Source organism: Tasmannia lanceolata, unplaced genomic scaffold (assembly GCF_043159265.1).
Source record: "Tasmannia lanceolata isolate RefF3 unplaced genomic scaffold, GAP_Taslan_0.1 ptg000013l, whole genome shotgun sequence".
In the NCBI taxonomy this organism is placed as follows: domain Eukaryota; kingdom Viridiplantae; phylum Streptophyta; class Magnoliopsida; order Canellales; family Winteraceae; genus Tasmannia; species Tasmannia lanceolata.
Genome location: NW_027518690.1, coordinates 46,991,902 through 47,060,142, shown reverse-complemented (window position 1 = coordinate 47,060,142; position 68,241 = coordinate 46,991,902). Strand labels below are relative to the sequence as shown.

At 38.2% G+C, this 68,241-nt stretch overlaps 1 protein-coding gene across 1 annotated transcript; it reads left to right on the top strand.

Moving 5' to 3' along the window:
* The first annotated feature begins 20,561 nt into the window (after nucleotides 1–20,561).
* On the top strand, nucleotides 20,562–67,430 carry LOC143891340 (uncharacterized). The gene is made up of 67 exons (XM_077395933.1): nucleotides 20,562–20,735; nucleotides 21,603–21,774; nucleotides 26,122–26,193; nucleotides 26,294–26,362; nucleotides 26,448–26,519; nucleotides 26,635–26,706; nucleotides 27,326–27,397; nucleotides 27,521–27,592; nucleotides 27,703–27,774; nucleotides 27,866–27,937; nucleotides 28,032–28,103; nucleotides 29,782–29,853; nucleotides 29,953–30,018; nucleotides 30,642–30,701; nucleotides 30,803–30,844; nucleotides 31,176–31,213; nucleotides 32,100–32,479; nucleotides 32,556–32,751; nucleotides 33,696–33,839; nucleotides 34,450–34,568; nucleotides 34,681–34,891; nucleotides 34,970–35,207; nucleotides 35,637–35,787; nucleotides 35,905–36,282; nucleotides 39,336–39,492; nucleotides 42,514–42,697; nucleotides 43,324–43,395; nucleotides 43,475–43,543; nucleotides 43,649–43,720; nucleotides 43,822–43,893; nucleotides 44,010–44,081; nucleotides 44,245–44,316; nucleotides 44,416–44,487; nucleotides 44,624–44,695; nucleotides 44,782–44,853; nucleotides 44,961–45,032; nucleotides 45,131–45,196; nucleotides 48,093–48,158; nucleotides 48,269–48,304; nucleotides 48,435–48,478; nucleotides 49,336–49,718; nucleotides 49,800–49,995; nucleotides 50,554–50,635; nucleotides 53,289–53,464; nucleotides 55,335–55,524; nucleotides 56,159–56,230; nucleotides 56,309–56,377; nucleotides 56,482–56,553; nucleotides 56,656–56,727; nucleotides 56,844–56,915; nucleotides 57,079–57,150; nucleotides 57,251–57,322; nucleotides 57,458–57,529; nucleotides 57,616–57,687; nucleotides 57,795–57,866; nucleotides 57,965–58,030; nucleotides 60,926–60,991; nucleotides 61,098–61,133; nucleotides 61,264–61,307; nucleotides 62,157–62,539; nucleotides 62,621–62,816; nucleotides 63,377–63,517; nucleotides 64,991–65,109; nucleotides 65,212–65,422; nucleotides 65,533–65,770; nucleotides 66,614–66,764; nucleotides 66,868–67,430. Exons 1-67 carry the CDS (start codon nucleotides 20,633–20,635, stop codon nucleotides 67,240–67,242), a joined length of 8,055 nt encoding a protein of 2,684 aa, XP_077252048.1. The 5' UTR covers nucleotides 20,562–20,632; the 3' UTR covers nucleotides 67,243–67,430.
* The last annotated feature ends 811 nt before the right edge of the window (nucleotides 67,431–68,241 follow it).

Below are 68,241 nucleotides of genomic sequence, written 5' to 3'. Positions count from 1 at the left end.
GACTGAAGCTGCTGGACTTGGAACTGAAGGTTACCAACCTCCCTATTTTTGGGTTATCAACCTTCGAATGTGGGTTATCAACCCAGAAAGAGGGTGACCAACCTTTTTTCCAGCAGACTGAAGCTGCTGGACTTGGAACTGAAGGTTACCAACCTCCCTTTTTTGGGTTATCAACCTTCGAATGTGGGTTATCAACCCAGAAAATGGGTCACCAAGCTTTTTTCCAGCAGACTGAAGCTGCTGGACTTGGTTCTTAAGGTTACCAACCTCCCTTTTTTTGGGTTATCAACCTTCGAATGTGGGTTATCAACCTTGGAATGTGGGTTATTAACCTTTTTCCAGCCGAGTGAAGCTGCTGGACTTGGAACTTAAGGTTACCAACCTCCCTTTTTTTGGGTTATCAACCTTCGAATGTGGGTTATCAACCCAGAAACTGGGTCACCAACCTTTTTCCAGCCGAGTGAAGCTGCTGGACTTGGAACTTAAGGTTACCAACCCAGAAAAATTTGGGTTATTAACCTTGGAATGTGGGTTACCAACCCAGAAAATGGGTCAGCAACCATTTTTCCAGCCGAGTAAAGCTGCTGGAATTGAAAATGTCTAAAACCTGTATAAACACAAACACACTTAATATTCTGTTCACAAACACAAACACACATCATACATCATATTATGTTTTAATTTATAACTTCCCTACTCATTCAGAAACAGAAACACACATGTCTAAAACCTGTTTAAATTTACAAGTTCCAACATTGAAATTGAAACACAAACACAAATACACTTCCATAAAACCTGCTTACATTTACAACTTATCCACATTCATAAACAAGTTCACAATTCCCTGTTTCACCAACCAAGTTCTCCACCTATTCACAAACACAAACACACTTCCATTAAACCTATTTCAATTTACAACCTCTCCACCCATTCACAAAGAAAAACACAGACCCCCTGCCAACTTCCCTTGCCATTTAACAAATCCCCTGCCAATCTCCATTAAAAAATAAAGTTTGATCATCAGAAAAAATAAACATCCATCAACATTAGAAGGTGTTCCTATATAAGTGTGCAGTCCCCAAACTCTCCTCGTAAAAATCTCTCACAGAGTTGTAGCCGAAATTCAGGAATGTCTGTCGGCCCAAAGTTCAGTGGTTGACCATGGTAGAGATGCTCAATCGCTTTTAGGACAAAAGCGCCGCAATCAACCCTGTATAAAAGCATGAATTGAATAGAGTTACTTTTAAGCTAACTACGAATGAGATAGGAATACTAACAAAAATTCAAAAGTTTTAAGTTTGAACCCACCCATTGTTCTGCTTTCGGAAGCCATCCATCTGTGAATATGGAAAGTCATCGATGTTACAACCCCGGCCCTTCAAATATTCCTTCATTAATGCTTCCTGAATTTAAGACAACGAAGGAATATTGAGTGTCATACATATGGAAGTAACTTTAAATGTTACGGAAGATGTTAATTTACTTACAGTGGGAGATGCTCGCTCCTGAAATGAGTCCCCTTCCATTGAGTTGAACTCGACCATCTTTTTATTCACCATATCAACAAGCACAAGAGCCCAATGAAAGTCTTGACAGCATGGGATTAAAATCATCCCAATATCTTCTGACGGGATATGGTCAACTGTACGATGCAATAGCTCGTTCGCCAACCGATCGGACTCCAACTTATGTTTGTCATCCATTAAATCACGCCCTGAAGTCTTATATCCCTGTACAATGAAATGAATTTTGTGGGAACACTAAATCATGGATAAGTTGTAAAGTAACATGTATAGCTACAAAAAAGCCTCTTACATGTACTGACGAAGGAATATATACAATCCGTCCAGTCAAGGCATTGCTGGAGGCGCACAAATACTTTCCATATACATCCAACACCTACAACTCAAAAAAATTTCTTAATTACCTCAACAATGGGTACTGAAGACAACACTTAATTTAAAAAATGACACTTACTTGGCCACTGAGGACTCCTTTAAGGTTCCACAACGTTTCGAGATCCTCGGCCAAGACTTTTACCCCGTCAACGGTCATGAGAATACGACTGCAAAAATATACAAAGGTTAGAGGAAGCAAGTATCTAACTTTGAATAATGGTTAATTGAAAACAAGTGTACTTGCCTTTGGTCTTGTTTTTTCAACTTCTCAATGAGATCAGTTCGCCTCCGTGTTACTTTCTTCGTTGCCCTCTCACTTTTTTTCTTTGTCACTGGGGGTACTGTATAGGGGCTACTCTTGGCGTAGCTTGCTTTCCTATCCCTTCTCTGATTTTTCACTCTCCTCTCAATGCTCCCTAATTTTTCCGTCCTCTTCCTCTTCGCTTTACCCTCAGGGCTATCGAGAATGTTAACAACATCTGACGCTCCTGTTACAACTGCTTCATTTACGAAGCCAACATCTTCAGCCTGACTCATCACATTTATGACCTCCATATCTTCCTCCTCTCTTCTTTTTTCCCCATCTTTTCTCAATTCTTCCTTCTCCATTTCAGCTTTGTCTCCCTCCTGTCTTCTCATCGCTTCCCACTCCTTCTGTATAATTTCCCTCTCAGCTGCAATCTGTATTCGTAAATTCTCTTTCTCCGCCTCCATCTCCACCCTGACTCTTCTTAACCTCTCCTTCTCCTCTTCATTCTGTCCCCTCTTTTTTTTTATATTGTCCCATGCCTCTCCTATCTTCTCCCACTCTCTTTTTATCCTCCTATCCTCACTGGCCTCCTCAGCACCCTCCTGACCACCCTCGTCAACTACAGTATCCCTTCCTTCAAACGCAGGTGTGCCGATCAATGCTGGGACAGTAGGTGACTGCCCTAATGGTTCTCCCTGCCCAATGATTCCTTCTTCCTCGGCTTCCTAATATACAAATAAGGGATACAACACACAAAATTTGTAAACATTACCAGGTTAAATAAAACATAATATAAAAAGAGGTCCATTGCGATACCTGCTCAGGAATGTACTGCAGTTCGTCCTCTCGTGGCGTCAATGTCACCACTACCTAACGATTTGAGAAAGTTGTTAGATCAGAAAATATTACAGACTATCTAAAATGGTATCTAGTAGATAGGGTCTCACCTCAGATTTCTCTATCTTCCCCTGCTCAATCATATAGTACTTATTCGCTTCATTTCCTTTCGACTTCCACTTCAGAATACGTGGACAGGCATCTGGATTTTTAGGTATCCACAACTTCGTGTGCTCGAAAAGCCACACCTGCACACACAAGACAGACTTTGTTAATATTTTATTAATAGGAAGATAAATAAAAAGGCAAACTATTGCAGAGGCCATGATACCTGCAATGTGAGGGAGCAACCTCCAAGATATTTTCCCCCTGCGACGGATGCGTTTAAATACTCGAGTAACCAATTGTATACTGCTTCCCCCAGTTATAGTCGCACATCTTCTCTAAATCATCGATATAGGGCCAAAACAGCTGGTCGGCTCGATGTGCAGCCTGAGTGAATAACACAGTAGCGAATAGGTGTAGCATGACATATTTCACACAAGTCTCTATGGAGGGTTGGTCCTCTAGACCAACTAAGGCCTTGATTTGCACAGAAAGGTCAGATGCCAGAACAGATCCTCTACGAAATGGCCACCCAGGCAGTAAAGGAGTGGGTTTACTCTTGTCCGTCCACGGAACCCTCGCCAAATTAATTTTTTTCCCTCTAAGGGGAAGGCCTAAAGCCAATGCAACATCTCTAGCCCTAAATGGAACTGCGATACCTCCTAGCATGAATGTCTTCGTCGCCGGATCCCACTTACTGTGTAGTGCTCTAATTAGAGGCTTATGCATGACAGCCTCTTCTAGTGGATTCTGTTCTAGGCGGATGAAGTCCTTGAAAGGGGTCTTGCCTATAGCATCATAGTGGGACTGTCGGAACTGTGTACTCCGCATCTCCTTAATAAAGCACGATGGAGAACATCGTGCAGGGACATATGGATCCTGTAAAACAACATACATAATCAGAGCTTCAACTTTTATCAAGTAACTTAGATTAAAACTGTAAAAATCAAATACACTTACATGTTTCGCCTTCACTTCACTCTTCTGATCTTTCACGTTGCTTTTCATCTTTTGACCTTTCACTTCAACTTTCTTCTTCTCGCCTCTATTTTTCATTTTTGCCTTCCCACCCTTCAATTTTATTTTCCCCTTACCACCTTTCATTTTAATCTCCTCATTCTTTAAACCCATTCCGGGCTTTCTATTACACTTTCGACTCCCGCTCTCATTTGCCTATTAACACAATTAGAGAATAAAAGAGCATTCTATTGAGTAACAATCTAAAACGAGAACAAAAAGGACTACACTTACACGCGTCTTCATTGTAGACTTTGCCTTCTCCCAATCCAACTATATAACTGTCACAAAAAAGAACATAATTAATTGTAATGTAAGTTCATGTTTCTTAAAATGGAGTTCGCAACTCAAATATGTGATTCTCAAGTGTACAAACCATACCAAAAATTACTATATGAACAATGATTTAAAAGAGGATTGGCAACAATCTGAAAATGGGTATTATAAACTCCCTGAGGGGGTTTTCAACGCTAGAGAAGGGGGATTATCAACCTCAATAGAGAGTTTTAACACTGGAGTAGGGGATTATCAACCTCAACAGGGGGTTCTCAACACAGGAAATGGGGATTATCAACCTCCCTTGAGGGGGTTTTCAACACTGGAGAAGGGGGATTATCAACCTCAGGAGGGGGTTCTCAACACTGGACAATGAGGATTATCAACCTCAACAGGGGGTTCTCAACAGAAGAGAAGGGGGATTATCAACCACAGGGGGTTCTCAACACACGAGAATGGGGATTATCAACCTCAACAGGGGGTTCCCAACACTGGCAATAGGGATTATCAACCTCCCTTCAGGGGTTTTCAACACTGGAGATGAGGGATTATCAACCTCAATAGGGGGTTTTTAATAGTGGAGAAGGGGGATTATCAATGTACCTAGAAAGGATTCTCAACACTGAAAGTGGGGGATTATCAGCCTGCAAAGGGGTTCCCAACACGCAAATAGGACATTATGAACTACCTAGAGGGGGTTCTCAACACTGGCAATGGGGGATTATCAACATCCTAGAGAGGGTTACTAACACTGGAAATGAGGGGATTATCAATCTACCTGGAGGGGGTCCTCAACACTTAAATTGAGGGATTATGAACCTCAAAAGGGGGTCCCAACACTGGATATAAAGCATCTCAACACTGGAAAAGGGGGGTACCAACACTGGAAATGGGTTCTCAACACTGAAAAAGAGATATTATGAATCTCAAAAGGGGATTCTCAACACCGAGAATGAGAGATTATCAAAAGGGGGTTCTCCACAGTCAAAATCAAACAAAATAGGGAACAAAAATTTTTTTTTAACCCTAAACATGTAAAGACTTCCAAATACTGATAATGTTACACCACAAAGCACAAAGGTAACTTAATAGAACGAAAAAAAAATGTAAAAAAATATGAAATACGACACCCTAACATACCTGCACGATGGGGATGGGGGAAAAATGAAGCCCACGCCGGAAAAAATGGATCTCTCGTCAGAAAAATGAAGCCCTCGCCGGAAAAATGAAGCCCTCGCCGGAGAAAAATCAACCCATCGCCGGAAAAATGAAGCCCTCGCCGGAGAAAAATGAACCCCTCGCCGGAATAAACTTGATAACGGAGGAGAGAGGTTCGGAATAATGCAGGAAACCGCACAACTCCAGAGAAAAATGAGAGATCTTCACGCCGGTCACACTTCACGCCGGAGAAGATGGGTTTCAGGTGGAGTAAAAGTAAAAAAAAAAAACCCTCTCTACAGTTAAAAACGAAGAGACAAAAAGCCCCTCTACAGTTAAAAAAAAAACCCTCTGTACAATGGGTTTTTCGTTCTTAAGGGTATTTACGTAAAAGGGCATGTCAGAAAACGTATTTCGACCTCCGTTCACCAACTTTCAAAAGGGTGTCACCCATTCACTATTTTCCTATTTTTCTGTCACCAGTTGACAATTTTTCCTTAAGTTAAACACGGTGTGAAAAAGGGATTCCGTTTGGAAAATAAAAAGGGACTAAAATGACCTTTGATGTGACTCTTTTAAATGTGTATTTATTACTTTTTTGTGTATTTGACTCCTACGTTTGTCTTTTAGTGGACGTGGCTCAAATGGTTGTCGCCCCTTTTGTTTTTCCTAGCAGTGCTGAGAGAGACAGAGATTAAATAACGCCATCTCTAGCGGCTTAACGAGGGGCCACATGTGCCCCCTTAGGCCAACCTTCAAGCTTTTGGAGTAATCCGTAGTTTCACATTATTTGTTTGAAAATCAAGTTTCCATTGTCTGAGTAGAATTTTCCAAGTGAGAAAAACATGTAGCATCTTCTACTTGCGAGCAATTAGAGCCATTTGTCACCATGGTAGGTCCTATATAGTATGAAATCCAACAGTAGGAGAAGACTCTGTGCAAGCCAAATTCCATATTTAGAAGACCAAAGACTTCGTTACTTTACTGTCTTGATTTCTCTAGAACATATAGCGTTGAGGGACCAAAATTTGTGTCTACCATTCCGCACGATACGTTGAACTTTCTGCCTACGTCTCTTGGAAGAAAAATTGCCAGCATGACATTAACAGTCGGGAGAAAAGTGACGTGAATAAATAAGTGCTGGCACTTGTGGACATGATTTTGCAAAGTGAACTCTAATTTCACAGCTCACTTTTGCAGAAGAGAACAACCACCTCACCTCAGATGAATTAAATGAATAAAACAAAATCTGCTAAAATGTGAGCTAGGTTCTTGTTCTCTCTTGCAAAAGCGACCCGCAAAACAGCTTTCTGTGAAATTCCCTGGCAAATTCTTTACAACAATGTTTGGCTACTGATATTGGCGCTACATATTTTGATAATTTCACTAACCCACTTTGTCTTTTTTTTTATTTTTTTGAGTTGGCATTGTAGAGCCTTTTGGGAATTGTAATAACAGACTTTTGACATCTCATTAAATAATAAAAGACAAGATGAGTTAGTGCTATTGTTAAAATATCTTGTACAGGTTCACCTTCTTTATATCTATTAAATATCTTGTACATGTAAATTTCTTCATATCTATTAAATTCAGTGACTATACAGAAAAATGTGGGTTGCATGTGGGAGCCCTGACGTTTTGGAACCTAGACCTTTCAATGTCTTTCAATAGTTAGGTCTTCTCGTATTTATTCTCCTTCTTTTAATGCCTCTTTTTTTTTTTTTTTTTTTGATGGGTAAGCTGGGGTTAGGCAAGACCCCTACCAGGTTCATAGATGAATAAGCAAGTACATCAGAAGGGCCTTTAGAGCCAAAGCACAGGGATGAAAATCCCAAAAACTAGAACAAAATGAAAAAGGCAGCCAGGGCCTACAATCTCAAAAACTGAGTTCCATTTTGGTCGTCGTCAACGGCCGAGAGAAGAAGGGGAGGAGCAAACAGCACTTGGATGGGGCAACCTTTCCATGGAAATGATCTTTTGGAGAGGATGTCAGCAACAGAGTTACCTTCTCGCCATATATGGGTGATGCGCCATTTTTTGAAATGCAAAAGGAGGTCCCGGATATGAATAATCACATTTATCTTCTTCCAGGGGGGAGGTATGGATCCTTGAACAACATCCACAGCGAATTTTGAATCAGATTCTATCCAGATGTTGGAGTGGTCCAGGCACATAGCAAGGTGAATTCCTCTTTCGATAGCCAGAATTTCAAGTTCAAATATTTCTTCTTTGTCAACATTTTCTGAGAACATGGAGTGAATCATTCCTTTTGAGTCCCTAATGAGGCCTCCCAACCCTCCTCCCTCTGCTTCCAAAGAAGCATCAGTATTGAGTTTGAGCTCCGACTCTTCCGGAGGAATCCATGAGCAAAATTTGTTGGTGCAGGTTTCTGGATTGAACTTATATTTAAAGTTAATCGCCGACGCAATGTTCCATGGAGAAGCTTTGTCTTTGATCATCAGGGCATTTAACCTGATACTGATATCTGATAGAATGGCTTTTAGCAGAATACGCTTGTGTCTAGATTTGTTCTCAAATGTTCTCTGGTTTCTTTCTAGCCACGGGTTGTGAATTAAGGAACTAAAACAGAGCTTTAAGGCTGTGGAAGCTTGACCTTTACCTTTTGAGTGGAGACGGATCCATTCTTCTTCATCTACAAGAGATCGCAGGAGGTTTCTGTGATACCCGCTTCTCCAAAGAATCATCTTCCATATCCAAGCAGAGTAGCTACATTTAAAGAACAAATGATCGATAGATTCACGCTCAGATTTGCAGAGGGTGCAGATGGGGTCGATGACTATTCCCATAGCTTGGATTTTGTTTTTGGTGCTCAGTTTGTATTTCAGGGCTTTCCAAGCAGAGATAGCGTGACGGGGAATATGACCTGCTAACCAAACAGTAGAAATCCAAGGAGGTTTTGGAGCCTTTTCTCTGTACGTATTCCAGCCACTCTTTGTAGTGTAAAATTCATCTGTGGTTGGCATCCAAATTGAATAGTTATTCTTATCAGTACTCAAAATGACCGCTTTTATCACCAATTTTTCTTCCCTCAGCGATGGATTATCGATTTTGGGGTTCCAAGTCCTATCTTTGAAGACTTCAGATAGCAGATTCATCGAACTCAGGGAGAAGTCAGTAGAAAGCCTGGAGAAGCTCGAACTGAGAGGGCCTGTAGGAAGCCAAGGCTGGTCCCAAAGATTAATGTCTTCTTCCTTTCCGATCTGGTAGCAGATGAAAGGCTTTGCTTGATCTCGAACTTTCAGGATGTGTCTGAGGCCCCGCGATGGTCTTGAAGGCATTGGAATTGTCCAGATGTTCTGCTTTCTAACATATTTTTGGTTGATCCACCTCGACCATAATGATTTTTTGTTGTTCAGCAGGTTCCAAAGCAGTTTTACCTGAAGAGCTTTGCTTATATCTTTCAGCTTTCTGATACCTACACCTCCTTCTTCTTTTGGTTTACACATTTCAGTCCAGCTGACCGAATGAAATTTCTTCACGCAATCAGGGCCACCCCAAATAAAGTCTCAGAAATTTTTTTCAAGGAGAGCTAAGATGCCTTTTGGAATTGCAAAAGCAGATGCCCAGAAGGTTTGGAATGTGCTTAGCACTGATTTTACTAACTCGATCCGTCCTGCTTGAGAGAGGTGTTTGTAGCTCCATTGATGCATTTTCTTCCTGACCTTGGAGATGAGATCAGTGCAATCGTTAGCCGAAAGATGAGAAGATATCAGAGGGAGGCCCAGATAACGGATTGGGAGCTTTCCTTCCCTGATTTGCAACATGTCTGTGATATCACATTTCAATCTAGAACCAATGCTAGCGAAGAAAATTTCACTTTTTTCTTTGTTTATTTCCAGACCTGTAATATGAGAAAATTTTTCCAAGCATTCAAGGATCCCAGATGCGCAAGAAATGCTACCATTAACAAACACCATTAAATCATCTGCAAAGAGTAGATGAGTTATGGTGATATCTCCTCTAGAATAAGGGGAAGAGATCTTTTTAAGGGTTAGGGCTTCTTCAAATAGAATAGATAACATTTCCATGGAAACACAAAACAAGAGAGGGGATAGAGGGTCACCTTGCCTCAACCCATTTGAGGAGGAGAAGAACCCATGAGGCACTCCATTTACGATGATAGAGAAAGTAGATTTGTTTATACATTCATATACCCAACCTAACCATCTATCGTCAAACCCCTGCAACTTCATAAACTCTAGAAGGACTCTCCTATTTACATTATCAAAAGCTTTTGCTAGGTGTAGACACCCCATTTTGACCGTGCCCTGCACCTCCATGTTCTGTGCTTAACCCCTTCAAATCAGTGTATTAAAACCCCAAATTGCACCCTGGGCTAGCTCAGTGTCCCACCAAGGTCCCTCTAAAATTTTGTCGCGATCCGAGCCCGTTTGCCTAGCGAACGAGTTAAGACGGTGTCGTGGTGCAAGTTCAGAAGGGTGGCGATTTAGCCAGAAAAGGGGGTTGTGCTGGAATCTGAAAAACCAGTTCAAATTGTCCGTAATGGGTTGTCCGTGGAGATATAAGGGGTTTACTGATTAGTGTGCAACAAAATTGGTTAGGGGGGAATCTTTGGAAGCTTCCTAGATATTTTTAGGGTTTTAATCCTAGCCATCCAATGCAACAGGTGAAATGAAGGCCTAGGATTTGTGGAGAAAAAGAAAAAAAATATCTGCCCCCTGTTTTCTCTTTGACCCCCCCTGCTAGCATGAAAAATTATTGAAACTCACTTGAGGGGGGCTGTCTTGGAAGAAAAGGGGGCAAAAATATTATTGTCCATATAAAAGAAAAACCATCGACTAGGGTTGGGGAGATCTCATTTTTGCAGCCGCATAAGAGAGGAAGAGAGGGATTGGCAGCCACCTCCGACCACCACCTCCGACCACTGCCTCCGACCACCATCCCTCTAACCACCATCTTCTTCTTCTTCTTCTTCTTCTTCTTCTTCTTCTTCTTCCACCCACCACTACCAACACCGAGCAGAGCTTAGAGAGAGAAAGAGAGAGAGAGAGGAGATTCCGATCTCCTCTACTCATCTTCTCCGGTGGGCTTGCCGGAATCCGGCAAAGCCATCGGAGCCACCATCGCCTCTGTATTTCTCCCCCTATTCCCCTTCTCTAATTTGCTAACCCCATCTAACCATCACCCGTTCCAAAAACCCACCTCATCTCTCAAACCCTTCCCTTCTTCTCCCTTCACCCTCCATTTCAATCCCATCCCACCATCTCTGCAAATTTTCCACCACCACCTAAACCCATTTCGTTTCCTTTATTTTCATCACCCCAGCAGTAGCTTCAAGCCTTATTTTCCACCCCTTATTCAATCCTATTTCCCTAAAAATCAAAACCAAACCCCTCGCATCACCTAATCCTCTCTGCAACTTCATCTTTTCCATCTCTAGCTTCACGAATTTTGTCATTACCGACACCAATTCTTGCTAGCCGTCGGATACCCACGACTCAGATCCTTGAAAGGGAGGAGTAGCCGCTTCCAAGTTTCATTGGAGTGATTTCGGAGCATCGACTCTGCCAAGGAAGTATTCGCTCGTCTCAGGTAATTTTCCCCTCTCCTGTTCTTGCATTATTTTCATTTTTTGTTTTGCTCTCCTATTGCCCATCTGCAGTTATTTCTGGGTCAATTCTGAAGTCCTTTTCCTCTGCCATCAATGGAGGTAAAACAATTAAAAGCATCTCCTCCTATTTACCCAACCCGTCTCTTCAAAACCTCTATGCGCCCTGTTGTCATCCAAACCCAAAAAAAAAAAAAAAAAAACATTCCTTCAGATTCATACTCAGAGCTTCAGTCGAAAAAAAAAAAAAACTTCAATCCGTTGGAAGTCCTGCTCCCTCTCCTGTCAGCATTGGGATTCTCGGATCTCGATTAATCTTTCATCTTGTTGATTGTATCCATTTGGTTTGAAAAAGCATCATCTGGTTTATATTCTCATTGTTATTCTTATCATCAGTTTGGGTTCTTTTGGCCCAACCTTATCACTTCTATTGCTTAAAGGTTCTGTTGATATGATCATGCCTCTCAAACAAATGTCATATAATCCAAATTCCTAGAAGTCTCAGGTTTTGATGTATTATGGTTGAAAGCTTCCTTGCATTCTTTTACTTTCCATAGCTAATTTAACTTTGATTTGAATGTCTTCTTGATTGGATGGTGTGTGACCCAGGGATTTGGTTTTAACTTGGTTTTTGAATCTAACCTGGAGTTTAATTTCTGTTGAAAATGGATGGTGGAGTTATGGATGCTTATTTGATGTAGGGAATCAGATGGTTACTCTACTCCATGTCTTGGGTACGAGTACCATTTGATTTCACAGGAGACCCCATGTCGAGGGTTTGTTTGTGTGTATCACTTGATTTTTGTTTCTTTACCTTATGTTGTGGGTATTACTGGATGGATTTGTTTTCACTTATTTCTGGAGCATTTGTAGATTCCTGGAGTTTGACATTTTCATATATTTCCTGAACCTTGCTTTGGTTGAGTTAACGCTCGGTTTCTATATTTTGATTTGAAAATAGCATGTGTTAAGTAGATGATGTTTCTGGCATGACTGGCTTTGTTATCTGATCCCTTTTGGATTGGTTCTAATACCTGATCATTGCGAGGAGGTCATTTCCTTGAGACATTCACCTGTATTCGTAGCTGAATGTGTTTTGGGTCTTCATTTCGGAGGGCAATGATAAGGTTACTTGGAGCCCGTCTTTATGTTTTGTGGCTCACCGCTTCGCACTTGGATCTGCACAAGTTGATGTCCCCTGTATGCACTGAAATTTTTAATAAATTGGAATTATCATAATCTTTTGATATTTTTTTTATATATTCTTCTCTTGTACTAATCTTTGAGTTAGGTTTTGAAGATGATAATAAATGGACTGCTCAGGTGAGACTCTCTTGAGGTTCATAAACTTGTCTTTTATTTAAATAAATTGTTTTAGGAAAGAAGGAGATCAGATGACTACTCTATTCGATATTATCGACATGAGTACTGTCTGATCTCAAGGCGGGCTTAGAAATATTATTCTGTGTATTTGTGATATCAGATGATTACTTTAGCATCATCTGATTTCACCCCCATATTGGGGCAGTGGTACTTGTGGTTGGGCATAAAAGTGTTTAATGTTGTTTCTTGCTTTATTAGGCTATCCAGCGGCTGGTCTGGACTAATTAATGTTGTTTACCATTTTATGGTTGATATTCTTACAGATTGTGCACTCTTTAGTTGTAAATCATACTTTGCGGATATTTGTTTTGTTTTTATAATAATTGATTGAAAATTTGAGATTATCTGGTAGCATTTTCTTCTCTCTTTGATAGACTAACACAGTCTTATAGATTTCTGTTAATTTTCTTTAGATACTAGAATCCCCTCTCATTGCGAGGGCGATGAAGGCGCTAGCCCAAGCCCATCCTTAGGGGACTTGCTCAGTCCGAGTAGCATACCCCTCCTTTGTATATAGGAGACTTGCCCAGTCTCATTCTCTTGCTAAACCTCCTCTTTGTGCGTCGTTTGGTTTTGGGAGAACCCCCTACTCGGCTTGGCAGCATACCCCTACCCTTATGGGTATTGGGTTGCACATTTGTTGCACCCTAGGGCTAGGTAGCTGTCCGGCCCGGCTGGGTGTTTTACCTTTGCCAAATATGCACAGGGTCTCTTATTCTTTTTTACGTCATTTGTGTCTCGGAGACAAGCCTTGTCTCATGTAGAGAGTTTCCCCTTTATGAGGCTTACCTAGCCTCATGTTAGAGTGACCTCCTCTTTTAGAGTGAGTCTTTGACTCGGTAGTGTTATTAGAGAGTCTCTGACTCATTTGTTCTCCCGTCTTTAGTGTTTTTTTTTAGTTAGGAGTTTCTCCTTTAGAGTTGTCGTTATTTCATTTTGATTAGAGACTAACTCAGTCTTATTAGAGCTTTGCTTGCTTGGGATCTTTGATCGTTTTCTCTCTTCTTGGGGCGCTATCTTTCTTGTTGTGGTTCGTCTCTTTGAGGCGTTAGTTGCTTGTTCGGGGTTTCCCCTTTTTGATTTAGGGCTTTGCCCTAGTTTGTGGTACTACTTGCGTGTTCCCTTGAAGATTGAAAACATTTAAAGGTTTAGAGCATTGGAAAAGCTTTAAAATCCAAAAACATTAGAAATTTGAAACTCAAAAACATTTAAAAACTCTAAAAATATCAAAAACATTTGAAAAGCATAAAAAACTTTAAAAAAATCTAAAGTGTTGAGTGTTTATTTTAGAAGCGTAGTTTGAGAGTTCGTTTCGAACTACGTTGGCTTGATCCTCTTTCACGAGGTACGTAGTGCAGCTTGGGATTCATGTCCCAAGTCCAGCCAAACTTTGTAAATAAATGTTTTAACCCTTTTTTTTCAAAACCTTGTTTTCAACAAGATCTTCCTCTAGAGTTAGGAGTTTGTCCTAGATAGAGAGTTTTAGAGTTAGGAGTTTGTCTTTTATTTGTTGTGTGCTTGTTTGTTTTGTTTTAGAGTTAGGAGTTTGTCTTTTGTTGTGTGCTTGTTGTGTGTTTGTTTTAGAGTTAGGGGTTTGTCCTAGAGTTATAGGAGCGCCTCCGTCCGGTCAGTTGGCGATTCACATCGCCGACTGATGACTAGGTCTAGGATGCGTTAGTTGATCCCATTGTTTTCCTTAGGACGCACAGCTTAGTTACACATAGGTTGTAGGAACCACCTGCATTAGCTTAGGGCTAACCTGCATTTAGTTAGGGCATATAGGGTGTCCTAAAATCTACAATCCACTGGAATTTAAATAATCGTTCAAGAAGCTTTAATAATTAGTCCGGTCTTTTAGATCGAGTCTAAGATAGAGGTCTAGGTGTCTTAGGCATCCTAGCTTAGAATAGACGCGAAGAACTACGTTGCCTTGATTCTCGTGGAGGCGGGGATACGTAGGCTTCTTTGGATGAACATCAGACCATCCGAGGACTCGGGCCAAATCGTTTAAAGTCTTAGGATTTGTTGTGTTGTTATATTGCGTATTTTGTTGTGTTTTCTTACTTTCTTGTGCAGACCCTATACCTTTAGCTGTAGCATGCATGCGTTCGTCCACCAGAACTTAGACACCTGTTAGGCATGTCACTCATAACCTAGTTGTCATTAGGTGACATTTATTTCGGTTCTCTTGTGTGTGCTTATTTTCATCTCCGAGACATGCATGATTAGATAGACGTTTTCTCGGAGATGTGTGTTCCCATTTCATATGATTTTCGCCCAAAACTCTTCGAGGTTAATAATAAATGGCATAAGAGACCAAGTGTTCGCACTCGGGCGAATTGGGGGCGCTCTTCGGACCTTCTCCATTCGTCATCAGGCACGGACCTTCTGTATCTCTGGTTATCCATTGCAAACAGAGCATTTGTTTTGGTTTCATGGCGTGTCCATGGATGGCGACTCTGAGTTATTTTTCAGATATATCTTGGTTTCGAGCCCTGGCTCCGGATCAGGATGTATCTATTTCCTTTTATATCGCCACTCATGCTATGCTGTGAGGGTGGCATCCGTTTCGAGAGTTCCTTGGTAGAGCTCTCCTTCATGTTGTGGAGATCTTAGAGGATTGCAGGAGGGATCTCGCGTCCCTCGGCGCTCGTCCTCGGATCGGGGTCCACACTAGGTCAAGCTTTAGACACATAGCTTTGGGGGAATCTGGGGAGTGAAAATTGTGCAACAGGTCATGAGTAAGAAGGATATTATCTTGAATCTGCCTTCCTCTAATGAATGCAGATTGGGTTGGGTGAATGAGAGATTCCATAACAAATTTTAGCCTCTCTGCAAGGATTTTAGAGATGGTTTTGTATACGAAGTTGCAAAGGGAGATTGGACGGAATTTCTCTGGGGTGGAGGCGTCCAGACATTTGGGGATCAAAGCAATGAAGGTGGAGTTTATCTCAGATAGAAGAGTTCCTTTATTGAAAAAATTTTGAACTGCTTTGGTGAAGTCTTCCTCAATGAGATACCAAAAAGTTTGGAAGAATACCGCATTGAAACCGTCCGGCCCAGGGGCCTCTTCTCTATCTGCTCTGCTAACTACAGATTTGATTTCTTCCTTTGTAACAGGCCTTGATAAAAAAGAGGCTTCCTCATGATTAAGGACTTTGAGAGGAGAGGGAGCATTGCAGATTTGAGGCTTTCCATTGTTTAGGATTTTTTTGAAGTAACTGACAAAAGAGTTTGCAATTTCTTTTGGATCTGTAGATTGGGTGTTGTCATTTCTATTTACAGCCAATATACTATTTTGGTGTTGGCGGGATTTCAAAGCAGAGTGAAAAAATTTTGAGTTCGAGTCGCCCAGATTGAGCCATTGGACTCTCGATGTTTGCTTGTATAAGAATTCTTCAAGGTTAGAGGTTTTAATGAATTCAGATCTCAGCTTGTCTTCCTGGGCAATGAGGGTAGAATTAAGGGGGTTTAGTTGGAGACTCCTCTGAATTTCCTCAAGGCTACTTCGGATAAGAGGGGCTCGAATGTCAACTCTGCCAAAGTCTCAAATCTTTGGCTTAGGTCTCTTACAGTAATTAGGTCTTTCCATAGTAGAATGAACTTATTTAGGTTTGGGTCTATTTAACTATTAAATACCTTATAAACATACATCACATAATTAACAGCTATATATTTTCTTTATCCTGTGATTTGACTACCTCGGTCTTTGCTTCTTCAGTTTTAATAAAATCTTTTCTAGTTTTCTGCCGCTCAAAAAAAAAACAGCTATATATTAAAAATCTTATCCATGTATTTATATCTCTATTAAATACATTGACTATATCCAAGCCCCAACATTAATACGTTATAGAAAGTTAGAAACTAGACCTTTTCATTCCCTTTAATAGTTAGCTAGGTCGTAATCTCATATTTCTAACTACTTTTAATGACTCTTTAAACAATATATTATTTTTAATGGCGTACACGATTAATGCCAAAATTTCGGTTTCGGTGACGGCAGAACGCATTCAGAAACCGAAATTTAAAACCATGTGGTCCACTATTATTCACCAATTGTTTTGGTTTTTTGTTAACTTGTGGGAACCATCAGGTCATTTGATCTGATCTCCACCGTACAATTGTAGTAGATACTATTTCATCTTGCAGGCCCGTTCTTGGATTGTTGAATTCTTGTCCACCCAAGTAGGCATGCAAATTGGTCGTTGAAATATTTTTTTAAAAAGGCCAAGAATAAGTAGGCACGTGTCCTTTGATTATGAGGAGGGGGGAAGGTAGTTCTCAAGCTACCAAAGTTGCAGCACGGCCGTAGTGGTTGATATTTTTGTAGAGTTCCATACATTGTGTAGACTCTTTTGGATAATCAGATCCCAAGGAATCCAAGCAAAAATTCCACTTTTTTTTTTGTGATTTCGGGCTTGAATGTTATAGGGAGGGGACAAAGGCGACATATCATCAGACATGTAATGATTAACCAAGAGACATCCATCATCCCTGGGATTCTCCAGGTATTTCAATGCTATATTGGCAACCAAACTAGGAGTTTTGATGGCGTGGCACCCAAATGCCTAGTAAAACCCTAGCCATTCTACTTCTGTGCAACCAAACACACTCAAGGACCCTAAGGGAAGTCATACTGGATTGGTTTTTCAGTAGGTGGTGCGATCAGACTCCCCAATGCATCTATATAGGTCAGAGGAAGAGAAGAGAGTCATAGGTTTACGTGAAGACGGTATTTGTTTGAAAATTTAACCCTTATGTAAGGGTATTTTGGTCATACCAAAGGAAAGATTCCATTGTGGAAGTCTCTTCAATTCATTTCTTTCTGAAAACCTAGCAACAATGGAACTAGACTGCTAGGGACAATAAACTATACACGCGCGATGACACTCTTAACCATTCGAACATGAGGCCATCTTCAGAGAGGCAGTCACAATATAATGAGAGAAATTATTTATAAACACATAAAGGTGGTACCTCTTTAATATTTACGTATAGGTCTCGTATAGCAGTTACTAGTATTCCGGGTGGATGCTATGGATGGGTGTAAAATGTTGGGCCCCACCCTAACGCATAGGTTTGGTAGAGATGGTGTACCCCACCCTCAATAACATTACGAGTAAAATGGTGGGCCCCACTCGAACAAAATCTAAGGTGTAAAATGGTAGGCCCCAGCAACATCAAAATGCTGGCCCCCACCCATGCTTAGGCATGGACGCATGGTTATAAATTGTTGGGCCCCACCCCATCATACCATAAAGTGTAAAATAGCACTGGGCTCCACCATGTCCAGAGAGAGAGAGAGAGAGAGAGAGAGAGAGAGAGAGAGAGGTTTTACAAGGAAAAAAGCTTCTTGGTAGAAACTGAATAAGAGAAACTATATGATGAGGGTGACAAACATGCATTGGTGGTACGATGGAAGTACCACAGTTGGGTAGAAAATTTTGAGAAGCTGCTGTTGGATCAAATATCAAGGGCGGTACCACCCCCAGTATGTGTTTATCTGCCCAGTAAGCATATGAAATCTCATAGGGCAATGATATTTTCACTCCCCCTGCATTACGCGCACGCTCCCTTATAACATGATTCGATGTGAAATGTGTGCAACTTTAACGCTTTTTTACGTCAAATCATATTATAAGGGGAGCGTGCACGTAATGCTAGGGGAGTGAAAATATCATCTCTCATCTCGTATTATAGATGTCTTCTCTTCTCTAATAGTCAGTTTTTTGTTCAACTCGGGGGGACTACCGTAGTGTAGATAACCTAATCTAATTATCTCTAGTACCATCCTATTGTAGTTCATTATAATTCATCTAGTGGGACCCTGCATGTTCTTGAATTCCTGCCCGACGGCAACCCAAGATGGCACAAAATGGGTCCGCTGAAATAAAAATTGGCCAAAACTTATAAGACACAAGTCCTTTGATTATGAATACGGGCAAAGGTAGTCCTCAAGCTACGAAAATTACAGCTTGGCCCAAGTGGTTGATTTTTGTGTAGAGTGGCCTCTTTTGGAAAAGACCATATGTATGTGGCCTGCGAAAATAATGAAACTTATAAGACCATATGTATGTGGCCTCTTTTGGACAACTAGCCCAGCACCATGACCCATGCCAAGTGTACAAGATGATGTTAGGTACCTAATCAATATGCTACAAGCCCAAGGACCGATATTAGTGATACCAAATTTTAGTTACTAACTAGTACACCAATAATCCTAGATGTCACGTGTCATCACCCTGATTGTTTGGTTGCAGTTATTTGGCTCCTAGATTAGCGGTGTAAATACTTAACAGGGACAACTGTCCGTTTGGTTGTCTGTTTGGTTGCAGTTATTTGCCTCCTAGATTAGTGGTGTAAGTAGTTAACAGGGAGGAGCATTGGATTTGCCTGGAACTTACCTTGTAGAACAACGGTTAGTATTTACTTGTCAACCTCGTAGAGTAGTGGTAGGGGGTGTCATTACCAATAGAGAGAACATAATGCTTAAGAAATCCAAGCAAAATTACATCTTTTTTGTAATTTCTGGCTTGGATATTATAGAGGAGACAAGAATGACACATCAAGTGATTAACCAGAAGACATCCTTAGTAACCAAATAAGGAGTTTCTGTGGTGTGGCGCCCAAATGCATGCCGAGCGAAACCCCTAAGCCATCCTTGCAATTGTTCTACCAGATATGCAGAATGGAAGTCATTTTGGATGGGTTCTTCAACAGGTGGCGTGGTCAGACTCCCCACTACCACTATATAGTTCAGATGAAGAGATGAGATTCATGGTCTCACGTGAATATGGCATTTTTATTTTTTTTGAAAACTTAACCCTTAGGCTCTGTTTGGATGCCAATTGCAAGGATGCCTTAAGCAATCCCAAGCAAACTAATGCACTTTTTGGTGTTTGTTTGCCAATTTAGCACATAATCCAAGGGGACCAGACAAGAATCTCAACAAAGTATTGCTGCAATGTGGCACCCATGAGCTCTCCTTATACCCTCGGTGCCTCATTTCTCCAAAATGGTAAAATTCTTCAAGCAGAATTTTGCTTTTTCTCTTTTTATCTCTCTCTTCCCTCTCTCACTCCCCTCTCTATATATTGGTAATGACACCCCCTCTCATTACTTACGAGATTAGCAAACCAAATGCTACATATCACTATTCTACCAAGTAAATCCTCGGTGGATCAAACATTACAAAAGTTTGTTTCCTCCCTATCGACTACTTATACCACTAATCTACATAATAACCTTTTGCATCCGAACAGAGCCTTAAGCATAGTTTGGGTATCTGAAGAAAAGTCTCAATGTACTGTGGAAGTCTCTTCCTTTCTTTTGTGGGTCAGTTAAGCCGGCTTAAGCAGAAGATCTCGCAATAATGGAACTAGACTTCTAATGACTATGAACTCTCCACTAAATGACATGCTTTTCACCATTCGAACATGAGGCCATATTGAGAAAGGTAGTCACACATCAATGAATACTAATTAATAAACTCCAACATCATTTTTATAAAATAAAATGAAAAAAGACTATCATAATATTCCAATGGGGCGGCTAAGATCTTTCTTTCCCCATGGGACCCACGAGCAACTCTCTGTCTCACTCTGTAAAGTGCACAGACGGTGATAACTTTTTAGGATGGCATTTAACCATGTAAGGTGGGTATTAGGGTCATTACACACCATTGTCTTTATTTCCTGGATGGAGTCCCGTTTTGAAATTATCTGCAATTTGGCAATTGATAGGGACACTTGTGTGTACCATATTAATATGACACTGCTAGGCAATTTCTCACTTTTCAGCAGTTTTGTCTTATTATTAAATCCATCTCCGGCGGCTGTTCTCTCATGCAAAAGTCAAGCCGCGAAATGGCTTTCGATGGAATTGCATAACAAATATCTCTAATACTGCCACATCATCTTGGCCCCACGTTTGGGAGTATGGACAGACTCTAATTCCATGAGTAACAATTACCTTTAACTGTAGGATCTGAGGTTCGTGGAATTTTCAAAGATGCCCATTCAGGCAGTCCTAACTCTTAAATATTTCTCCGATTGAATGAGCCCTTATATATATATATATACATACATACTTTCAGAAAGATATTTGTGATTATTGAATATGTTGTTCTTGGGACGTTTTATACTTGTTTCAGTTCTAGGACTGATTTGGTTGGCTAAGTTGGGATATGGAGCAGGCAGTCTACTTCCTCCTGATGAAGAAGGTATGAGATTCGGATTTTTTTTTTCTTTTTTTCTGTAGTTTATTTGCCCTAGATTCACATGCCCCCTCAGATTTCATTTCTTTCTTAGAATTATGTGAAAAAGAGGTACCTGGCTCCAATTCCTATGTTTAAGGATGCATTTTGGATTGCCGGAATCAAGAACCGGAATTGACCTCATATTCCGATTCCTACTCATAAAAAAATTTTAATCGAAGAAAATTCTACTAAAAATTTCATTCCGACCTGGGAGGGATCTGAATACCACCTCTTGAGGCGGGAAACAGATTCCACCATTTCCCATTCTAATTTACACTAGTCCCGCCCCGTGTCATTTCCACCCACTTCATTCTGTTCGGTTTTTGGACGGGTAGAATTGATATCAGGTCCTGATCCAGCGAGGAATGCTTCAATAGAGTGTGCCTCTTTGCACGATTGACTTGATTTTTGGGCAATAGTGGATCCAAATCAAGGCCTAGTAAATGGACGGTTCAGATCAGTCCAGGATGAAGTCCACTGTGCTGTAGTCAAGGTTTTAAATTTCGGCCGAAATTTCGGACTTCGGTCAGGACTGAAACCAAAATTTCCTAAATTTCGGCAATTTTCGGCGAAATTTTAAATAAAATATTAATTTTTTATTTATTTACAAAGTTTCGGGAATTTTGGCCCAAAATTCTAACATTTCGAGCTCATCTATCAAATTTTGGCCAAAATTTCGGTTTCAGTGAGGACCGAAATTATGCCCGAAACCGAAATTTAAAACTGTGGCTGTAGTTAGCATCACTCACTGTATTGGAAAATTATTGTATATTCAAATCCGGGTAAAGACATAATAACTTAATGACATTCTCTGTTAAATGTGATAATCAGTGGCCGCTCTTGAAGCAATAGGGAGGAAGTTGAACAGAACGAATTGGAATTCCAGATCACAAGTTGACCCTTGCAGTGGAGAATCAGGTTGCGTTATACCTAACAAAACAGAAGATGACGCCTTTGCCGTCCGATGCAATTGCAGCAACACTGTCAACCATGTCACAAGCATGTATGTATACTAACGTTATTATTAATTTTGCAAAAATTAGATAGAATTAAAAATGAAGACATTCATAAAAAGGTTGGGGTGACACTAATTGAGGAGAAGATGAGAGAGCACCGCTTAAGATGGTTTGGACATATCCAACGTAGGCCTTTGGATGCTCCAGTGATAAGAGGCTACTCGTACCAAGTTGATAGAGTAAAAAGAGGTAGGGGCAGACCGAAAACAACTTGGGTAGAAACAGTGAGGAAAGACTCGATAGCTAGGAACATAACAGAGAACATGACCTTGGATAGGATAGAATGGAAGAAAATAATCCACGTAGACGAACCCAACTAGAGCCAGGATTAGAGCAGGGTAGATTCCTTTCACCTTCTTCATAAGATTTTTCTAAGGGATTCATTTAGCCGACCCCAACTAGTTTGGGACAAAGGCTTTGTTGAGTTGAGTTGAGTTGAGTTGAGTTAAGTAACTTACTGTTCAGTATTTGCAAATAGAGTAACATGGTTTGCTAATTTGCAACAAGAGGAATACCCTCTGTCCGTATTCTGCAAATGGAGTGAAATTGACGGTGACTTGACTGAATTTAAACGGAAGATGTATTTAAATTTCATAATGATAATATTACCCTTTCTTTAAGGAAGTGCATTATGATCTTCCCACACCTCATCATTTTTAGTGTTTTTATATGCTGTAAACTTGCATAGTTCATTATTTTTCAAAAAGTACTATACCGCCCACACTATAGGATGATCCAAACCATCCATTTGAAGGGCCACAATGAAAAAAATGTTGTGACCCAAAAATTATTTCCATGTAGGATGATCCTAGCCTTCCAATCTATAGAGGAGCTGCATGTTATGGATACCTCTATTGATCAAAAGGCTAGGATCATCCTAAGGAAATGATTTTTGGGTCACATCCTATTTACATTATGGCCCTTCAAATGGACGGTTCGGATCATCATATGGTGTGGGATGTATAGTAAGGCTAGGCTCATCTCATGGAAATGATTTTTTGGGCACAACCTATTTACATTGTGACCCATCAAATGGATGGCTTGGATCATCCAATGGCGTGGGCCGTATAGTAAGGTTAGGATCATATCCTATGGAAATGATATTTTGGGGCACAACCTATTTACATTGTGGCCCATCAAATGGACGGTTTGGATCATCATATGGTGTGGCTGTAAACTACTTTTGAGAAATACTTAACTGCAAGCTTACATCATATAAAAACTCAAAAAAATCAACGGGTGTCTTTTGAATGGTGGAAATGGGGCAAATATGGCACTAGGAAGTACTCTGCACTCTTAAGCCCAACTCTCTGTTACTTGCACGGTAATTAAGGTCTCATGCACAAATTTTCATTAACAAGCTTGTAGATGACCTAAACAAATTATGAAAGAATTGAGATAAGGTACTGAAGCTAATGTAATTCTCTGTTAAAATCCTCAAGGATTCAACTTCCTAACCAATGAAAGCCACATGGTTTATTACCAAACCATTAAGGCAGCAATTAAGTGCAAGATTCTGCACCTTGTTGTCATTGGTAGTAATTGTGCCTTGCTTTCCAATGCAATGCAATGCAATGACTTTTCAAATCCAGTAGTCTCTGTCAATTAATCGAAGACATGCTAAGAAACTTCACTCTGTGAAAACAAGCTTGGATTTAGTGGCTCCAAAATGATGCCACGCGATCAGCAAGTGCAGTGATCCTACACTTTTTGGAGTAAAGGGTATTTTTGTCCTTTTCAACATTGAATCAGCTGCTGTATTCTTTCTGTCAAGAGATACTCTGTTTGTAAAAAATGGACAAAGGGCATTCCTCTTTTTGCAAATTAGCAAACATGTTACTCTATTTGCAAATACTCATAGTAGGTTACCCTTTTTGCAAAACCCTTTAACTCTTTTTTTATTGTATAATTTATGGGTTCAACTTGGTTTTGGCTCGGGTTAGGGTGGCATTTCTTCGTGTTGGGTTGGGAAAAGCCAACCCAATTTAATTTTGGATATGGTTAGGGTTGAGGCCTTCCCGAACCTGACCTCCGTCCTCTAATTTTATCTTGATTTATGTCTTTTTATTATATTTTTCTATTTGGCCCTAGGTGAACCTGAACCCAACCCGACCCGATTTTGGGTTAGATGGGTGGGGTTAGGGTTGAGAAATTTAGAGGTGGGTTGGGTTAGGGTTGACGATTCTCAACCCGAGGCTCGGGTTGGGTCAGGTTACGGTTGTGGGAATACTGTCTCGGGTTGGCCTCAACCCGAACCAACCCAACCCGAGTTGCACCCCTCATATTTTCTATGGAAATCTAAACTCAACTCAACATAGCCTTTGTCCCAAACTAGTTGGGGTCGACTAAGTGAATACTTTAGAAAAAAATCATGAAGAAGGTAAAAGAAATTTAATCCTAGTTCTAGGAGGGGTCTTCTACATGGATCATTTTCTTCCATTCTATCCTATCCAAGGTCATGTTCTTTGTTATGTTCCTAGTTATCAAGTCTTTACTCATTGTTTCTACCTAAGTTGTTTTTGGTCTGCCCTACCTTTTTTTTACTCCATCAATTTGGCACGAGTCGCCTCTTCTCAGCGGAGCATCCGAAGGCCTACGTTGGAAATTAGACAAAAAAAACACTCAAATGAGAATTCATCATTCAGGTACATGAGTTTTATAGTCCAAGTTTGTAAAATTCAGAATTCTACAAGCTAAAACCCTAGATTTTATAATCCAGGTTTTTGCTTATAAAATCTACAAGTTTTGGCTTGTAAAATTCAGAATTTTACAATCCATGTACAAATTAAGTTCTCGTTGTTAACTATATCCATGGTCAAATGCGGTCCAAGAGCTTTCATTATATATAAAGATTATAATATTTGTAGTCAAAGGGGCTCCAAGAGCTTTCAGTATATCCGAAGATCTCCAACATGAACCGTTGGTGGGCCCAACAATTGAATTGTTTAAATGGCGTTGATTGTCTAAAAAAGATGTGTTATATGATATATGCTCATAGGTGAGGTCAGGCCCAACGCATATTGCATTTTTGTTCGTAGGTGAGCATATATTTTGAAAAATATGATGAAGTGCTACTTGTTTGAAGATCCAAACCATTCAGTTAATGTGCCCTAATGTTACTAAACTGTGCCCCCAAAATAAGCTCCATTGGATCCTAACCATGTAAATCTATAGATAAATTACACCATAGAGAAATTTCTACAGATCGAAGAGTTTGAATCACCCAATGGAAATGATTAGCATTTACGTTGGGAATGGTTTAGGTCTTTGAACAAGGTGGGCCCACTCTATTTTTTAAAAAGTACGTGCACCTCCGTACATACACCATATAACACACATTTATTAGAAAATTCTTTGCTGCCCTCATTCCAATATCTAAGCTGTTCATTTGATGGGTCTAATGTAAATAGGCCTTTCCCCAAAATCATCTCCGTATGATGATCCTAACTCTCCAATTTGTAGAGGCTGATCGAAGGCTTTTGATCTTCCTATGGAGATGATTTTATGTGCAAGGCCTGTTTATAAGGGCCCAAGTGATTTTTTTTTTAGTTACACATTTTATGATGTCCACCATTTTCAAAGATCTAGACCATTCATCGTTGGCCCCAAAAGGGTTTTGTGCACCAAGAGAAGCGAGAGAGTACTAGTTGTGAGAATAAGTAAATCTAGGGCCTACCTTGTTCAAAGATCTCAACAGTTCACTTTTTAGGCTCCACCAAAGGTTCATGTGAGGTAGTGAAAATAGGGGTGCAACTTGGGTTGGGCTCAACCTGAAAAAAAAGTCGGATTGGGTTGGGCTGAGTTTAGGTCGGGGTCGGGTTCGGGTTAAGTTTTCCCAACCCGGGTTGAGGCCTTGGGCAACACGAACCTAGTGAAATCCAACATTTTTTTTTATCAATCTTTTATTTTTAGAAAGCTTAAAGACTTAGGGGTGCAACTTGGGTTGGGTCGGGTTGAGCTTTTGCTAAAAACGAATAGGAATCAACCTGCTTTTGCTAAAAACGAATAGGAATCAACCTGAAACCGACCCGATTTTAAGGTAAAAGCTCAACTCGAATTCCTAAAAATTGACCCGAGTTGCACCCCTATAAAAACTCGGGTTGAATTTCGGGTCGGGTCAGGTTCGTGTTGGAAAAAAGGGTTCCTCGGGTCGGATCGAACCTCATCGGGTTGGAACTCGGCTCGGGCTTGGGTTGAGTAAATTGTTCCCCGGGTCGGGTTTGGGTTGGCCTCAACCGGATCCAACCCGACCCGAGTTTCACCCCAAAGTGTGTCCGATTTATCACCCATTTGGAAAAGTTTACGAGGGAGTTTCTATCTGTTTTGGATTGCAGAGTTGTCAAGACACAAAATCTTCAAGGAGTGCTTCCATCAGAACTGGTCAGGCTTCCCTTCCTCCAGATATTGTAAGACCCCTCTTTCTCACTTACACCCACGGCTCACGTTAGATCCTCCCAACATTATTTGCTTAAATTACGCCCAAACTGACCACTTTAGTGATCACAGTGATGTCAGTCGCAACTTCCTCAACGGCACTATACCTCCAGAATGGGGAACCATGCAACTGAAGAACATGTAAGTGTTTCCACAATCCTGGTTAACTCTCTCAAATCAAAGCTTGATTTTTCTAAAGTTAACGAGAGAGAGAATGCCACTTCAGCTCTCTACTCGCAAATCGCTTATCAGGGCAGATCCCAAAAGAGCTTGGAAACATTATTACTCTCAAAGAATTGTAAGTTTTGATTTCATTCTCTCTCTCTCTCTCTCCATTCGATTGTCTGATTATTCTCTGTGAATTTCATATGGGTCTTTTTCTGTTTTGATCTTAAAGAAGGTTGGGTTTTCAGGGTTCTGGAGGCCAACCGGTTTTCTGGACCTCTTCCAAGAGCGCTTGGGAAGCTGATCAATTTAGAGAGACTGTAAGATCTCCCTTTCTTCGATAATTTTTTTTTTTGGCTTCTGGGTAGCTTTTCAATTGGCATTTTATATTGGAATCGTAGGGCCTCTTTGGATATCTTTAAAAATTATTTGAATGTAATCTTATATGCAAATGGTTATTAAGAGAAGTAGGATTATTTGCACATAATAGTTATAGTAGCTTAAGAATTGACATAGTTAGGCCTTGTCTGCGCGCCTAAAAAAGAGTACCCTATAGCCCATTGTCCACTCAGCGCGTGTGCGAACGCACACCGTCCGCTGGTCCACCCATTGTGCATTAAAGCAAAGTAGAGAAGTGGAAAAAAGCTATATAAACCACTTTCCAACTTTCTTCAAGAGCGATACGGAACTATCTTATTGTTCCCACTTCTACACTCTCTTGCAAAAAGCAAGTTTTTCTTTTCCAAAACACTATAGGGAAACATTTTCCAAAACACTAATTTTGACCCAAAAACATGATTTTGAAAATCAAAATCCAACAATTTATAAATAAGATTAAAACAGAATAATCTTATTCGCAAATAAGGACAAATTCTGGCAGCATCTAAAGAGGCCCTCAGTGTGTTCTGACCATTCAGTGTTTGGTTTTTTGAACTACAGTCTAATCTCCTCAAATGAATTTACGGGAGGGTTGCCAGATGATCTTGCTAAACTCAGTAATCTGAAGGAGTTGTAAATTTCCTCTATTTCCTTTTTTCCACCTCTGTTGTTGTGCCTTGTTCCTTGTACATAAACTTCATCATTTTTCTTTTCATTCATTTTTTCTTTTCTTTCTTTTTTCTTGGCACAATGCAGTAGGATAAGCGATAACAACTTTACCGGAAGGATACCTGATTTCATTCAGAACTGGACGAAGCTCGAAAAACTGTAACCATTTTTTTTCTTTTGAGATTCGAGTTTTTTTTTTTTTCTTTCTGGAGTAGTGTCTCTGAATTTCATTCCTTATTTTTTTTCTTTTCAAATTTCGTCAAAGACAGAGCAATACAAGGAAGTGGTCTGCAGGGGCCTATTCCTGATGGCATTTCTTTTTTGAAAAACTTAACCGACCTGTAAGTAGAGACAACTGATATTCGCACCATTAATTGTTTCGTGTCAAGTAGCAATTTTTGGTAATTAGTCTTTGTGGATTTTTTTTTGCAGGAGGATTAGTGACATAAATGGAACATCTTCGAGGTTTCCACTACTGAGTGATATGACAAGCATGAGGACACTGTGAGTTGAATTAATGCTTGTCTTTGGCATGTTGTACAGAAGTTCATCTTTTATCAGTGTTGTTGAAGTGGATACACTTGATCGAATGTTACAGAATATTGAGGAATTGTAATCTTTCTGGAGAAATCCCTGGCTATATTTGGACAATGACACAACTGAAAACCTTGTAAGTTGATTCTTTTAGATATGGTAAAGATCTTCTTTACCTGATGTTTCCTTCTTGTCTGCTTGCTTTAGTAGAGGGATTATGTTCATTACATGTGTATGCATGTATCGATCCATTTTAATACTTTTCTCATTTTAATAAACCGGTAGGGGTCCCCACCAAACCCCAGCTCACCTATCAAAAAAAAAAATGTATCGATCCATTCCTTGAAACCAGTCATTCAAGTGCCAAGAGAGGTGTTATGCAACATGATCTTGACTTTGAGTCCCTTGAATAATAGCATCAGAGTCTCCTCAACTGGCATGTGTTACCCAAATTAAGGAAGTTCATGGTTTTTTCTCTTTCCTAAAACATCAAATAGAAATAATGAATGATCCATTGAGGGTTGATCAATTGGATTCAGCGCATAAGTCTTACACATTGCTTATTTTTAACATCCAGAAGCTCAAAGTAGGACTCCTAGAGTCCCAGTAATCATGAACTTTAGCAATAGAGATGTGACTAATGAGGTTGAAATGATCCACAGGAAATCTCATGCAGAAAATTAATAGTACAGAAAAAGAAACAATCTGTTGCAAAAAATGCCATTTACTATGTAAAACAGATGTCTAGGAAACTTAACAGAATTAAACACGAGTATTGGATGCATTGGGGTGATGCCCCATTATAAACACAAGTTGTGTTCCATTTAAACCAATAGGTTTGAACCCGCTTGGGCCCTTAATAAGCTTTTATCCAGCATGGGGCTTTTGCTTAAAATGGCTAATACATTAGGTCCTAGCTTTATAGGATTCATATACGGGCGAACAATACGCTTCTAGACACTCTCACCGGATCTTGTATTCTAAGTCGATGAGCTTCATGCTCTTAAAATATATATAGGCAAATACTAAACTTGCGGATATTCTCAATGGATTATTTATTCTAAATTGGCTAGCTTCTTGTTGTTTCTTGGCTTATAATTGTGATGGAGAATGGAAAGTAATTATTTATGCCTTTCTGAGTTTTTTATGGTGTAACAATTGATCAGAAAACTGTGTGATATCCTTTTTTTGGCTAGTATCTTTAAAATGCCCCTCAAAATTAGCATGTCTTCACTAGGTCGGTTTTCGTCAACTCTGATGACTTGAACCGTGGTTTCAAATTTCGGATTTCGGTTTGGATTTCAGCCAAAATTTGGTCATTTTGGCCAAAAATTCTAAAAGTCATTTTGGCCAAAATGACTGAAATTTGAAAAATAAAATAAAAAAATTTCGGTTTCAGGAGAGACCGAAAACCAAAATTTAAAACCTTGACTTGAACTGGTTCCGTCCTCCTCTTTTGTACCTTGACTTAATCCTAGCACACTATTTCTGGAAAGTGAGCTACAGAAGGACTCGTTTCTTCTTAACATGTGTTTTATGTTGCATAATTGAACCCTGTAGTGCTTATTGATGCATTAAATTTCATGGAGAAATTTAGCACCAGTGACTTTTATGTTCAATCATTTATAATGCTGATATTTTTGTTAGGTTTGCGTTGGGATAATTCTTATTGCAACATTGAATTATATTTAGTACTGATTTCTGTTATAAGAATTAACACTTGATTATCTATTAATTACTTGAATGTTCTAGCAGACATTGTTTTATGAGAGAACCTTGTTCTTATCTACTCTTCCTTGTGGTTTTCTTGGCAGAGATCTCAGCTTTAACAAGTTCACAGGAAAATTTCCAGAAAGCATCGGAAGCCTAGGAAAAACCAAGTTCATGTAAGTGAACTAATTTATAACAATAAATTTTGTAACTATTTTGGTGCTCTTTATACACAAACTGCTCAATCACAGTAAATCATTGTGGCATGTGATTAGGTATTTTTCTAGCAACTTGCTGAATGGATCGATACCACGCTGGGTGCTAAGTAGTAAAAATAACATGTATGTTTCTCATCCTGGACACTTAGTCTCATTTTGGTAGATTGCTATATAAATTTTATTGTGATAAATTAGTTATCCATGATTATAATAAATCACAGCATGTCTTCACAGTTTTTACTGTTTCTTCCATAGTTTTAAAACTCCCCCGCGTCATTGTGGACTCCCCCGAGTTGACTCCCTTTTACCTTGGCCGCGTTCTGCGTTTTGCCCTACAGAATCAATAAAAACTCCTTTGACTCTCCCGAATTATGACCGCTTCAACCGAGTACTCAGCCACATCAACTGACTACTCGACCGCACAATCCCGAGTCGACTAGTATTTTCTTTGGCCGTGTTTTGTGTTTTAATCTGCATCTCCCTTTTGAAACACTGGTTTATTTCCCTACTTAAAGATCACTGAAATTTTTTGTCTTTTACACGATTTAAGTCCAAACTTTTATGTCAGGATTTCTAAGATGCTACAAACAAACTGACTAGTGTGAAGGGAAGAAAATTACCAATAAATAGTTCCTTATGATCAATGCTGTTTTTAATTGAGTGATGTTTTATAGTATCAGATCATTATGGTTATATTTTATTTCAGAAAATGATTGTTCATTTTGCAACATAATATTGTCTTGCAGTGATCTTTCTTACAATAATTTTACACCAGGAAACTCTGGTTGTCAGGAAATGAATAATGGGTAAGAGTACTCTTTATGCATCCACAGCTTCTTTATATTTTATATATTTACGTGAGTGTCCTTTCTCTACTACTTAACTCCTTATTTTGTATTATCTTCAGCAAAATCAACTTATTTGGAAGCTCTTCTTCCAGGGACAATTTGTAATCTTCTAAACCTTTAATTATCAAATACTATATTGAGTTGTTAGAGATAATTGAATATTTAGAATCTCTAGCTGATTTCATAGTCGTGCATATATATATATATATATATGTGGCGATGATATTTTCACACCCCTGCAGTTTGCATGCGCCCCCATTTTAACATGATTTGACGTCAAAAAGCATTAAAGTTGTCCACTGTTTACGTCAAATCATGTTATTAGGGGGGTGCATGCGTACAGCAGGGGGGGTGAAAATATCATCTCCCTATATATATATATTCAAATATGATCTTACAATTCTGACGTGTTCATGCTTCATATTGATGTAGAATTGGAGATAATCCATGCTTGAAACCATGTGAAAAATGTAAGTATTTACGTCAGAGTTAGAACATGGGGTATTACCTTGAATATTTATTTGGTCACAAGTCTATCTTTGAAGTTTTCCTTTTTGATGCTTCTTTGAAAATATGGCAGTAATGTCCATCCATAATTAGAACAAACAACAGTTCAATTCAATTTAAAATCCAAATTAGCCAATTTTAGCCATTCAGTAAACATGGAAAAATGATAAAATGAGGAGTTACAAAAAAGCTGGAAAGTCACGATCATCTCCCCAGTTCATGGAAAAGAACAACTGGCTTGAATCTAAAGTTTGACATGACTTCCATTTGAAAAGGAAAAGATATCATATGATTTGTTAAAGCATGATAATCTGCCAACTAATGCATTTATTTTCTCATTTCAAGTGGCTCTTGTATGAGTTGAATTAATTTGTGGTTGCTTTTCTATTCTATTTTTGGCAATCTTGAAGCCCTTGCCTCTGAGTTAAGCTCCGAATTCCTGACTACCGTGTAGTAGAGATTGGTAATTCAAGGTGGTTTAAGTCTGTCCAAATTGGAGATTTTTCACCATTGAGAAGTAGGTAGAAAATTCGTGCAAAAGTAGTTACAACTTTCTAATAAGAAATGTAAAATTGCATGGGACATCAAACCTCTTCTTTTATTTATTTTTTCGAGTTGAACGTCTGCCCTTCAGGTTATGATCTAAGGTGTATATATTGGGGACATGTGTTAGAACTTCATAGTTACTGAACAAAATATGAATAAAATAAAAATAAGGGCTTTCCAAATGCTGAACTAGATCTGATTAGGCTGAGAAAAGCCTAAATGAAAGAGTCAACTTTATAGTGTGTATCTTTTTCCTTTCATTTACTATCTGACGAAACACTGATTTCTCTCATTCTGTTGAAGATTTGTATAACTTGCATATAAATTGTGGTGGATCTGACGTAACTACCAATGATGGGACCAAATACGATCAAGATACAGCTGAACTTGGTGCTTCAAAATATGTTTCAACTAGCAACTACTGGGTTTTGAGCAGCACTGGAGGCTTCATGGACAATGATGCAGATCGTGATGACTATATAAAGTCAAATACATCCGAGCTCTCTATGGTTGACTCTATATTGTACGGAACGGCACGCCTTTCTCCTCTCTCACTCACTTACTATGGATCCTGTCTGTTAAACGGAAATTACACTGTGAAACTCCATTTTGCGGAGATAATGTTTACAAACGACAACACATACAGCAGCCTTGGGAAGCGCATATTTGATGTTTATATTCAGGTGTGTAATCACATTATAGATATACTTTTGCTTTTTATTTGTAAAACTCACTTCTAATTGAATTAGTTTATATTAGGGAAAATTGATATGGAAAGATTTCAATATCAAAGAGGAAGCTCGTGGTGCTGATACAGCAATTGTAAAGAATTATACTGCTGTTGTGACAAACAACACCTTGGAGATCCGTTTTGTTTGGGCTGGAAAAGGCACAACAGCTATCCCCGATAGAGGAACCTATGGTCCTCTTATATCAGCTATTTCTGCGGAAAATGGTATGTTGTACATTTTGTCTGTGTGTCTTCTTTTTCTTCTTATTCTTTTATCAGCTAAATTACTCCTCATTCCAACTCAAACAACACATTTATTATGTAGCATTTTCTTATAGAGAACCATATGCAGACAGAACGATTGAGATCAATGGTGACACTGTGACAGTAGATTTTAGGGTCCACATGGGAACATCTCTGTGCATTCAAGACCGTTGAACTTCTAGAACACCATGATGCAACCCACATGGTCTAAGTACATACCGATTGGATATCCCATGCGTAAGATAAAGAACAACAAAAATCAATGGTTCAGATTTTGTTGGCAGCACTCTAAAAGGGACTTGATGAATCAAGGACCATCAAGGAGCTAGGATTGCCCGATGAAGGTGTTCTCAAACACGGCATTTGGCAGACTTGTGTTGCCGGTCCGAACAGTGGATCCGATCACGTAAACATTCCACAAGGGGGGCCGTTGAGTTTCTATTAGGAAGGAGCATAACAGCCACCGTCTTCTTAATATTTTACTTTCTTTTATACTGCCTTAATGCTGAGTGCTAGTATTTGAGTTGGAGAGCGGGCTGTGGGTCATTGTTTGACTTGGATTGTTCGCCATACAAATAATTCATAGAAAGGACAGTTGCAAACTGAACCATGGAAAAGTTCCTTCTATTTCTTTCCTGCAAAAGGAGAAGAAAAATTGGTTTTTCCAATTGGGAACTGACAATTTTTGGTTGCATTTCTGCGAAAAAGCTGATAATTTTTTGTTGCATTTCTGCTCTTTTTTGTATTGATTAGATTTCCAGCATTTGAATCTGTCAACTCTATCCATTTCCTTTTTCTACCACTATGCTATCAAGTCTATCTGGGCGTGGTCAATTTCTTTGCTATCCAATTCATTAATTATGTCATCTGACTAGCTTGATTTTTACATTGTTTCTTTGGTGCAGATAATCCTCCTCCAGAGAGTGGCAAAGGGATCTCCGTCTCTGTTGTGGTTGGAATTGTAGCTTCTGTGTTTTGCCTTATTTTCTTGGTTATGGCTATCCTTTGGAAGAAAGGCTTCCTGGGAGGAAAATCTACAATGGACCAAGGTGGGATTAATCAATTGCACCAACAATAATAAATAAACCATGTTGGAAAGCCATGTGTATGGTGCTGAGTTATACTTTCCTTTTAATAACTAAGATGAACAAGTGCCAACAAGTAGGCAGTCGTTTTTCAGAAAGCTCTTGAATACCCCGCTTTACTTTGATGGCACACATTAAATCTTATGTTTTATCCCATCTGATTTTTTTTCTGTAATACTACATGAACTAATCTATTTTTCTTTGTGCTCGCATGCATGGACACACTTGCATTGTGCTTCCACGCATATGCAGAAGGAATTTCTATATTTAGGGATGCAATTTTAATATCATTTCATTTGAAATCAAATATCGAGATTCCACAACATCCAGGCTTCTTGGAATAACTTTAAAAAATGGTCTTTTAGTTAGTTAAAAGATTTGGGAATTTGTTGGATAAATTTTATATGTAGAGGTTCCATGCCATGATAACTAGGTCTTAAAATTGAAAAGGGTGACATTTGAGAGAATGAGAAATGTGCATGGAAACATTGACAACCCAGGGAAAGTAAATATAAAAGACAAATTTTCAACTTTTTCGGATGCACTTTCTGATCTAAGTTTGCTCTTTGGTCAGATCTTATAGGTCTGGATCTTCAAACAGGTTCCTTTACTTTAAGACAGATCAAAGCTGCTACTAACAACTTTGATGCCGCAAACAAGATTGGAGAAGGTGGTTTTGGACCTGTTTACAAGGTATTCTACGTAAATACATGTTATCTTGATCCATTGCATTCTAACCAAAATGTATCCATCTTTTGCCCATCTTAATTCTTCTGTGGAACTTCACATTATTTCTGTAATTCAGGGGCTATTATCAGATGGTACCATAATAGCAGTCAAACAGCTTTCTTCCAAATCAAAGCAAGGAAACCGTGAGTTTGTGAACGAGATAGGCATGATATCTGCTTTGCAACATCCAAATCTTGTAAAGCTTTATGGTTGTTGTATTGAAGGAGATCAATTATTGCTAGTATATGAGTACATGGAAAATAATAGCCTCGCTCGTGCTCTGTTTGGTAAGTCTATATCATTTGTGTTGCTGCCTTTGAACTACTATCAAGACAACCCATTTTTTGTTACTGGGCGATTTATAGGTTCAGAAGATTGTCGACTCAAACTGGATTGGCCGACGAGGCACAAGATATGTGTAGGGATAGCAAGAGGTTTGGCTTATCTCCATGAAGAATCAAGACTCAAAATTGTTCACCGTGACATCAAAGGTACCAATATACTGCTTGATAAGAATCTTAATCCCAAGATTTCTGACTTTGGATTGGCTAAGCTTGATGAAGAGGAGAACACCCATATCAGCACACGAATAGCCGGAACCTTGTGAGTATGCTCTATTCTTATTTCTTATTTCTAGTAACTGTGAGTTGCAATGTTTTACCTGTAGTGATATCTTTTCGGTCCAAACACACAACTATGGTGCATTTCTTTCTTTATCTTTAAATCAGCACTCTGTAAATTGGCGAAGCCTATGTATCTTGCAATAATGTATTCAACCAGGATCTTCAAACATTTTTCCCTTGGATCCATAGGGGTATTGATAGGCTTTGGCCCTAATATCAAGTTTTGACCTTGCCACTTCAAACCCAAGAAAGTAAAGTAAAAGTCCTGAATATTTGGTTTGTACTTTATCTTGTAGGCATCTTGACAAAACTACTGCCATTGGCAGACATACACATCTCGGAGTATATTAGAGTATAATTGTTTTGGTGATTACAAATGTTGTAGTTTCTAACAATCAACATATCACAGGGGATATATGGCACCAGAATACGCAATGCGGGGTTACCTGACCGATAAAGCAGATGTTTACAGCTTTGGAGTAGTGGCTTTGGAAATTGTCAGTGGGAAGAGCAACATAAAATACAGGCCAAAAGAGGATTGTGTTTATCTTCTTGATTGGGTAATTCAGACATCTCCCTAATTATTTGCATTTATGTTTCTGTCAGAGTTGTTATCATTGTTGTCATTATAATTGAGTGGAATTAAATACCACATTTTCATTCTTTGTATGTTACAGGCATGTGTCTTGCAAGAGAGAGGGAATCTAATGGATTTAGTTGACCCAGAGTTAGGATCAGAATTCAACAAGGAAGAGGTAATGGGGATGATTAATGTGGCTCTTTTATGCACCAATGCATCTCCAACCCTTAGGCCTATTATGTCTTCTGTGGTAAGCATGCTCGAAGGCCGAAGTGTGGTTCATCAGAACCCAATTTCAGATCCAAGTGTCTCTAGTGATGATATGATGTTTAAGGAAATGAGGAACCGTCGTCAGACCGATATCGACAACTTCAGTGAGACCCAGAGTATGTTGGGTGGGCCATGGACTAGCTCTTCCGCATCCGGAGCTGATCTCTATCCAATCAATCTGGATTCACAATATTTGAAGAACAGAGCATAGATTATTGTATATTCTTTTGATTGGCATGCAGTCTTATAAGTTATTTTCTTTTATCTTGTCTCCTTTTTAAACAGTAGAGTTGTTGATTTCCATGTTGTTAGATATACAAAATATTTGACAACTTGTTTGAATTATATTCAGCAAGTGTGCATTTTGTAGATGACATTTTAAAGCATTTACTTGAATAAATGAAGTATGGGTTGCTTTTTTATGGAAAAAAATGTATTCTACTTTTTTTCTACCATACATGTATTAGTAGGTACTGTTGGCCCTCTTTGTTAAGGGCAACATTTGGGGAAAAAATAGCCTTTCGATTCATGGCTTGCACATGGATGATTAAGTGCCTCCTTGGATGCCTCTAAACATTATTTGTATTTAATATTATGTGCAAATGTTTTGGAAGTTAAATATTAGAGAGGTATAGGTAATTTTGCAGCCCCTCTTTTTTTCTGGAGAGTAATGTCAACTATGTAATGAGTTAAGGGTACTAAATGAAAAAATTCAGTTAAGTTAGATAATGATAGACACCCTTGATTATTAGTGGTTCTTGAGATTTATTGTACTTCCACTTTTCTTTATACATTGTTTCTAAGGATAGGTCCTCTCTTTGATCTCTTCGCTTCGCCTGTATCCAGTATCCCTATTCTTGTGATAGGATTAGTGTTTTGAATGATGATTGTATTATCTTGCTTGCCTATAAATAAAAAAAAATCAGTTGTGGCACTTCTATGCTGAAAGATTGGCTGCAAAATTGCTTCTGCGAAATTGGCTAGTGTCAGGGGCCTTCACTTTTTCCTTGGTGACAAACCCATGTGGAGTCCCAAATGAGGAGTTTTTTTCCTATTATGTAGAAGATCAAACAAACGGGTTTTAACTTTGAACAAAGAAAAGGAAGAAAATAACAAATGACCAAAAGCAGGTGATTTTATCTCTTTTCTTCTCTAATTTTCTGTTCTTGCTTTTGATTTTTTAATCAGATGAGAGTTTCACTATCTGCATGCCAACTGTTTTCTTCCTTTTCCTTTATTTTTTTATTTCTTTGATTTTGTTGTTATTATTTAGTATTTATTTTCTTAGTTTTCTACTCCTGGTTCCACGTCTTGAAAGGGATTTCCAGCCGTGTTGGCTCCTTTCTCATGCAACAGCCAGCCGCGAAATGCCTTTATGCGAAAGTCCCACCAAATCCCTTTTAGAAATATTTTTCCTTTCCAAACTCTTTCCAGAAAATCCAAGAAATCTATGAGCTACCCATATGAGGTTAGACCTGTCAAACGGGTGGGGCGGGGCGGGTTTCACCTGACCCGTATGGGTCTGGGTCAAACGGACCGGGTAAAAAATGACCCGGAAATTTACGGGTCACTAATTGGTGGACCCAGACCTCAACATTGAATATTGTTTTAATCATAAGAGGATCTAAGCTATCTAATTGGTATCCATTTTTGCACAATGATCACTCGATTGGTTTTCACATCATAGACAGATTGAGGTTCCCATCATTCATATATCCAAGTTGGAATCGAAGCCATTGATCCCTTGCACAGCAAAATTCAATATGGCGTTGAATGGAACTCTGTCCCTCAAAAAACTGATCTAATATCTACATTAGATTTTAGATCCGGTTTCGGGCAGCTGGTGTAGACACCCTATTTTGCGTAGTCTCGACTGAAGACATTCTGTGGTTACCACTCCAATGTTGAGCAACTCTCATGCATTAACGGAAGGCCTTTGTAGTCTCCAGATCTTGGGTGTTCGGGTGAAATATTATAATCGATAACTAAATCAAAACCAACCTTGAAACACCTCAAAAAGCTAACAAAATCAATATATGAATCCCACTTCGGCTAACATAGTGATTGAGGAATTGCACCAAGTTGAAGAAAAGCAAAATCTTGAAAATATTAATTTTCGGGTCGAGGAAAGTGTAAGAATTGATAGTGACAAGGCTGAGTTAGTTGAACATCTCCGGCCTGTTTGTCTCGGAAAATTGTTCAAAATAGTGGTATACTCGGGCTAGCGAAGAGGATAACCAAACCAACATATTAATAAGTTGTTAAGGTCTCGGTTCCGTCTATATTTATAGTCGAGCTCGCACCACCGATACGAAAGAACACATTACCAGAAAGCATATTGATTTTGTTCAACTATTCAATCATCCTGTCATTTCGATGCGACTCCGTGAAAAATCGTAGTTCTTTCCAACTTGGATCACATCGAATTTTGAAGGTGGGGTTCGAATGATCGCGGCCACTATATTTGAAGAACATGAAAGGCTAATATCAACTGTGCGCGATAGGATTTGCGACGCAAGTAGAATAAATTAGTTTCTCCAATAATCCAACCTTGAGGACAAGGTTGATTTTAAGGCGCATGGAATGTTACATGACTAAATGGGTAGGATTCTTGTTTGAGAATGGGTGAAACATGTGGCCGGGATTAGATTTCATCCATGCATTCTCATTTAAGTAGTAAAAAAGGTCTTTGGTTCTCCATTCAAATAACACGAAAGCCACTATTTTTCCATTCTCATACCGTTTTATTTGATTTATAATGAAGAGAAAACGACATAACAAAGTGATTGAAGATTGTCATCCGACCACAGTGAACCTCAAATGTTTGCCAAGTTGCAACTAGCTCTCACACCTACTGGGTTCTTCAAAAATGAGCTTTTATATGATGAAAGGCCTTGTAGTCCATTATTTTTCAAAAAGTACCGTACGGCCCACACCATAGGATGATCCAAACCGTCCATTTCCATAGGTTGCTTTGGTCATTTTGCTAGAACCTAAATTTCGGGTTCCTCTCTTTATCTCTCTGTGCATGTGTCCATACAATAGGAACACCTTTTTTTGTTTGTCACGGTTCCCATTTTGCTAGCTGCTCTCTTAACATATATTTACAGCTCTTAAAGTATATAGTAACTGATATCGACGTAAAATGTCACTGAAAAATCCCTAATCCGAATACTTCTTTTATAATTGAGCCCACGTTGGCTATTTTGAAAGAAATCAATTCTTCAACGTCGATAAACCCACGAATTCTGCTCTTTCTTCAGCTCTCAGATTTCAAGTGATCTCAAGTTTTTGGGTTTTGGAGACGTTCTTTCCAAGCTGAAGATGTTTTCTACACGCTTTTTCCTTGTCCTTGTCCATGCTCTGAATTGCTTTGGAGTGTTTGGATCTGAAGCTACTCTCGTGCCTAACGAAGGTAAGACCAAAAGTTTCCTTTCTTTCTTCTTTCTGTGTCGGTCATAGATATCAGCTCGATAAGTGAAGTGCCCTTCTGATCATGGTCATGGCGGCACACATATCAGTCCCAATTTTACAGTGGTTAAACACATGTAAAACAAGGTGACTTCTTCCGGTTATCGAAACATATCAGTCCCAAATTTGGAAGGTGTTGATGTTTGCACTCCCTTGTGTTTTAATAAATGGTTCCTACACATGTGTAGAGAGTTCTCTACACAGTAGCTTAAAATACAGTGGGGGCCCACATTGTTTGGGTGATCCAAGCCATCCATTTTAAAGGTCCTCACATAGATAGGGTGTCTACAAAAAATCAGATCCATAGGATCATCCCAACCCTACGATTTGTGGAGGTAAAATGGATGTCTTTAAACCGTCACAAATTAGTCCATTTTTTGCCTCCACAGTTCGAATGGTTAGGATGATCCTACGGATCTGATTTTTTATGGACACCCTATCTATGTGAGGGCCTTAAAAATGAATGGTTTGGATCACCCAAATAATGTGGCCCCCACTGTATTTTAAGCTAGTGTGTAGAGAACTTATCTACACATGTGTAGTAGGAACCGTTTTCTCTTTGGAAAAATGCTTAAAAGAAAGGGGCCCTGATATCTGCGCTACTATATTTTAATAATGGCACTATTTTTTTTTTTCTTTTTACGCTTTTTAACCGGCTGTCAAGAGTGGATTTCACCTACCTTTCCTCATCTCCTTAACATAGAGGCCTCTAGCTCAATGGTCAAGGCTTTGTTCTTCAACCTGGAGGTCGGAGGTTGAATCCCAGCTTACCTACCAAAAAGAAAAAAACTTCAAAAGCAGGATTTCATTCAGAAACAAAGACCGAAGTGAAATGGCCGAATTACGTGATTTTTTTCATTTGGTGTGGATGTGAGCCTAAGCATGTGTCCCGACAGGCCGACAGAAGGACAGCTTCTATTTTTTTTCCAAACGAAATCCTGTTTTGCTTGCAAATTGGGTAAATTTTACACAAGTCACGGGTGGCCCTGCTAATATTCCAGGAAATAATCAATCATTCATATTCCATTCATGTCCATTCCACAGTAAGATTTAGCAGTGAAATAGTTTGATCCTTGAACAAATAAAAATGTGAGCATCCCCAAAATAAAGCTTCAATTTGTAAAAGGCTTTGGTTGCATTAGGCAATCATTGTTTAAAGAGTAATCCTAGGGAAACATAGAGTACGAACAGATAGCTTATCGCCACCGAGGTTTAAACTTTCGGTTTCAGTACCGGTTTCGGACCCTGAAACTTTGAAATTTCGGTCGAAATCTGGTACAATTACAAAACCCAAAACTAATATTTTATTCAATATTACATTCCGGCCTAAATTACCAAAATTTCGGTGAAATATTAAAAAAAAAAGATTTTTTGGGTCAAATTTCGGAAAAACCAAAATTTCGACAGAAATTCTGAAATTTCGGTCGAAATAAATGACCGTTTCGGTTTTTATCGATTTCGGTGTCGGTCTCCACCGAAATCGGTTGAAATTTAAAACCATGATCGCCACAACATCACAAAGTGACCTGACGCAGCCTTTAGGTTTAAAATCAACAAAAAAGTATATTTCTTTGCACACATGGCATGTTCTCAATGGTTGGGCTCTCCCATCGGTCCTACTCTCGGTCTCCATACCATGTTCCTTCTTTAAAATGGTTACCCACTTTTTTAGGGGAGGCGAATGAGAAAAGTAAGCCTTCGTTTTGTTTTTTCCGCCTTTTGTGGGCCCAAAAATGTGACTGTTTTTTGGAGGGGCTCTGAGTCGCTTCAAGCCCACAAAAGTAAGCATTTTTGCTGTGACTCTTTTCTAGGGGCGCTGAGTCGCTTCTCACGAATCTCATTAATCCATCTCTATCCATTTAGTTGTAAAAAAAATGAGAAGCCTAGCCTAACACGCACTTTTTAACCCTACATTCAAACTACACTCCAAAATGTATACAATACCTACCTAAGGATGGGATAAGTTTGTTGCTTGTTATTTGATATAGGCACATAACAAGTATAGCACCCATGTTAGTCTATCCTGCATGTAAACAACTAGGGCTGCAACTCGGGTCGGGCGGGTCGGGTTTTGGAGAACCCAACCCTACCCGAGAAATATCTCGGGTCGGGGTTTCTCACGTTGACGCAATTTTTTAAGGAAAATTCTTGTTTGGCAAGGCAACTCAACTCATAGAAGCAGAAATTACACTCATATTACACTTGAATCAAACAATGATGTAATTACACTTGAATCAAACAATGCTGTAATCAAACAATGTTGTAATTATAATCAAACAATGCTGAATCAAACACTTGAATCAACTCAACTCATAGAAGCAGAAATTACACTCACATACAATAACAGTGGATGCGTGGGTTTTCACTTTTAACTTTTAACTAACAATAGAGAAAAATGTATATACTATAACTTATGTAACTCGGGTCGGGTCGGGCTCCTTCAAACCCGGCTCGACCCAAGATTCATGCGGGCTTTTGAATGCTCAACCCTGCTCGACCCGAAACCCATGAAACCTGAACCCAACCCAGGCTATTTTCAGGTCGGGTCGATGCGGGTCGGGTAAAACCCGACTCGAGTTGCAGCCCTATAAACAACTAAAAGCAAGTACCTATCAAAAAAAAAAAACTAAAAGCAAGTAAAATAAGACATCAAATGCCTAGAGTTATATATGGGTGTCAATACCAATTAGCAAAAAGACACCAAAAACATTCCATGGCTGTTTTCAATGTAGCGAAATTAACCGGGTAGAACTCACTCCTAAAAGCTAGCCATTAGAGGGAGGGTGCTCATTCCCTTATAACCCCATCCACATTCTCTGCTAGCCATTAGAGGGAGGGTGCTGATTCCCTTATAACCCCTTCCACATCTTTGCATTTACTATGTGGGATCCTTTTTTTTTAAATTTTTGCTTTTGCATGGAGCCTCAACATTCAAGTTTTTATTGTGTTTGTTTTGTTAATGTAGTGGAATCACTTAGACAAATTGGCAAGAAGCTAGGGAAAACAGATTGGGATTTCAGCGTAGACCCTTGCAGCGGGGAATCGGGTTGGCTAACCCCTACTACTACTACTACAACAACACACTGCTATAATTCTGTTACATGCAGCTGTTCCTTCGACAACAATACTGCCTGCCACGTCGTAAGCATGTATGTTTCCTCTACCATTTCTATCATCTACTTTTATTTTATACTTTTTTGAGAAATTTTGGGGCCCTTTGGATAGCGGCATTTAGAATCTTGGATTTCCTCAAATTTCTCAATGGAGATAAGAGAAGAAGGAGACCACCCGTTTCGCTTCTCTTTAGAAATATTGGATTTTAAGTAAGAAATCCAGTTTAATAGAAATCTCTTCCCCATCCTGAGATTTCTAAAACCTGGAAATATGGGATAATCTCCTGCTCTCTTGCTGACGGAAAGAAGAGCGAGAAATTAGAAAACAACGGATCTCCTTCTCTTCTCTCCCATCTATGATTTTGAGGAAATCAATCATTCTAAAATCCATGTATCCAAATGGACCCTTTTAGGTAAAAATTATGATTGATCGGAGGAATTTCTTGGAAATGTTTAGAAAAGAAAACCCTTTTCTACAATTTTCATTTTTACTATTAGTCACATGAAAAAAGTACAATCGACAGTTCAAGTTCTATTCACAACATCTTCAATTTATAATGTTTCCTGCTAAATAAGTTATAAACACATTATTTCCCTCCAAATCATGGAAACAAAAAACAAAAAATCCCTTGTTTTAAACCATTCTCTATTGTGGATTGCAGAGTTCTGAAGTGTCAGAATCTCTCAGGCGTTCTTCCACCGGAACTTAAAGGGCTTCCCTTCCTTCAAGAAATGTAAGTTTTTGTTACTCCTCGAATGAAAAATTAGGGTATTTTTTTTTTCTATAAGTACCATCTTCCTCTTTGAACACAGTGATCTCACTCGCAACTTTCTCAACGGTAGTGTACCTCCCCAATGGACCTCATTGCCATTGCTGAAAATGTAAGCTTTTCCTTCACATTTAATGGCAAAGTTTAGCAAATCATTAACTCATTTTTCTAAAGCTAATAGAGAGAATGCTTTGTTTTTTCTTTATTTTTTGGGCAGCGCTCTTCTTGGAAACCGCTTATCTGGGTCAATTCCAAAGGAACTTGGAAACATTTCTACTCTCACAGAACTGTAGGTTTTGCTTCTTTTCACCTAAAATTCAGAAATTCTGATTGAATTTCATTTGGGTCAGTTTTCGTTGGTGATTTTAGAGAAGATGAATGCATTTTCAGGGTCCTCGAGGCCAATCAGCTTTCTGGGGTTCTTCCTCCAGAGCTTGGGAATCTGATCAACCTACAAAGACTGTAATACCTTTTACTCTTCTTTATAAGCTGTTCTGCTTCTGGGTTTTTTAAATTTGCGGCTTTTTTGAATTTTGGCATATTTTGATCTCTCACTGGCTTGTTTTTTGTGTTTACAGGGTGGTTTCCTCAAACCACTTTACGGGAGAGTTGCCGGAGACACTTGCTAATCTCACGAACTTGAAGGAAGTGTAAGGCTTTTCTATTCTTATTCTTTTTGTGAAAGAACCAATTATTCCAAAAGCTTAAGCTGTTAGAGTTCGTGTTATTATATCATTTATTATACTTCAATACTTTTACATGTATCTATATTGTTTAAGCCTATAATTGATTGGTTTGGAGGCACCAATGCAGTAGGTTAAGTGATAATCACTTCACTGGGAAGATACCCAATTTTATTCAGAAATGGACACAGCTTGGAAGATTGTGAGCATTCTATCCTCTTCATTTATGAGTTTCTTCTTGGTAAAAGATTCTGAATTGCATTCTTTATCACTTATTTTATTCACGTTTCATGAATGAAAGAGAAATATATGCGAGTGGTCTGGAAGGACCTATTCCCTCGGGCATTTCACTTATGGCAAACCTAACAAACCTGTAAGTTGCGCGTTCTGAGTTCATGTCACTATTTGTTTCAAGGCTGGTGAAATTTCTCATCACCATTAGATAGGCGAAGAAAATTGAAGGGATCTGGATTTTCGATAGTAAGTCTTAATGGAATTTTGATATGCAGGAGGATCAGTGACATAAATGGGACAGAGTCGGGTTTCCCACAGCTAGGTGAAAACAAACTTTTGAGGACACTGTGAGTTAATGCTTAGATTTTGCATGTTCCATAGAAGCACACCATTCAGGAAGTATTGAACTACTTACATCTGATCTATATTGCAGGATATTGAGGAATTGTAATATTTCTGGAGAGATCCCTGCATATCTAGGGCAAATGGGAAGCCTGAAAACCTTGTAAGTCAATTACTTAAGTATAAAATGAGCTTTCTTACCCATGTTGCACTTCTTATTTGCTTGCCCTAGCCATTCTTCGACAAAATTGTAATTTTTTTTCCTAGCAGAGACCTCAGCTTTAACAAGTTGGTAGGACAGATTCCAGCAAATCTTGCAGCACTGAAAGAAGTTTTTTTCATGTAAGGATTCTAATTTCTAACCATTTATGGTGACTTTTATGATTCTTTTAAAAACTACTGCTTAATCATTCTGACTAGAAAATGTGGCTTTTGATTAGGTACTTCACTAGCAACTTGCTATCTGGACCTGTACCAGACTGGTTGCTGAATAAAGTCTATGACATGTATGTTTTTCTTCCTAAATGCTTATTTTTGGAAAGTATATTCAATTTCATGCCTTGTTTCCCTTTGGTTAATCGGTCAACTAAATGCAATGCATATAGGTTCCAACTGGAAGAAATCGCCCTCACTTAAGATGCATTATGAAAATAGACAAAATTATCTCACTTAACATGCAATGTGAAATAAGACAAAAATACCCCTATGATCTCAGCATAGAATAAAAGAATCAAGTGCTGAGAAATGTACTTCTAGCAATTATCAGTTCCTTTTCAGAGTTGTATGCATATGTGACATTTATAATGGCATATCAGCTCTCCCTAGATGTAGTTGGAGTTGTTTCAGGTTAGAGAGAGAGAGAGTTTTCAAACTTTATCTATAAGTAAGGGTAAAATTGAAAAAATAAAGTTATTTAAGGCATTGGACAAACGGTATTGGTAATTAAGAAAACTTTATGGGGAATCTTGTAGATAAGTTTTGACACTGGGGGTTTTAAGTAGTTTTCCCACAAAATAAAAATAAAAATACAACAATACGAATTTCCACCTATCCCATGGAAAATAAACATAATACCCCTATCTCTTAAGAGAGAGAGAGAGAGAGATGGAGTGTCTGGAATAGTTCCTTCTCTGGGCTGTTCCTGTATGTTAATGATAAAATACTATATGACATAGAAAAGACATAAATACCCCGCAAATACAATCTTAATTCCCATACAAGAAATAACTATTATTTTCTACACTCCCTCGCAAGTTGAGCATAAATATCAATCATGCCCAGCTTAGATAAAATAAAGTGACAACTTCTTTTTTTAAGGCATCAGCGAATTGATGACCTGTAGGAACAAAGAGAAGATAAATCTCCGTAGTCAGAACACATTTACGAATGAAGTGCCTATCCACCTCAATGTGCTTCATGTGATCATGCTAGACCGGTTTATTTGTTATGTTGATTCTCGCTTGACTGTCACAATACCGCCTCACAGGGTCTAGAATAGACACCTCGAACTCCTTAAAAGGTGCCTCAACCAAAGTAATTCTGCCACTCCATGAATCATTGCATGATTTTTTGACCCCACGCTCGATCTAGTAAAGACAAACTGCTTCTTGTTGCGCCAAGTAATGAAGTTGCCACCTACAAAGGTACGGTATCAGTTATAGGTCTCATGTCATCAACTGAACTTGCCTAATCAGCATCAAAAGATGCTTTTAATCTTCTAGTGAACATGATTTGCAAATAGTAATCCTTTTCTTGGACAAGACTTCATAAAGCAAAAGATTCTCTCAACTGCTTCGAGATGAAAAATCCATACTGTTAAAGTATAAAAGATAAATAACGCCTTTCTCCAACAGCTTAAGCTTTTGGAGAAGTTGGTAAGTTAACATGGTATTAGAGCCAAAGGTCTCGAGTTCAAACCTCCCGGATAGCAAAAATCCACATGCGATGGTCGGACCAAAGTGGGACCACATGTGCCACCTGTTTGCCAAGTGGGCCACACGTGTGGGGGAGTGTTAAAGTATAAAAGATAAATAACGCCTTTCTCCAACAGCTTAAGCTTTTGGAGAAGTTGGTAAGTTAACACATATATAGACTCACCGCACTCAACGGGTAGGTAATATCAATCTAGAAATCCTAAGATCATGGCTTCTTTATTGGGAAAATTTCACATCTGTGAAATTGGACTGAACTTAGGAATACATCTTCCCGTCTCTACTGGATTTGTTAATAAAGAACGAACTCCCAAGTTGATCTTACCTTCCGCCAACCGTTCATAGTGGCCCCCATCATCCTCAATCCCCTTGCTAGTAGACTAGGTCCTTCTCAATCTCAAGGAGCCGATCTGCAGCGGACTTAAATGGTAGATGATCGCTGAGGTTGATACTACTGGAATACCTTGCCTTCATCTCCACGGTATGATGCTTCATTGTGGTCAATTTGCCTTCATGAACCTCAGCTCCTACATGGTTGATTGGACTCGTCTGATAATCCGATTGTCGATGCTGCATGCACATTGAATTATTATTATCAAAATACCTGGGGGTAATTTTTCAAAATAATGCTCTTGATTTTGAGGTGATCATTTTATGTTAATTTGTTATCAATTTTGATTGAAATACATTTTGTAAATTTTAAGTTTATGAAAAAAACAACTGTTAGAAAATTCAGAACGAGATAAAAAAAACTAGATACGAGGAACTAGAAAAGGAGAAGATTGAGTCCCCAAAGTTATCTTAAACTCTTATATAGCCATCTTATTCTTCAAAAGGGAATGAACCTTCTCTAAGACCATGGTAGAAATCTTATTGAGCATTGAAAGATGAAAGCTCTTTCTGTAGCATAGTCTCCGGATGAGAATCAACTTACATTACATACGATTCTTGAAGTATATATGTAACCAAGTATCCCACACAGCTAATGAGATGAGTAAAATAATATTTCCAACTTATCCTCACACCTATTGCTAATATGTAATTGTTTATTTTAACTTACAGTTACTGCAAGTTATTTTCGTTAGTAAACTATATGTCTGTTGGTCATTGGGTACACCGTAGGCAAGACTGAATTATTGTTCAAACTTGAAATTTTTATTGCAATTTATTTTAGCAGACGAAAATCATATAATGTTGAAATTATTATTTTTTAGTTATTTTGGTTCTTTAGACATTATTTTGCGCAGTAGTCTATTTAGTTTTTGGATGGGTTGACATGACTACTCATTGGAACACAATTCTTTAACATTCTTGAAATCTCATCATTCAAGTTTCTAAACGTTTCATTCCATATTTCATACTATTAACACAACATTCGTTATTTCTAGAGCATATGAATGGTTCTTCTAGTGTAAATAACAATTTAATTTTTTCCTTTCGAGAATTGATGGTTTATATTGCAAGTATGAAGTGATCTTTCCTACAATAATTTTACCTGGGGAAGCCCTGGATTATCTGATTGTCAACGAGGGACTGTGTAAGATTTGTTTATTTTTATTTTTATTTCTCAACTTTCCAGCTCTCTCTCTCTCTCTCTCTCTCTCTCTCTCTCTCTCTACTTCTGAAATTTTCAGTGTGCTTCTACAGCAACTTGTTTGAAAGCTCTTCTGCGGGGAACACTATGTAAGCTTCTAAATCCCTTATTGTGAAATTTAAGTATAAGTTGTTAAAGAAAACTATGTGTTGTTGAATCCCCGCTTACTTTATAATGTTATAATTCTGACATGTTCTTGACCACATATTGATGGTGTAGAAGTGGCGGTTTACATTGCTCAAAGAACTTTCCTTGTCAACAATGTAAGTATGTAGCTCTGGAATTGGAATATGGTGTTGTACTTTGAAGTTTTATTTTTGGTTCAGAAATCTTTCTTTGGATTTATATTCTTTGATGTTTCCTTCGGAGTATGCAATTAGCCATTTTTTTGAATGGTAATTATGCAATTAGCCATTCATCCATAAAAGTGGGGGTAATACTCAAATACCACAATATGGAAACCAACCGTAACCTTGCCAAATGGGAAACAAACGCTGTGATGGTTCTAAAATATGAGGCAAACTCAATTTTAAAATTGCGAAAGTACAATCTGAACATAAAAGCAAAAGCGCACACACACACACATACCTGCAACCCCACCACCACCGTCACCACACACAAACACACGCTCGCGCACACAGAGAAAAAAAATATGGAAACTAACCGTAACCTTTCCGTATGGAAAACAAAAGGTGCCATGTTTCTAAAATTTGAAGGAAATGCAATTTTTTTTTTTTGAATGATTAGGTGCAAATGCAATTTAAAAAAGCAAAAGCACACTCTGAACTATGAAGTAAAAGTACACTCTGAGGTCTGACCTATTAATTTTTACGATATTCCTGGGGAATCAAGTCCGTTCCAATTAGAGATTGTCAATATTAAGTGATTAAAATATCGTAGAACTTATATTCAAGTTATCATTCAAAAAAAAAAAAAAAAACCTTATATTCAAGTTATATATACCTGTAAATTAGAAAATAGAGGAAAGAATATTCAAGGGTAAAATTGTGTGGAGTCCTGCATCTGATTTGGCTAGCATGAGAGCCTGGTTGAAACAATTAGCTGTTTCAGTGCTGTTTATCAATTTACTGTTAATACAGAAGTGATCTCATAATGGCAGATTATTATTCTTTGTGTATAAATTGTGGTGGAGATGAGGTCCAGATCAACAGGGATGCCACATATGAAAAAGATGACAACATAGGCGGTGCTTCAGAATTTGTTTTAAGTCCCAAACAAAATTGGGCATTTAGCAGCACTGGGAACTTCTTGGACAATGGCAAGGATAATGACATCTACACAACAACAGCTAATTCCAGACTATATATTCCTAACCAAGAATTGTATAGTACGGCACGCCTTTCTCCGCTCTCTCTAACTTATTACGGACTTTGTTTGGTAAATGGGAATTACACTGTGAAACTCCACTTTGCGGAGATAATTTTCACAGACGACAAAACATTTAGCAGCCTCGGGAAGCGTATATTTGATGTTTATATTCAGGTAGCTGATCACATTAAAAAAACATATTTTTTTTAATGTTATTGTTCCAAATTCAGGAATGTTGAGATTTGTGTTACGCAGGGAAAACTAGTGATGAAGGATTTCAGTATTAAAGATGAAGCTGGTGGTTCTAATAAGGCAGTTGTGAAGAGTTTTACTGCAAATGTGAGTAGTAACTCTTTGGAGATCCTCTTCTATTGGGGTGGAAAAGGAACAACAAGCATCCCTGACAGAGGGACCTATGGTCCTCTCATATCAGCTATTTCTGTGGATCCCGGTATGTTGCATGTTTTGTGTTGGCGTCTTCTTATTGTATATGGTTTACTCTAATCAATTAATATAGACTAACTCGACCAATACAAGTCTTATATGCTGTTGTTTACATTAAATAATACTTATTTCTGGCTGATACATTTGAAACGCACTCCCCATAAAAGATCATGCAAATGCAAATGATAAATATAAATTGCAAATTTTGTAAGATATTCATGGAAGCTTTATTTTTATTTTGAGAAAAGGTTAAATCTGGTTCAGCCTATTGAAATCCAATTGAGTTTGAACCGATTTGAGGTTCATCTTTCCAATTGGGTTTGCATCATTTTGATCAGTAATCACCTTAATAATAAGATTAAATCTGGTTCAGATTTGAGGCTCTTCTTTCCAATTGGGTTTGCATCAGTTTTAACTCTTTTCCTTTTTTTTTGGGGAAAAGATTAAATCTGGTTCTACCTGTTCCTGATTTTTTTTTTGTATCACTATGTTATTGGGTGAATCCTCTTGGACGATTTTTCTATCATTAATCACCTTAATAATGATATTATTTTTCTTCTTGCAGATTTTCTAGTATCGAAAGGCAAGAAGATACCTGCTGGTGTTATAGTTGGGCTTGTAGCTTCAGCATTATGCATTGTGTTCTTGTTTTAATCATAAGAGGATCTAAGCTATCTAATTGGTATCCATTTTTGCACAATGATCACTCGATTGATTTTCACCTCATAGACAGATTGAGGTTCCCATCATTCATATATCCAAGTTGGAATCGAAGCCATTGATCCCTTGCACAGCAAAATTCAATATGGCGTTGAATGGAACTCTGTCCTTCAAAAAACTGATCTAATATCTACATTAGATTTTAGATCCGGTTTCGGGCAGCTGGTGTAGACAACCTATTTTGCGTAGTCTCGACTGAAGACATTCTGTGGTTACCACTCCAATGTTGAGCAACTCTCATGCATTAACGGAAGGCCTTTGTAGTCTCCAGATCTTGGGTGTTCGGGTGAAATATTATAATCCATAACTAAATCAAAACCAACCTTGAAACACCTCAAAAAGCTAACAAAATCAATATATGAATCCCACTTCGGCTAACATAGTGATTGAGGAATTGCACCAAGTTGAAGAAAAGCAAAATCTTGAAAATATTAATTTTCGGGTCGAGGAAAGTGTAAGAATTGATAGTGACAAGGCTGAGTTAGTTGAACATCTCCGGCCTGTTGTCTCCGAAAATTGTTCTAAATAGTGGTATACTCGGGCTAGTGAAGAGGATAGCCAAACCAACATATTAATAAGTTGTTAAGGTCTCGGTTCCATCTATATTCATAGTCGAGCTCGCACCACCGATACGAAAGAACACATTACCAGAAAGCATATTGATTTTGTTCAACTATTCAATCATCCTGTCATTTCGATGCGACTCCATGAAAAATCGTATTTCTTTCCAACTTGGATCACATTGAATTTTGAAGGTGGGGTTCGAATGATCGCGGCCACTATATTTGAAGAACATGAAAGGCTAATATCAACTATGCGCGATAGGATTTGCGATGCAAGTAGAATAAATTAGTTTCTCCAATAATCCAACCTTGAGGACAAGGTTGATTTCAAGGCGCATGGAATGTTATATGACTAAATGGGTAGGATTCTTAGAGATAAGGGTTATCTAAATTAGGGATTATTTATAAATAACATGTACACAGCCTTTTTTAATTAATGAAAAAAATTATCCCCATAAATTGTGTCTTTGTTCACAAAGGAGGACTGATCATTTCCTCAAAGTGGATCATGAGGCTGATCTTCCCTCAAAGAAGATCAAATCCATTGCGAACCGATTCAGGTTCGTAACAAATACCACATGTGGAATAAATTTCAGACTCAGGTCATTTGCCATCATAAAGCTCAGAACATAAAGAATTAGGGTTTAGTTATGATCGTAAACTCACTTTATGGTTGCGAACTATCCGATAAAGAGATAAACTCCATGGCCGTCGTTCTCGTTGCTTTGGTATCCACATCTTGGCCAAGGCCCTAAGCATCCAAAGAGGATAATTTTTATAAGTCTTGGCCAGAAGTCTTGAGTTAAAGATCCTTGAAGGCCCAAAAAAATCACCTGCCAACTGAAGGACTAAGGCCGAAGTATGAGAACATTGAGGACACCAAAAGGTCATGTATCTTCTTTCCCCTCACTTTTGCTTCTTAGATAGGTTGAATTTATGCAGCATCATGTTATGTTACATGATAATTTCCTAGGAGGAATGTTACAAACCCAAATTGGTTTGCAGCGGTTTTGATCTTTTTGGAGGGAAGATCAGCCTTTTGATCTACTTCGAGGGAAGGGTCAATCCACCTTTGTGATAAATTTCTTCATTCCCTTTTCAAAAAGACTGAGTACATGTTATTTATAGAAAAACCCTAATCCCTAAAAGTCCTACCTATACTAAACAATTAGAGATCAAAATCTAAAATTATCAAATATCTAAATTGATTGAACCCTAAATTCCGAAGCCTCCGGGAAATGATGAAACCATAGACTCATGATAAATTTATTCCTTATTCTATTTCCATACAATCTTATTGGAATGGGTTTTACGTTTTTTCTAACTCTTGTTTGAGAATGGGTGAAACATGTGGCCGGGATTAGATTTCATCCATGGATTCTCATTTAAGTAGTCAAAAAGGTCTTTGGTTCTCCATTCAAATAACACGAAAGCCACTATTTTCCCATTCTCATACCGTTTTATTTGATTTATAATGAAGAGAAAACGACATAACAAAGTGATTGAAGATTGTCATCCAAGCTTGCCAAGTTGCAAGTAGCTCTCACACCTACAGGGTTCTTCAAAAATGAGCTTTTATATGATGAAAGGCCTTGTAGTCCATTATTATTCAAAAAGTACCGTACCGCCGACACCATAGGATGATCCAAACCGTCCATAAGATGGGACACAGCCTAAATAGGTTGTGCCGTGCCCCAAAAATCATTTCCATAGGTTGATCCTAACCCTCCGATAAAATAAAATATATGGGGTTGCTTTGGTCATTTTCATAGAACCTAAATTTCGGGTTCCTCTCTTTATCTCTCTCTCTCTCTGCATGTGTCCATACAATATAGGAACACCTTTTTTTGCTTGTTACGGTTCCCATTTTGCTAGCTGCTCTCTTCACATATATTTACAGCTCTTAAAGTATATAGTAACTGATAATTGAGCCCTAATCCCTAATCCGAATACTTCTTTTATAATTGAGCCCACGTTGGCTATTTTGAAAGAAACCAATTCTTCAACGTCGATAAACCCACGAATTCTGTTCTTTCTTCAGCTCTCAGATTTCAAGTGATCTCAAGTTTTTGGGTTTTGGAGACGTTCTTTCCAAGCTGAAGATGTTTTCTACACGCTTTTTCCTTGTCCTTGTCCTTGCTCTGAATTGCTTTGGAGTGTTTGGATCTGGAGCTACTCTCGTGCCTAACGAAGGTAAGACCAAAAGTTTTGTTTCTTTCTTTCTGTTTTTTTTTTTCTCCCTACAATGATCTAGTGAAGTGCCCTTCTGATCATGGTCATGGTCATGGCGGAACACACATCAGTCCCAATTTTACAGTGGTTAAACACATGCAAAACAAGGTGACTTCTTCCGGTTATCGAAACATGGTGGCATCACATATCAGTCCCAATTTTGGAAGGCTGTTGATGTTTGCACTCCCTTGTGTTTTAATAATTGCACAACTCGGCTTGGAGAGCCATTTAAAAACGAAAGGCCAAGTTGAGTTTGTGCAATTATTAAAATACGGTACCACTAATATCAGTAGCCTTTTGGAAAAATGCTTAAAAGAAAGGGGCACTGATATCTGCGCTACTATATTTTAATAATGGCACTATTTCACCTGCCTTTCCTCATCTCATTAACATTGAGGCCTCCAGCTCAATGGTCAAGGCTTTGTTCTTCAACTGGAGGTCGGAGGTTGAATCCCAGCTTACCTACCAAAAAGAAAAAAACTTCCAAAAGGAGGATTTCATTCAGAAACAAAGACCGCAGTGAAATGGCCGAATTACGTGATTTTTTTCATTTGGTGTGGATGTGAGCCTACTTTCTTGTTTTCTTAAGCATGTGTCCCGACAGAAGGACAGCTTCTATTTTTTAAAGAGTAGTCCTAGGGAATACGAACAGATAGCTTATCGCCGCCGAGGTTTAAACTTTCGGTTTTGGTACGGGTTTCGGACCCTGAAATTTCGAAATTTCGGTCGAAATCTGGTACAAAACCAGAAACTAATATTTTATTCAATATTATATTTCGGCCTAAATTACCGAAATTTCGGTGAAATATTAAATTAATATTAAAAAAAAGGATTTTTTGGTTCAAATTTCAAAAAAACCAAAATTTCGACAGAAATTCGGTCGAAATAAATGACCGTTTCGGTTTTTATCGATTTCGGTGTCGGTCTCCACCGAAATCGGTTGAAATTTAAAACCATGACCGCCACAACATCACAAAGTGACCTAACGCAGCCTTTAGGTTTAAAATCAACAAAAAAGTATATTTCTTTGCACACATGGCATGTTCTCAATGGTTGGGCTCTCCCATCGGTCCTACTCTCGGTCTCCATACCATGTTCCTTCTTACCCACTTTTTTAGGGGAGGCGAATGAGAAAAGTAAGCCTTCGTTTTGTTTTTTCCGCCTTTTGTGGGCCCAAAAATGTGACTGTTTTTTGGAGGGGCTCTGAGTCGCTTCAAGCCCACTAAAGTAAGCATTTTTGCTGTGACTCTTTTCTAGGCGCGCTGAGTCGCTTCTCCCGAATCTCATTAATCCATCTCTCTCCATTTAGTTGTAAAAAAAATGAGAAGCCTAGCCTAACACGCACTTTTTAACCCTACATTCAAACTACACTCCAAAATGTATACAATACCTACCTAAGGATGGGATAAGTTTGTTGCTTGTTATTTGATATAGGCACATAACAAGTATAACACCCATGTTAGTCTATCCTACATGTAAACAACTAAAAGCAAGTAAAATAAAACATCAAATGCCTAGATTTATATATGGGTGTCACTACCAATTAGCAAAAAGACACCAAAAACATTCCATGGCTGTTTTCAATGTAGGGAAATTAACCGGGTAGAACTCACTCCTAAAAGCTAGCCATTAGAGGAAGGGTGCTCATTCCCTTATAACCCCATCCACATTCTCCGCTAGCCATTAGAGGGAGGGTGCTCATTCCCTTATAACCCCTTCCACATCTTTGCATTTCCTATGTGGGATCCTTTTTTTCTTTTTTTTTAAAATTTTTGCTTTTGCATGGAGCCTCAACATTCAAGTTTTTATTGTGTTTGTTTTGTTAATGTAGTGGAATCACTTAGACAAATTGGCAAGAAGCTAGTGAAAACAGATTGGAATTTCAGCGTAGACCCTTGCAGCGGGGAATCGGGTTGGCTAACCCCCACTACTACTACTACTACTATTACAACACACTGCTATAATTCTGTTACATGCAGCTGTTCCTTTGACAACAATACTGCCTGCCACGTCGTAAGCATGTATGTTTCCTCTACCATTTCTATCATCTACTTTTATTTTATATTTTTTTGAGAAATTTTGGAGCCCTTTGGATAGTGGCATTTAGAATCTTGGATTTCCTCAAATTCCTCGATGGGAGATAAGAGAAGGAGACCGCCCGTTTCGCTTCTCTTTAGAAATATTGGATTTTAAGTAAGAAATCCAGGTTAATAGAAATCTCTTCCCCATCCTGGGATTTCTAAAACCTAGAAACATGGGATGATCTCCTGCACTCTTGCTGACGGAAAGAAGGGCGAGAAATTAGAAAACAATGGCTGATCTCCTTCTCTTGTCTCCCATCAATGATTTTGAGGAAATCCAAGATTCTAAAATCCGTGTATCCAAACGGCCCCTTTTAGGTAAAAATTATGATTTTTTTTGCGATCGGAGGAATTTCTTGGAAATGTTTAGAAAAGAAAACCCTCTTCTACAATTTTCATTTTTTCTATTAGTCACATGAAAAAAGTACAATTAACAGTTCAAGTTCTACTCACAACATCTTCAATTTATAATGTTTCCTGCTAAATAAGTTATAAACATTAACACATTATTTCCCTCCAAATCATGGAAACAAAAAATCCCTTGTTTTAAACCGTTCTCCATTGTGGATTGCAGAGTTCTGAAGTGTCAGAATCTCTCGGGCGTTCTTCCACCGGAAATTACAGGCCTTCCCTTCCTTCAAGAAATGTAAGTTTTTCTTACTCCTCGAATGAAATATTAGGGTATTTTTTTTTCTGTAAGTACCATCTTCCTCTTTGAACACAGTGATCTCACTCGCAACTTTCTGAACGGTACTATACCTCCCCAATGGGCCTCATTGTCAGTGCTAAAAATGTAAGCTTTTCCTTCACATTTAATGGCAAAGTTTAGCAAATCATTTACTAATTTTCTAAAGCTAATAGAGAGAATGCTTTGTTTTTTCTTTATTTTTTGGGCAGTGTTCTTCTTGGAAACCGCTTATCTGGGTCGATTCCAAAGGAACTTGGAAACATTTCTACTCTCACAGAACTGTAGGTTTTGCTTCTTTTCACGTAAAATTCAGAAATTCTGATTGAATTTCATTTTGGGTCAGTTTTCGTTGGTGATTTTAGAGAAGATGAATGCATTTTCAGGGTCTTCGAGGCCAATCAGCTTTCTGGGGTTCTTCCTCCAGAGCTTGGGAATCTGATCAATCTACAGAGACTGTAATACCTTTTACTCTTCTTTATAAGCTGTTCTGCTTCTGGGTTTTTTAAATTTGCATCTTTTTTTAATTTTGGCATATTTTGATCTCTCACTGGATTGTTTTTTCTGTTTACAGGGTGGTTTCCTCAAACCACTTTACGGGAGAGTTGCCGGAGACACTTGCTAATCTCACGAACTTGAAGGAAGTGTAAGGCTTTTCTATTCTTATTCTTTTTGTGAAAGAACCAATTATTCCAAAAGCTTAAGCTGTTAGAGTTGGTGTTATTAAATCATTTATTATACTTCAATACTTTTACATGTATCTATATTGTTTAAGCCTATAATTGATTGGTTTGGAGGCACCAATGCAGTGGGTTAAGTGATAATCACTTCACTGGGAAGATACCCAATTTTATTCAGAAATGGACACAACTTGGAAGATTGTGAGCATTCTATCCTTCTTCATTTATGAGTTTCTTCTTGGTAAAAGATTCTGAATTGCATTCTTTATCACTTATTTTATTCACGTTTCATCAATGAAAGAGAAATATATGCGAGTGGTCTGGAAGGACCTATTCCCTCGGGCATTTCACTTATGGCAAACCTAACAGACCTGTAAGTTGCGCGTTCTGAGTTCATGTCACTATTTGTTCAAGGCTGGTGAAATTTCTCATCACCATTAGATAGGCGAAGAAAATTGAAGGGATCTGGATTTTCGATAGTAAGTCTTAATGGAATTTTGATGTGCAGGAGGATCAGTGACATAAATGGGACAGAGTCGGGTTTCCCACAGCTAGGTGAAAACAAACTTTTGAGGACACTGTGAGTTAATGCTTAGATTTTGCATGTTCCATAGAAGCACACCATTCAAGAAGTATTGAACTACATACATCTGATCTATATTGCAGGATATTGAGGAATTGTAATATTTCTGGAGAGATCCCTGCATATCTAGGGCAAATGGGAAGCCTGAAAACCTTGTAAGTCAATTAGTTAAGAATAAAATGAGCTGTCTTACCCATGTTGCACTTCTTATTTGTTTGCCCTAGCCATTCTTCGACAAAATTGTAATTTTTTTTCCTAGCAGAGACCTCAGCTTTAACAAGTTGGTAGGACAGATTCCAGCAAATCTTGCAGCACTGAAAGAAGTTTTTTTCATGTAAGGATTCTAATTTATATCCATTTATGGTGACTTTTATGATTCTTTTAAAAACTACTGCTTAATCATTCTGAATAGAAAATGTGGCTTTTGATTAGGTACTTCACTAGCAACTTGCTATCTGGATCTGTACCAGACTGGTTGCTGAATAAAGTCTATGAAATGTATGTTTTTCTTCCTAAATGCTTATTTTTGGAAAGTAGATTCAATTTCATGCCTCGTTTCCCTTTGGTTAATCGGTCAACTAAATGCAATGTATATAGGTTCCAACTGGAAGAAATCGCCCTCACTAAAGATACATTATGAAAATAGACAAAATTATCTCACTTAACATGCAATGTGAAATAAGACAAAAATACCCCCATGATCTCAGCATAGAATAAAAGAGTCAAGTACTGAGAAATGTACTTTAAGCAATTATCAGTTCCTTTTCAGAGTTGTATGCATATGTGACATTTATAATGGCATATCAGCTCTCCCTAGATGTAGTTGGAGTTGTTTCAGGTTAGAGAGAGAGAGTTTTCAAACGTTATCTATAAGTAAGGGTAAAATTGAAAAAATTAAGTTATTTTAAGGCATTGGACAAACGGTATTGGTAATTAAGAAAACTTTATGGGGAATCTTGTAGATAAGTTTTGACACTGGGGGTTTTAAGTAGTTTTCCCACAAAATAAAAATAAAAATACAACAATACGAATTTCCACCTATCCCATGGAAAATAAACATAATACCCCTATCTCTTGAGAGAGAGAGAGAGAGAGAGAGAGAGAGAGAGAGAGAGAGAGAGAGAGAGAGAGAGAGAGAGAGAGAGATGGAGTGTCTAGAATAGTTCCTTCTCTGGGCTGTTCCTGTATGTTAATGATAAAATACTATATGACATAGAAAAGACATAAATACCCCCCAAATACAATCTTAATTCCCATACAAGAAATAACTATTATTTTCTACACTCCCTCGCAAGTTAAGCATAAATATCAATCATGCCCAGCTTAGATAAAATAAAGTGACAACTTCTTTTTTTAAGGCATCGGCGAATTGATGACCTGTAGGAACAAAGAGAAGATAAATCTCCGTAGTCAGAACACATTTACGAATGAAGTGCCTATCCACCTCAATGTGCTTCATGTGATCATGCTAGACCGGTTTATTTGTTATGTTGATTCTCGCTTGACTGTCACAATACCGCCTCACAGGGTCTAGAATAGACACCTCGAACTCCTTAAAAGGTGCTTCAACCAAAGTAATTCTGCCACTCCATGAATCATTGCATGATTTTTTGACCCCACGCTCGATCTAGTAAAGACAAACTGCTTCTTGTTGCGCCAAGTAATGAAGTTGCCACCTACAAAGGTACGGTATCAGTTATAGGTCTCATGTCATCAACTGAACTTGCCTAATCAGCATCAAAAGATGCTTTTAATCTTCTAGTGACCATGATTTGCAAATAGTAACCCTTTTCTTGGACAAGACTTCATAAAGCGAAAGATTCTCTCAACTGCTTCGAGATGAAAAATCCATACTGTTAAAGTATAAAAGATAAATAACGCCTTTCTCCAACAGCTTAAGCTTTTGGAGAAGTTGGTAAGTTAACATGGTATTAGAGCCAAAGGTCTCGAGTTCAAACCTCCCGGATAGCAAAAATCCACATGCGATGGTCGGACCAAAGTGGGACCACATGTGCCACGTGTTTGCCAAGTGGGCCACACGTGTGGGGGAGTGTTAAAGTATAAAAGATAAATAACACCTTTCTCCAACAGCTTAAGCTTTTGGAGAAGTTGGTAAGTTAACACATATATAGACTCATCGCACTCAACAGGTAGGGAATATCAATCTAGAAATCCTATGATCATGGCTTCTTTATTGGGAAAATTTCACATCTGTGAAATTGGACTGAACTTGGGAATACATCTTCCCGTCTCTACTGGACTTGTTAATAAAGAACGAACTCCCAAGTTGATCTAACCTTCCGCCAACCGTTCATAGTGGCCCCCATCATCCTCAATCCTCTTGCTAGTAGACTAGGTCCTTCTCAATCTCAGGGATCCGATCTGCAGCGGACTTAAATGGTAGATGATCGCTGAGGTTGATACTACTGGAATACCTTGCCTTCATCTCCACGGTATGATGCTTCATTGTGGTCAATTTGCCTTCATGAACCTCAGCTCCTACATGGTTGATTGGACTCGTCTGATAATCCGATTGTCGACGCTGCATGCACATTGAATTATTATTATCAAAATACCTTTGGGTAATTTTTCAAAATAATGCTCTTGATTTTGAGATGATCATTTTATGTTAATTTGTTATCAATTTTGATTGAAATACATTTTGTAAATTTTAAGTTTATGAAAAAAACAACTGTTAGAAAATTGAGAACGAGATAAAAAAAAACTAGACACGAGGAACTAGAAAAGGAGAAGATTGAGTCCCTAAAGTTATCTTAAACTCTTATATAGCCATCTTACTAGTCTCCGGATGAGAATAAACTTACATTACATACGATTCTTGAAGTATATATGTAACCAAGTATCCCACACAGCTAATGAGATGAGTAAAATAATATTTCCAACTTATCCTCACACCTATTGCTAATATGTAATTGTTTATTTTAACTTACAGTTACTGCCAGTTATTTTCGTTAGTAAACTATATATCTGTTGGTCATTGGGTACACCGTACGCAAGCCATCATGCACGAAGCTAACAAACTCCAAGACTGAATTATTGTTCAAACTTGAAATTTTTATTGCAATTTATTTTAGCAGAAGAAAATCATATAATGTTGAAATTATTATTTTTTAGTTATTTTGGTTCTTTAGACATGATTTTGCGCAGTAGTTTATTTAGTTTTTGGATGGGTTGACATGACTACTCATTGGAACACAATTCTTTAACATTCTTGAAATCTCATCATTCAAGTTTCTAAATGTTTCATTCCATATTTCATACTATTAACATGACATTCGTTATTTCTAGAGCATATGAATGGTTCTTCTAGAGTAGATAACAATTTAATTTTTTCCTTTCGAGAATTGATGGTTTATATTGCGAGTCATGCAGTGATCTTTCCTACAATAATTTTACCTGGGGAAGCCCTGGATTATCTGATTGTCAACGAGGGACTGTGTAAGATTTGTTTATTTTTATTTTTTTTTCTCAACTTTCCAGCTCTCTCTCTCTCTCTCTCTCTCTCTCTCTCTCTACTTCTGAAATTTTCAGTGTGCTTCTACAGCAACTTGTTTGAAAGCTCTTCTGCGGGGAACACTATGTAAGCTTCTAAATCCCTTATTGTGAAATTTAAGTATAAGTTGTTAAAGAAAACTATGTGTTGTTGAATCCCCACTTACTTTATAATGTTATAATTCTGACATGTTCTTGACCACATATTGATGGTGTAGAAGTGGCGGTTTACATTGCTCAAAGAACTTTCCTTGTCAACAATGTAAGTATGTAGCTCTGGAATTGGAATATGGTGTTGTACTTTGAAGTTTTATTTTTGGTTCAGAAATCTTTCTTTGGATTTATATTCTTTGATGTTTTCTTCAGAGTATGCAATTAGCCATTTTTTTGAATGGTAATTATGCAATTAGCCATCCATCCATAGAAGTGGGGGTAATACTCAAATACCACAATATGGAAACCAACCGTAACCTTGCCAAATGGGAAACAAACGCTGTGATGTTTCTGAAATATGAGGCAAACTCAATTTTAAAATTGCGAAAGTACAATCTGAACATAAAAGCAAAAGCGCACACACGCACATACCTGCAACCCCACCACCATCGTCACCACACACAAACACACGCGCGCGCACACAAAGAAAAAAATATGGAAACTAACAGTAACCTTTCCGTATGGAAAACAAAAGGTGCCATGTTTCTAAAATTTGAAGGAAATGTAATTTTTTTTGAATGATTAGGCGCAAATGCAATTTAAAAAAGCAAAAGCACACTCTGAACTATGAAGTAAAAGTACACTCTGAGGTCTGACCTATTAATTTTTACGATATTCCTGGGGAATCAAGTCCGTTCAAATTAGAGATTTTCAATATTAAGTGATTAAAATATCGTAGAACTTATATTCAAGTTATCATTCAAAAAAAAAAAAAAAAACTTATATTCAAGTTATATATACCTGTAAATTAGAAAATAGAGGAAAGAATAATCAAGGGTAAAATTGTGTGGAGTCCTGCATCTGATTTGGCTAGCATGAGAGCCTGGTTGAAACAATTAGCTTTTTCAGTGCTGTTTATCAATTTACTGTTAATACAGAAGTGATCTCATAATGGCAGATTATTATTCTTTGCGTATAAATTGTGGTGGAGATGAGGTCCAGATCAACAGGGATGCCACATATGAAAAAGATGACAACATAGGCGGTGCTTCAGAATTTGTTTTAAGTTCCAAACAAAATTGGGCATTTAGCAGCACTGGGAACTTCTTGGACAATGGCAAGGATAATGACATCTACACAACAACAGCTAATTCCAGACTATATATTCCTAACCAAGAATTGTATAGTACGGCACGCCTTTCTCCGCTCTCTCTAACTTATTACGGACTTTGTTTGGTAAATGGGAATTACACTGTGAAACTCCACTTTGCGGAGATAATTTTCACAGACGACAAAACATTTAGCAGCCTCGGGAAGCGTATATTTGATGTTTATATTCAGGTAGCTGATCACATTAAAAAGACATATTTTTTTTAATGTTATTGTTCCAAATTCAGGAATGTTGAGATTTGTGTTACGCAGGGAAAACTAGTGATGAAGGATTTCAGTATTAAAGATGAAGCTGGTGGTTCTAATAAGGCAGTTGTGAAGAGTTTTACTGCAAATGTGAGTAGTAACTCTTTGGAGATCCTCTTCTATTGGGGTGGAAAAGGAACAACAAGCATCCCTGACAGAGGGACCTATGGTCCTCTCATATCAGCTATTTCTGTGGATCCCGGTATGTTGCATGTTTTGTGTTGGCGTCTTCTTCTTATTGTATACGGTTTGCTCTAATCAATTAATATAAACTAACTCGACCAATACAAGTCTTATATGCTGTTGTTTACATTAAATGATTCTTATTTCTGGCTGATACATTTGAAACACACTCCCCATAAAAGATCATGCAAATGCAAATGATAAATATAAATTGCAAATTTTGTAAGATATTCATGGAAGCTTTATTTTTATTTTGAGAAAAGGTTAAATCCGGTTCAGCCTATTGAAATCCAATTGAGTTTGAACCGATTTGAGGTTCATCTTTCCAATTGGGTTTGCATCATTTTGATCAGTAATCACCTTAATAATAAGATTAAATCTGGTTCAGATTTGAGGCTCTTCTTTCCAATTGGGTTTGCATCAGTTTTAACTCTTTTCCTTTTTTTTTGGGGAAAAGATTAAATCTGGTTCTGGCTGTTCCTGATTTTTTTTTGTATCACTATGTTATTGGGTGAATCCTCTTGGACGATTTTTCTATCATTAGTCACCTTAATAATGATATTATTTTTCTTCTTGCAGATTTTCCAGTACCGAAAGGCAAGAAGATACCTGCTGGTGTTATAGTTGGGCCTGTGGCTTCAGCATTATGCATTGTGTTCTTGGTCTTGGGTATCCTGTGGAGAAAAGGCCGCCTGAGATGCAAAGTCACAAGGGACCAAGGTGAAAATCAAGTTTTTCAGATCACAACCACTAAAGAAAAGTCATGCATATGAAGTTTTGCTCTCTGATAATTAGCTATCAGTGGCATCAGAAATTGTCAATTTTCTTTGCACGCTCTTGAATAACCATGCTTAACTTGATGCCTGATGATGGTCAAATCTTGGGTTTCAACTGCTTATATCAGTACATGAAGTACTTTGCTCTCGTGTGCATGATCGAATGCTTATGTTCACGTATGTGCATTAACGTATGCATCCGCACACGTGCATTAGGAATTCATAAAATTGGTCATATATTTTAGATTTGAGTATTAGAAAGGGAAATGATATCAGCACTACCATGTTTTAATAATTGCACAGTCGCAGCTTGTCTTTTCTTTTTTTAATTGGCTTGTGAGAGCTTTTTGGGAACCGTAATAACCTTTTTAACAGCTCTTTAAATACTTAAAGACAAGATGCTTTAGTGGAAATATCAAAACATGGTAGTGCTGATATCAGTTCTCTTTAAAAATATGCATCGTTTTTTTCTCACATTATCTTCCACTTTTCGCCCAAAAATGTATGGATGCAAAAAATCAATTCTGGAATCCATGATATAGCTCATGTTTTCCATAACATGGAAAGTTGTGATTTCCTGGTTATGAAATCCGAGATTTTATATGGTGTAAGCCCTTATAATCCCTTATTTTTCAAAAAGTACTGTACGGACCACATCATAGGATAATCCAAACCATCCATGTGGTGGAACACAACATAAATAGGTTGTGCCCCCAAAAATCATTTCCATAGGATGATCCTAGCCCTCCGATCGGCAGAGGTTTCCATAAAATGCAGTTCCTCTATAGATAGGAGGGTTGGGATCATCCTATGGAAATGACTTTTTGGGCACTGCCCATTTACGTTATGGCCCATCACATGGACGGTTTGGATCATCTTATAGTGTGGTCCGTACAGTACTTTTTGAAAAATAAGGGACTATAAGGGCTTACACCATATAAAATCTCATGAAATCCAATCATTGCAGAAATATCAGGATATTCGTTCTCATTTTTAAATATCCATTTTGATGGAAAATCACGTGTCCCAGCTGTAGAAAAACCAGGCTCATCATATTCTTTGTAAGGGGGATGCACCAATCATTTTTGAAAAGCTTTAAATTACATTCACCTAACAATATATAGTTGTAAATTTATTGTGAACTTATCATACATTGCATGCCTAATGGTAAAATATAAATATGCCATAATATTTGTGTCCCCAAGGAAAAATAGGCTTACCCTTGGTTGGTGAGATTCTTCTTTGGTCTCAAATTAAGTCCTGCTTTGCAACTGCATTTCTTTTCACATGCCTAGGGCAGCTTGCTCTTGGTTCACATTTTAGTGAATAAATAAATTATAGAATGTATGCCACTAGAAATGTGCAATTTATTTTCTTACAAGAAATGATTTCTTTTCTAACTTTTCATGGTGGACAGATCTCAGAGGTTTAGATCTGCTAGCCGGTTCCTTTACCTTAAGACAGATAAAAGCCGCCACTAACAATTTTGATACTTCAAACAAGATTGGAGAAGGTGGTTTTGGTCCCGTTTACAAGGTATTATGTCTGCATTTCTTATCTTGATATTCTATCTCCTTTGAATACTACTTGCTCAGATTAAACTTATATAACAAATATCTCATAGCTACTCTACTGCAGGGTCTATTATCAGATGGTACTATAATTGCAGTCAAGCAACTTTCTTCCAAATCAAGTCAAGGAATCCGTGAATTTATCAATGAAATAGGCATGATTTCTGCTTTACAACATCCAAATCTTGTGAAGCTTTATGGATGTTGCATCGAAGGAAATCAATTGTTGGTTGTATATGAGTACATGGAAAATAATAGCCTTGCTCGTGCCCTGTTTGGTAAGGTCATTGTTCTTTGCGTTAATGCATTTTTTCTCATGTCAGAATGAGTACACGGTCTAGATAAAAGACATACCATGACAATTTTTTGTTAATTGGGTGATTTACAGGTCACAGAGACTGTCAATTGAAATTGGACTGGGCAACCAGGCACAAGATTTGTGTTGGGATAGCAAGAGGTTTGGCTTTTCTCCATGAAGAATCAAGAATTAAAATTGTTCATAGAGACATCAAAGCCACCAATATACTTCTTGATGAGAATCTTAACCCTAAGATATCCGATTTTGGTTTGGCCAAGCTCCGTGAAGAGGAGAAAACCCACATTAGCACTCGAATAGCTGGAACAATGTGAGCCCTTTTTCTCTATTTTCCTTCTACTATTGTCATCAATTATACAGAGTGTGAACTATACTTTCATTATTTAGCAGTAAACATCATCTTGTGATGCAAACAAACAACTTCCACTATGTCATTTGTTTTTTTTTTGCTGAACTTTCGAACCAGCAATTTGTGGAACCTAGGTATCCATCAAGATGTTCTCCTAGACTAACTTGCTACAAGATTAAGCCCGAAATGGGAAACCCATGGAGGACTCCATATAAACGGTGAGGAATAGATGAGTCTTTAAAATACAGACATGTTGGCTGAACAGATAAAAGGGAATTGATATACAAGTATCTTGACATCACTTGTTTGACTCCTGACATTTCAGCCATCTCCCATTTGGGTCCATGCTGGTACTAAGTTCTTTATAATCATGTGATCACTAAATAATCCCACATATAGAGTGGTTATTTGATACCCAAATTTACATTAATGGGAATTGACTATTAGTTACTATTCATTTTTCTCATGATTCTGTTGGTTAACTCCCAATAAATTGGCTATAAGCTATCCGTAGCGTTCATTAAGGATCCACAGTATTCAATTCATCGTATGAGAGGCTTATATGCTTGACAAATTCATAAATTTCAAACGTACTTTAGGTTTTTCAATTACCAAGATATTTTGTCAGTTTCTCAAAATTCAAGAACTGTGATGCTCTATTCAAAAACAAAACATGGTTCTTGTTTCCATATAGAATGTATGCTATTTTCAGAACAAAACGAGAACCATTCATGCCCTCGACTAATTGGCTTACACTGACCACAAACATGTAGTATATAATTAACAATAGTCATGGTGTTGCAGAGGATATATGGCACCGGAATATGCGCTACGGGGTTACCTGACCGACAAAGCAGATGTGTACAGCTTCGGCGTTGTTGCGTTGGAAATTGCTAGTGGGACCAGGAACTCAAATTACATGCCAAAGGATGATGACTTGTATCTTTTGGATTGGGTATTTTAGATCTCTTCCTAAATCTTCTCATCTCTATAACAGTGTCTAGCTTTAAACTTCAACATAGGAAAAGTAAGTTACCATGTTACTATGGATATTTCAGGCACAGGTACTGAAAGAAAGAGGAAGTCTACTAGAACTAGTTGATCCAAAACTGGGATCTGAATTCAACAAGGAAGAAGCAATTAGGATGATTAATGTCGCTTTGTTATGTACTAATGCAACTTCCACACTTAGGCCTACAATGTCTGCTGTGGTGAACATGCTCGAAGGCCGTACGGTTGTTCAAGAACTGGTTTCACAACCAAGGCTCTCTAGCTCTGATTTGAGATTTAAAGCCACTAGTAAGCATTATGACCAACAAAGCGACGAGAGCCCAGGTGAGGATCACCCTCCAGTTATGGCAATGCATCAGCTAGAGCCTGGTTCTCCGACACACTCATCTTTATCCGATCAACATGTATTCTTTACATTGTAATTACAGAGTAGAAAATTCTATATGTTCATTCGATAAGGTGATTTAAAATCTGTAACGACAAAGTTAGTCGCACATAATGTATACTGATTTTGCATGGTTGATGTCAATCTGTTTGTAACCTCAGCCTTTCACATAACTTATATGACTGGTTCTGCTGCAACGGAGCTCTGGCACCTCTTATTTATGCCCTGTTTGTTTTGGATTTTGAGAACCGATTGTTAGTCCAAAACTGATTATTGGACTCACAATTATGTTGAAGGCCATGCTTGTTGTGGATTTTGAGAACCGATTGTGCGTCCAAACTTATTATTGGACTCAAAACAGTGCCATTATCAGTTTTGGACTCACAATCGGTTCTCAAAATCCAAAACAAGCACGGCCTTGAACATAATTTTGAGTCCAATAATCCTCAAAAACTGTCAACATCCAATCTGATAATGGTTATTTAAGAGGTTAAGTCCTATCATCAAACCTGTGAATACAATTATCATGCAAGATTACTATTTTTGAAAAAAAGAGAGACTGATATATGCACGACATGTTTTGATAATGAGACGAATCACCTTGTTTTAAACTTTTTAAGCACTAACCAGCTGTCGAAAGATATTGCAATTCCTAATAAGCTCTCAGCAGCAAATTAGAGTAAAGCAAGTTGATTTGTCTTATTATCAAGACATGGTGGATCGTGCTGATGCATGTCCGCAAAAAATAACGGGAACTATATATTACTAGTAGTAGCATTCTTGGCCCATGGTATGCATGCGTGTAAAATAATGGACCCCACCCTATCAAAACATGAGATGTAAAACGGTGGGTCTCACCCTATGTGTGGCTTGGGTGGAGATTGTGGGACCCAACCCTTCCAAAAAAAGTGCCAAAACAAGTAAGCCCTCTTAACTTACCAACTTCTCCAATAGGGCGTTATTTATCTTTTATACTTTAACACTCTCATGCACGTGTGACCCACTTGACAAACACGTGGCACATGTGGTCCCACTT

Bases quoted from the DNA above. Each gene is read 5' to 3' on its own strand.
- LOC143891340 (XM_077395933.1), top strand. From the start codon at position 20,633: ATGTTGTTCTTGGGACGTTTTATACTTGTTTCAGTTCTAGGACTGATT. The intron at 35,208-35,636 runs GTGAGTATGCTC...AACATATCACAG, and splicing joins ACACGAATAGCCGGAACCTT to GGGATATATGGCACCAGAAT. The intron at 48,479-49,335 runs GTAAGTATGTAG...TCATAATGGCAG, and splicing joins GAACTTTCCTTGTCAACAAT to ATTATTATTCTTTGTGTATA.